General features: G+C 36.5%; 3 protein-coding genes and 1 non-coding gene across 6 annotated transcripts; all 4 read left to right on the forward strand.

Moving 5' to 3' along the window:
* The first annotated feature begins 11403 nt into the window (after positions 1-11403).
* LOC145087771 (28 kDa ribonucleoprotein, chloroplastic-like) lies at positions 11404-12829 on the forward strand. The gene is made up of 4 exons (XM_079025835.1): positions 11404-11898; positions 11998-12099; positions 12184-12459; positions 12560-12829. Exons 1-4 carry the CDS (start codon positions 11506-11508, stop codon positions 12623-12625), a joined length of 837 nt encoding a protein of 278 aa, XP_078881961.1. The 5' UTR covers positions 11404-11505; the 3' UTR covers positions 12626-12829.
* Positions 12830-17084: 4255 nt separating this feature from the next.
* On the forward strand, positions 17085-20625 carry LOC145087772 (protein SIEVE ELEMENT OCCLUSION B-like). Its single transcript, XM_079025836.1, has 7 exons — positions 17085-17745; positions 17983-18099; positions 18186-18634; positions 18711-18826; positions 18959-19101; positions 19175-19666; positions 19743-20625. The coding sequence occupies exons 1-7, from the start codon at positions 17155-17157 to the stop codon at positions 20382-20384; spliced, it is 2550 nt and encodes an 849-aa protein (XP_078881962.1). The 5' UTR covers positions 17085-17154; the 3' UTR covers positions 20385-20625.
* Positions 20626-25619: 4994 nt separating this feature from the next.
* Positions 25620-25691, forward strand: TRNAT-UGU (transfer RNA threonine (anticodon UGU)). The gene has a single exon. It is a non-coding gene; the product is annotated as a tRNA-Thr (tRNA).
* Positions 25692-25709: 18 nt separating this feature from the next.
* On the forward strand, positions 25710-33135 carry LOC145087773 (protein SIEVE ELEMENT OCCLUSION B-like). Of its 3 annotated transcripts, none has more exons than XM_079025837.1 (8): positions 25710-27793; positions 28241-29643; positions 30301-30417; positions 30503-30951; positions 31045-31160; positions 31464-31606; positions 31680-32171; positions 32248-33135. In XM_079025837.1, exons 2-8 carry the CDS (start codon positions 29245-29247, stop codon positions 32890-32892), a joined length of 2361 nt encoding a protein of 786 aa, XP_078881963.1. In that variant the 5' UTR covers positions 25710-27793; positions 28241-29244; the 3' UTR covers positions 32893-33135. The 3 variants fall into 3 exon arrangements, with proteins under 3 accessions (XP_078881963.1, XP_078881965.1, XP_078881964.1); XM_079025838.1 differs by lacking the exon at positions 25710-27793 and adding an exon at positions 29726-29779 and having other exon boundaries at positions 29594-29643; XM_079025839.1 differs by lacking the exon at positions 28241-29643 and having other exon boundaries at positions 25718-26231.
* The last annotated feature ends 38954 nt before the right edge of the window (positions 33136-72089 follow it).

The raw sequence follows: 72089 nt of genomic DNA on the forward strand, positions 1-72089 counted from the left end.
TCAAGCCATCTTTCGCAGGTATATACACAATTAAATCTAACGATTCTAATCATGCTATTTCTTGGGTTCTTGATACCGGTTGTGGTTACCACATTTGTTCTAATGTGCAGGGACTAAGAAGAAGTAGGGATGTGGAGCAAGGAAGAATCAATCTAATCATGGGGAACAGAAGATCGTTGCCTGTGACCAAGATTGGAGTGTATTCTTTAGTGCTTAGGAATAATTTATGTTTAGATTTGAACAATTGTTGCTATTCGCCAGAAATGGCTAGAAACATCATTTCATTTCACGGTTTGTTTAGACACGGTTTTAGATTTTCTTCCACTAGTATGGATAAAGCATCCTTGTGGCATTGTCGTCTTGGACATGTCAACAAGAAACGCATAGCCCAACTCCAAAAGGATGGAGTGTTGGAGTCATTCGACCTTAGGGAAGATGACACGTGCGAGTCTTGTTTGCTTGGAAAGATGACTAAATCACCCTTCACGAGCACGTGTGAAAGGGGTGAGGGTCTATTGGACCTAACACATACCGATGTATGTGGACCGTTTAGATCAACCACGAAGGATGGGAACCGCTTCTACGTGAATTTTAACGATGACTATAGTAGGTATGGGTATATCTATTTAATCAAGCAAAAGTCAGAAACCTTTGAAAAGTTCAAAGAGTTCAAGAATGAAGTGGAGAATCAATTGGGCAGGAAAATCAAGATGCTTCGATCCGATCGAGGAGGAGAGTACCTAAGTCTTGAATTCCACGATTATCTCAAGGAGTGTGGAATAGTTTTACAATTGATGCCTCCTAGGACACCACAATTGAATGGTGTGGCAGAAAGGCGTAATCGAACCTTATTGGATATGGTTCGCTCTATGATGAGTCGTGCTTCACTATCTATCTCTTTTTGGGGGTATGCCTTAGAGACTACCGCACATATCCTTAACCGAGTCCCTACTAAGAAGGTTGCCAAAACACCTCATGAGATGTGGACAGGGAAAGCTCCCTCGTTAGCACATATCAAGGTTTGGGGTTGCGAGGCTTTCGTAAGACGAGATACTCACGACAAGCTCGAACCTCGTAGTGAGCGATGTATTTTCATCGGCTACCCGCAGAAATCCTTTGGATATCTCTTCTATAGACCGAAGGACAATGTTGTCTTCGTTGCGAGGAGAGGAGTTTTCCGAGAGCGAGAACTCATAAGCCAAGGAGACAGTGGGAGGCAAATCGAACTTGAAGAGATTCAAGAGTCGATAGGTGAAGGAACCTCTACCGCTGGCACTCAACCCGAGGAGGAAACTCCGGTTGAACCGATTGACGAATCCTTACCTCTTAGACGTTCCGATAGAGTTAGAGTTCAACCCCAGTTCTATGGTTTTCATATTACTACCGAAGGGGACACGTATATTAGTGATGATACACTAATAAATCTTGATGAACCTAATAGCTATAAGGAAGCCATGACAGGCCTGGAGTCTGCAAAATGGAAAGAGGCAATGGATAGCGAGATCCAATCCATGCATGATAACCAAGTTTGGAATTTGGTTGATAATGTGCCCGGACGTAAGACTGTTGGGTGCAAATGGATCTTCAAGAAGAAGACCGACGTGGATGGAAACGTACACACATATAAAGCGCGATTGGTCGCGAAGGGCTTTACTCAAACTCCCGGAGTTGACTATGATGAGACCTTCTCACCAGTTGCGAAGATAAAATCTATTAGAGTGATGCTAGCAATTGCCGCATTTCATGATTATGAGATTTGGCAAATGGACGTCAAGACCGCTTTCCTTAACGGAAAGTTGGCTGAGGATGTTTACATGGCTCAGCCAGAGGGGTTTGTGGATCCGAAGCATCCGGATAGAGTGTGTAAGCTTGAGAAGTCCATTTATGGACTTAAGTAAGCGTCCTGCAGATGGAATCTTTGGTTCGATGAGAAAGTCAAAGAGTTTGGATTTGTACGAAGCGAAGATGAATCTTGTGTGTATGTCAAAGCTAGTGGGAGTATAGTAAGCTTCCTCGTTCTATATGTCGATGACATATTACTCATACATCCTGACTCTGCAGGAAGTTAAGTCCTGGCTCGGGAAGTGCTTCGCTATGAAGGACCTCGGAGAGGCTTCTTACATTTTGGGAATAAGGATAGTAAGAGAAAGAAGTAAGAGACTAATAGGATTTAGTCAGAACACTTACTTAGAGAAGGTACTAAAACGTTTTTGTATGGAAAACTCAAAGAAGGGAGAATTACCGATACAAAGTAATGCCAAGATGAGTAAGACTCAAAGTCCGAGTACCGAAGCTGAAATAGCATAAATGAGCCGAGTACCATACACTTCCGCAGTTGGCTCAATCATGTACGCTATGACTTGTACTCGCCATGATGTAGCCTTCGCTTTGAGCTTGGTTAGCAGATATCAAGGGAATCCTGGCAGAGCCCATTGGATTGCGGTGAAGAATATCCTTAAGTACCTTCGGAGGACGAAGGAATGGTTCTTAGTCCTCGTAGGGAGTGATGACTTGAAGGTGCGAGGGTATAGTGACGCCAGCTTTCATACCGATAGGGACAACTACCGTTCGTAGTCGGGCTGGGTCTTTACCCTGAATGGAGGAGCAGTGACTTGGAAAAGTTCCAAGCAAGAAACCGTAGCTGATTCAACGTGCAAATCAGAGTACATTGCAGCGAGCGAAGCGTCGAAGGAGGCAATATGGCTGAAGAACTTCATTGGTGATCTTGGAGTTGTACCTTCCATAAAGGAGCCCATGGAGATTTTATGTGATAATGAAGGAGCGGTTGCCTTGACTAAGGAACCGAGGGATCATGGTAGATCTAGACATATCGACATAAAATATCACTTTATTAGACATCGTGTAGAAGAAGGACAACTCTTAGTGAAGAGGATATCATCAGAAGATAACCCAGCAGATCCGCTTACGAAGGGACTGAGCAGAGTTAAGCACTTGCAGCATGTTAGGAGTATTGGGCTAAAGGATGATATTAGCATAGATTAGATAGTATTAGAAACGTGTAATAGATAAATGTAATTACCATTTGATGATTAAATAAAGGAGTTTTATTTATAAGTAATGTTACTATCTTATGTTAATTATTTAACTATTGTTTCATTTTGCATGTTTTGAATTCCGGAATAATTGAGTTTATTAAGAATAATCGAATTATTCAAATTGTCCACAATCGTTCATATGTTGGAAGTAGATATGAGAGAAGATTGTCGTGAATTGGTGCGTAGATTGTCTAAATGGTATTAGACATAGAAAAGGGTTGTTGCGACGTTCATGAGTGCTTATGAACTGGTTTTGAGCATTGGAACAAACCCGCGCTTGCTGGAATCACCTTATGGAATATGATATAAAAGGGTGATCGCAAGACGATAATATCATATAGTCTTAAAACCTAGATATATGGTTTGTTATTTGTTAATTGATTGTACATTGATAATGCGAAAACGCATCAGTAACTCGGTGTCATAAAACGCATTGTTGTGTATAGTTGATTAATGAATAAGTAAATGCATATAAGTCAAAGTTTATATGTAACTTTTATCCCAAGAGGGTAAAAGCGATATCTCGGCCGCTCGATGATTTGATTTGACTTATGTGCCAGGCCCGGTCAGAACTGAATTGATGTGTTCGATTAAGTTCTATGTCAAATAAATCGGAGATCGAGAAACCTAAATGCTTGACTAATCATTCCATAGAATTGTCAGCATGATATCTAACAGAGGACTGTACGATCCCTTATCTAAAGGACAAAATTGATTAGATCAGATTTTGACAGCGTCTTTGAGAGCTACGATTGCAAATCGAATTGTACTTTTGCATATAGTTACTAGACTTATCCAAGTGGGAGACTGTTGGAATAGTGTCTAAGGCTGCAACTATATTAGGCAAGTATTTGACCCGGTTGTGCATGGTCCTTTTGGGTTGCCTTCACCATAGCAACTTGATAGGATGGTTTATTAAGAGAGAATAAATATTATTAATATATTATGAGAATAATATAAAGAATAATAATATTGTTATTTGATTAATATAAGTCATAAATTAATTGGTATTAATTTGGTGACTTAAAGAGGTTAATTAAATAAGAGGGTATAAACTGTCAATTGTTTGATAGTTAAACTTTAGACGGTAAATCCATATTGGATAGGGGTTGGACAAATTCTAGAAGCTAAGGATAGCTTAAAATCGTCCAAGGCTATCTAAGGAATGGATTTGGATTGCTTTAAGAGAAGATTATCCAATTAGGGTTTAAGTTGTAACCCTTAAGGAGTCTACAAGTATAAATAGACCCTATGACAAAGGGAAATCGGCACTTGATCTAAAGTAGAGAACCCCTGGCCGAATTCCTCCTCTTTCCTCTCTCTCAAATCATCCTCCTTGCTATTTGGTGTTTGTAAGCCATTAGAGGAGTGACAATTGTGACTCTAGAGCTCCAAGACAACAAGATCAAACAAGAGATTCAAAGGTATGATTCTAGATCTGATTTAGTATTGTTCTTATACCTGATTAGTCATTAGAATTCTTGGATTCAAAGCATGTTTAATTAGAAACCCTAGATCCAAGCATTAGGGTTTTGCATGCGCACATAGGAAAGTTCTTATGGCTAAAACCCATCAGATACCACCATTGATTTTATCACATAGCTTCCCAGGACTGCACGCAGAGTGGATTCAATATGGGTCATCGTAGATCGGTTGACCAAGAGTGCATTTTATTCCGGCTCAGGAGAGTATTTCTACAGAAAAGTTGGCCAAGGTTTATATCAGGGAGGTTGTGGCACATCATGGGGTGCCAGTATCATTGGTTTCTAACAGAGATGTTCGATTTACTTCAAGGTTTTGAAAGAAGCATCATGACGAGTTGGGCACTCGTCTCCATTTCAGCACAACATTCCATCCGCAGACCGATGGTCAGAGTGAGCGGACAATTCAAACCCTAGAGGATATGTTGCGGGCGTGTGTTTTGGATTTTAATGGGAGTTGAGATACGTATCTTCCATTAACGGAATTTTCGTATAATAACAGCTATCACGCCAACATTGATCGACCTCCTTTTGAGATACTCTACGGGAGGAAATGCAGGACCCCGATTTGTTGGGGCGAGGTCGGTCAATGGGTTATAGGGAGTACCGAGGTGGTACTCAAGACCACTGAGCTGATTCAATAGGTTCGGAGCAAGCTCCAGACAGCTCAGAGTCAACAGAAGAGTTATGTCGACAGGTGCCGATCAGACTTAGAGTTCTAGGTGGGTGATATGGCTCTCCTGAAGGTGTCACCTTGGAAATGTGTCATTCGGTTCATGAATCGGGGCAAGCTGGGCCCCAAGTTTATTGGCCCTTTCAAGGTTTTGGCTCGGGTGGTCCGGGTTGCTTATCGCTTGGATCTTCTTAATGAGCTCAGTCAGATTCATATCATGTTCCACGTCTCTCAGTTGCGGAAGTGCTTAGTGGATGATTCTGCAGTGGTACCTTTAGAGGATATTCATGTAGATGACTGCCTGAATTATATTGAGAGACCAGTGGCGATTCTGGATCGGAAGACGAAAGCCTTGAGGATTAAGGTTGTTGAGTTGGTGAAGGTGCAATGGCAGCACCGCAAGGGATTATAGTGGATTTGGGAGCCCGAGGATGAGACGAGAGAGCTTTATCCAGAGGTTTTTGGGGCAGTGGAGTTCGTGGACGAAGTTTGATTCAAGTGGGGGAGAATTGTAACACTTGAATCCTGATATGTTTCATTTTTCCCCTTGTGTATTTATAAGTTGCATTTTGGTCCTTGTACGCGGGGGCGTACCACATGGTACACTTGGCGTACAATCTACGAAGCGAGTACGCGGGGCCATGACGGGATTTCGGACACGTACACATGCGTACATCCATGTACGTGGGGCATACGTGTGGTTTAATGAAAACCCTAATTTTAGGGTTGGACACTATATAAACATATTTATGGCTCATGGAACCCTCATTTCTCAGCCTCCACTGTCCTTATAGCCTCATACACGAAACCCTAAACCTCTTCTTTGTGTTTTGAGCTCATTGTGTCCATTTTGGTGTGTTTTGGTCCATAATCAAGAAGTAGAAGCTTGGTGCAAGGTGGTAGATCAAGGAAGAGCTTGTGGATCTTGATTATCTGCTTCATTTCCAGCTTGTTTGAGGTAAAAAGCTATGACCTTGTGTAACAACCCAAAATACGACCCAAAAAGTTTTGTTTTAATATTACTAAAAATCACAACATCAACGTCATATATAATAAAACCATGGAACGAGTAACTCAGAATCATAATAACAGTATTCAAAACAAAGACTGTATCAATCATATTAAAATATCAGAGTAAATTCCCAGGCTAAACTGAAGCTGTGGTGAGTGTCATGCCATCATCCCGAGCTCTTCCCCTTACTGGCAGAAGTACCTGAAACCAAAACTGAAACTGTAAGCACAAAGCTTAGTGATCTCCCCCAAACTACCACATACCATACACTAACGTATAAAGCACATACTGGGCCTTGCCCATTGCATCAGACCGAAGTCCGGAAACTGCATCGAACCGAAGTCTGGAAACTAACCAGGGCCTTGCCCTCTGCATCAGACCAAAGTCTGGAAACTGCATCGGACCGAAGTCCGGAACTGACTGCATCAGATCGAAGTCCGAAACTGACTGGGACCTTGTCCCCTGCATCAGACCGAAGTCCGGAACTAACTGAATCATAACATAGCATAACATATCAACTAGCATGAACACATATACTGCATACTGCATCGGACCAGGGTCCGGAACACATAACACAAAACATGCTTGAATCACAAAGACATCAAACAATCTAACCACTGCATCGGACCAAAGTCCGGAACTACTGCTAACTAAACGGGACGACATTGTGGCCGTAGACCTGTTCCTACTGGAAGGAAATTCACCTCGTAATGCTGACTGCTGAACACTTGAATAATGAATCCCTGACTGTTGCTCCGGCTGCTTCCCGACTATCATGTACATATAAAATACTTAATCAGAAAAGGGATTTTTCTATGGGTAAAATGACCATTTTACCCCTGCTATGGTGTGGGTCACAAACATGGCCCAAACCCTTAATTCCTTCATAGCCCTCCAATGGCCCACTAAAGGCCCACTAATGGTCTAATTTTCTACATTGGGCCCAAATCTCTTTATTGGGCCTTACCCTAGGCCCAACACCTATACTTGGCCCATATTCACTGACTTCTGATGGCCCCTAAGGCCCAAAAATTCTAAGTCTAAAGCACAACTTACACCGAGGCCCAAATGCTCGAAGCCTAAACTGGCAGTGTACGCGGGGTGTACCTCTAGGTACGCTGAGCGTACTGGCCGCTGGCTTGTACGCCGTGCGTACCTCCTCGTATGCCTAGCGTACAACCCTGTTAAGTTAACTTCCTATTAAGTGCTTCATCTGTTGATTCAAAAGCTACAAATTCAGATCCACGTCTTATTCTCTGTCCTAAACCATAAAGTTGCTTACTTGATGGCTTGGGTGACTCAAAAAAAGGCTCAAACTTCAAAAAGTAATGTCCTAACTGCATAGAAATGGCAAGATCTCTTGCATGACCTCATGCAAACCTCCAAGATCGAAACTTTATTGCTAAGAAGGTGCTTTGAGCCTAAAGGGTGGCAATCCCAAGCTCAAAAACGAATCTTCATGATCAAGGTCCAACCTTTGGACCTAAAGATGACCAAAACTTCAATAACTCTAGATCTAGCATATGATGAAGAAAGTTCAGTGCTTTATACCTCTTTTGGTTACAAAATGAAGAAATGATCCCAGATCCTTGAGCTCAAGATACTCAAGTTCTCCTTCTTCCACTTCTCTTCGTCTTCTTCCTAACTTTTCTTCACAAAAATAAGCCCAAAAGATCAACCACACACACAAACAAGGAGAAAGGGACGAACTAGGGTTTTCTGGGAGTGAATGATATGTGAGGAGGCCAAATGGGAGCATATAATGGGGTTTAAATATGTCTCAAACCCTAAAATTAGGGTTTTGCCACATGGTCGCGTACGCTGGGCGTACCTCTAGGTATGCTGCACGTACGCCTCTCACAACCTGCACATACTAAAGACACTACGCCCCGCGTACGACGGGTTACGCCCCGTGTACGGCTTATGGGCAACTTACATCTCGGCCCAATAATCATGAAGGTCCAATCCAATCCAAGATGTCAATTACCCATCATAGCCCACTAAAATTCAAGAAATTAAATTAATTAATACCTCAAAAGTTGATCGTTACACCTTGCTCACTAGAAGCTTAGATGTAGTTTATATGGGTTTTGGGCCTTTTTTGGCCCCATGAATGAGATCTAGTGGTTTGATACCACTCTAGGAGCTATTAGTTGCCACTCTTGGTGTTTATGAGGTTCAAGGTCCATAAAGTTGGCACCTTTAGGGTTTAGAATCACCCATGCATGAGATTATGTCCCTTTACTGAAAGTAAAGTGTTATATCTTGAAGTTGGGTCCTTATGGGGCATGCAAAGTCACCATGCCAGTGACTTTATGGTTCTAGACGCTTATTAGGACTTAGATCTATGGTTTAAACTTTTGGACTTAAGCATTAAGTGCTTAAAATGGATTATGGCTTAATGGGTGAGTACGTTGGACGTACAAGTTTGTACGCACGACGTACAAGCCTTTTTGCGTGTACGTTTAGTGTACAACTGGGCGTACTCAGTCAGTTGGATATTTTTGCTTTGGGCTTTGAGTTGAGCCTCTCTTTTGGGCTCTTAATGGGCCATCTGAGAGCAAGTGTTTTGGACTATGGAAAATTATTGGGCTTTACAGTAAGGCCTATGTAAGGGTTTGGGTCCAATTTGGAAAATTGGGCTATAAGTGGGTCTTGGATGATTAATTGGTTTTGGGCATTTTAAATGGTGAGTTTGGGCCTTAGTCATGGACCAAACTAGGTGAGGGTTAAGTCTTTTTACCTCAAGGATGGATTGGAACCCAAATGTTAAATTGGGTGTTATTTTGTGTTGATAGCGTGGGGATTCGTCGGACCGGCAGCCAAGGATGTCGGTGAGATTCAAAAGTCGAGGTGAGTTTCCTCACTAGGTTTAGTGGGTCTAAGGCACCAATGCCGACTCCTGGTATTTATGTTAGGATGCGAGGAGTATGCGTAACCCTTGCATGTGATATGTGTTGATATGCATACCGGACAGGGCTCGATGTCGGGTGAGGTCCAATGACTGTATCATATGTTATTGTTTATGATCATTGCATGTGTTAGTATGTTTATGTGATATATGTCTATGTGTATACTGGGTGGGGCCCGATGTCAGACGGGGCCTAAGAATAACAGATCTGTATATCGAGCGGGGCTCGAAGCCGAGTGAGACTTGATACCGAGTCGGGCCCGATAGGGGGCGGGGGGCCAGTATGTGGTTTATTATGTATGATATTGGGTAGTTTGGGGAACTCAGTAAGTTTTGTGCTTACGGTTTTCAGTTTATGTTTCAGATACTTCTGGTACCAAGGGGAAGAGCTTGGGATGATTGTATTGCACACACCACATAATTTCGTTTTTGTGATTACTATGATTTGAGATGATGTTTGATACACTTATTTGATTTGGATTATATTGATGATGTCTTTGGATCCAGAGGCGAGGCTACCTTGAGACTAAAGGTGTCCATGGACACCCCTTACTTCGAAAAAATTTTAGTATGTCATATGGTAAAATTTATGGGGACACCTGTGAGAACAAAAAATGGACACCCATGGGAAACAAATAAAAAGAAAAAAAAATTGAACCATTGTGAAATCTTCATATAATCCCGATGTATAAGGGATTTAACCAAACAAATCTCTTCTATATATATATATCATAATCTTATTTTAAAATTTTAAACAAGTAGAATACAATTGTAAAAGAATAAATAAAAGAAGCGTATTGAAAAGGCGAAACCCTAAAAGAACAAAGTTCACAATAAATTTATTTTCACCGGAAGACACTGCCCATCCTTAACCTCCTTTCAACGCCACAAATAACCCCGTTATTGGTTTTCTCGGAATCGTGTCACTTACCTTGCCAAACCATATCATTGGTTCCTTTGGTCGTCATTTGTTTCAAGGATTTCGCCCTACTCCGCCTATCTCCGACAAGTGCTTCTTTACATTATTTAATTGCTTTGTTATTGAAATCTCACTTTCGAGGTCTTGTATCTTTCTCTTTTAAGTTAGTATTTACATTGGAAAGATAAATTATATACAAAGCCATTCTAAGTCAAATTATAGTCTAGTATCTAGAAAATAAAAGTAATTTACTGTGGTTAGTATTGAAACTGACAACACACTCATAAAGTTGTGGTGAAACTGAAAACCTGAAATAGAATAGAGATCATAAATTACACGTTTCATTTCCCTTTTATTTTTTTTTATTTTTTTCAAACATTGTATGCAAATTTATTTTCTTGATTTGATAATTTATTAAGATCTATGTTATATAATATTGACAATAATATATTTATAGATTGTTTTTATAATATAAAAACTCTTTTTAAATAATTACTAGGTGTGAGACCCATGTATTACATGGGTTTATTTAAAAAAAATTAAATATAAAATTTTAACAATTTGAAAACTTTAAATTTATAAGAAAAATAAGAAAATTTTGAATTACTAAAATTAATGAGACTTTAATGCATTAGATACATTACATATATAAACCATTTTCTAATAAATACCTTACATATATATTACCTTATATATTAAATGTGGATTTTAATTTAATAAAATAAAAAATACAATAAAATGACAAGTGGAAAATAGAAAAATTTAAAATTTCTAGAAAATGCCATGTGTCCAAATGAATAAGAAGAGAACATGTGGCAAAATCATTTTCATTTATTAGGGTAGATAAGACATATTACCTGTTTTTATAAACTTATGTTTGATTTGTGGTACTAAATTTAATGTTATACTTGCATTAAATAATATTTTTGGCAACCCGACCCGACAACAAAAATTTTATAAATAGTTTATTTTGTCATATCATTTAAATTGGACACACGTAAGTTTAAGTCTTGAATTTGTCACTGTTTGGTAGTTACACTTTATATACAAAAGTCTTGAATTTGTCACTGTTTGGTAGTTACACTTTATATACAAAAGTCTTGAATTTGTCGGTTAAACTTTATATACAAACTTCATACATATAGTTAGTACTTAGTAGTTAATAATAAAAGAGAAAAAAAAACAATAATATTGTATCCAAAATTGAAGGAAACATATACACGCAAATTGCAAATCGAATGTTTTCCAAAATCATAGTTTATTTGAACTTCAGGGACCAAAAGAGATAGATTTAATACATATAGGGCAAAGTTAACACTACAAAAAAATCTCCCAAAAAAATAAAAATATCTATCTACCCAGTGGCAGTGTTCCTTGCAATAATCTTTGGCCTTGCCTCTTCTTCCATTTCCGACTCTTATCTTCCTACATCTCCTCCCCCCTTCTTCTTGTTATGACTTCCGCTACAACATTTCTGTCATTCCAATTGCTTATACCTACATACACTTCCATTTCTACCCCATTAGGGCCAAATCCATATCCTAAACCCTTCAAAACCATAAACGTCTCTCGAATTTCATCATGGATCTCTCACAAAACCACCATTTCACCTTCCAAATCACTCCAGTTCGTGACCAACACCTCAGATTGGTCACAACAATTGACACAAGAAACTGAACCAGTAGACGAAGAAGATGCAACTAACGAAGAAGGAGAAGAGGAAGAAGAATCATATTCAGAACCACCTGAAGAGGCAAAGCTTTTTGTCGGTAACTTACCCTACGATTTTGACAGCGAGAAATTGGCTAATCTCTTCAATTCTGCCGGAGTAGTAGATATCGCCGAGGTATTAATCGATTGAACCCTTTACTTTTCAGTAATTTCTTAATTAATTCCGTCTGTTGCAGCATGTGCTTACAATGGCCGATTTGATGTCTGGTTTTAGGTTATATACAACAGGGATACAGAACAAAGTAGAGGATTTGGGTTTGTGACAATGAGCACAGTAGAAGAAGCTGAGAAAGCTGTGGAGAAGTTCAATGGCTATGTAAACTTTATCTTCTTCTCCATCCATCCATCTTAATTACTGCATATTCACATTAATCTGTAACATTTTTATGAACAAAAACAGGATTTGAGTGGAAGGGCTCTTACTGTAAATAAGGCTGCTCCAAGAGGTTCACAACCAGAAAGACGAGTGGTAGGGACTTCTTTCAAGATCTACGTGGGTAACCTAGCATGGCAGGTGGATAGTGAACGTCTGGAGCAGGCGTTTAATGAACATGGGAAAGTGGTCGATGCAAGGGTGATTTATGATCGTGAAAGTGGAAAATCACGTGGGTTTGGTTTTATAACAATGGCAAGTGAGTCAGACATGAACGACGCCATTGCTGCTCTTGATGGACAGGTATATTGCAATTTGTAAATTGCTACATATTAACCCCATATGATGATATAATCATATAAATGTATTTTTGGAACTTGTTCTTATTGAATTTGCGATGCAGAATTTGGATGGGAGGGCAATTAGGGTTAATGTTGCTGAGGAACGTCCTAAACGTAGCTTCTTTTGATTTTGAATCGGAGGGTAATCACATGAGGGTGAAGTACTGAAGTTTGAAGAGGACCTGCTTCTTTTTTCATTTTTTAATTGTTATAGATTATATGACATCTTTTATGTTAATGTAAACTAGAGTTAATGGTGTTCGATAAGATGTTATATTTTTTCAAGAATCAGCCTTTGCTTTGCTTATAAAATACAAATCATTAACCATTCAGTCATGTTATCATTCAAGGTTTATCCATACAAGACTTGATGATTTTAGTGTTATGGTAGTTATTTTTAATTTTGAGATAGACTGAGTTCTATTTACTCACTAAGACCAGAGGTGCGTGGTGTACATTCAAAGTGATAAATATGAACCAGGGAATACGGAGGTCTGGGAGCAGCGCCCTTGCGTAGTCCAAGAGGCAGACCCCTTGGCCGTGGTTCCGTTGACCATTCAACCACCAGATGGGGTCAACGGACAACGTCTCGAAACCTAAACGAATTTCTATAAAAGGAAAGAGCCCATGCATGCATTTTCCGTAAAAAATAGGTTGCGACATCATTGTGATGTAAAAATCGGTTATTTCTTATAACTACCATTATAACCACCCATTTTGGCATCATTTTCTGTACAATCAACTTCCAACTGCCATCTTCCTTCTATAAGATGAAGATGAATCTTATATGGAAATGGTTAACACTTTTTATACTCAAAATTGATTATCTGAATTTATTTATATCTCAAAATGCAAAATAACAAAGTATTTTATGTGTTTTAAATTTGGACCTGGCTTGACTTTTAAATTGTCATTCTTGGATTATTCCAAATTAGATTTCGTGATATTAGGCTATAGGGTCGAAATCACAAATTTAAAAAAATGATTGCAATCATGATTAGAATTATCTAAGTTTACATTGATATTCTTAAATCCAAAATCTAGCAAGACTTAATTTGAAAAAAAAAATAACGAATCCAACACTAAACTCAATATATCCGGTACTCTAAGAAAACAATATCGCCTTACACGAATTAGTAAGTCCATGATAAGGTATTTGCTAGATAATATCAGTATATTATTGTGATGACCAAAAGGCTTTTTGATCTAACAATATCATAAATTGATGGACAAACTTGCTAGATAATATCACTATATTATTGTGATGACCAAAAGGTTTTTTGATCTAACAATATCATATTATTGTGATGACCAAAAGGCTTTTTAGTCTAACAATATCATAAATTGATGGACAGAATCTTTAACCAAAGGTTGAACTTCAAACAAAATGCTTAGATTTAGGATTTTTTTTAGAAAAAAGTATGTTATTAATTTATTATGATGACAATCTAAACGATACATACAAGATATTCTTTTTGGTATAGACAAAATTGCAAAAATGGTCATCGTGGTATGTCGAAAATTGCAACTTTGCTCCAAAAAGTTTTGGACGATCATCATTAGTCCAAAATAAGTTTTTTTTTTTTTATTTATTTATTTTTTTTTATTTTTAAAGTATCTAAAATCTAGACTTTCACTTGGTATTTTCTTTTTCCATTTTGTTATTTACTTTAGTATATTTCTATTTAAAAAAAGACAAAAAGAAAACACCCCACCTACTCGACCCTTATATTTAACACCTATACTGTCCTCCATTTTATCTCATTCACTTTTAGGAGTGTTTGAGATTACTTTTAAAATGACTTTTTGGACTTTTGGTTTTTTCAAGAAGCTAGAAGTTTGAAAAATTGTTTGGAAATTCTAAACGTCCTTTTAGAATGACTTTTTGACAAGAAGAAAAATGAGTGGTTTTAAAAGTCAGGAATTTGTGACTTTTTGTGACTTTTGACTTTTTAGCCTTTGCTCCTTCAAAAGTTAATCTAACCCCATTTTAAAACTTCCTTCTGGAAAAAGGTATAAGTCAAAAGGACCTTTTGTTGAAAATGATTTTTAGGCTAAAAAGCAATCCCAAACACCCCCTCAATGTCGGACGACCGTCAGAGACTTGGAATGATCCGACGAATATGATTTGCAAACACCAACAAAGATCTACAAACACCCCCAAGTAGTCACCTGCCCTACCTCACTTACTCACTACCACCACCAAAGTTCTGCAACTACACAGAGTTTGTAGAGGAGATGATGACACGCCGACTCTGACGACAATGTACAGATCTAGGTCACAATGTCGTCTTCGTCTTTCTCCTTCTCCAACCACAGTGTTGAACTACGAGCTATAGAAACCCCCCGATGAACAACAGATCTGCAAACCTAAAAATATGAAGTCGTGAGTTAGGGTTTCTTATATGCAAAGGTAGCGGCGAAATGGGCGACACTAGATAATCCTACGATTTTCGATTTATTACGCCTGTTGTGGGTTGCCATCGTCGGTATGTGTTATTTGTTGGATCCGGATCTTCGTCGCCAGACCTCCACCATTACCAACCTCCTGTTTACAAACCCTTCACAGAATCAAATTCTAGAACCACCCTTCTTCGTCTTTCTAGATCCAACAAGAATGTGTTGCTCCTTACAACAAATGACGAAGAGATGGCAGTGCTTAGGCGAAAATGGCAGCTCCGGTAGGTAGTGATGGTCAGTGTGAGGAGTCAATGGGTCAATTTGTTAAAGAGTGAGGGGGGTTGGTGGGTTAGTAGGATGGGGCAGATATATTTTTTTAATAACAAAATTGAAAAGTAAATAAAACATAAAAAAAATTATCAAGGGCATAATCAATATTTTAAATTTAAAAAAAATGGACCAAACAACAACAAAAATTACTTTTTGGATTAATGATGCTAATCCAAATTTTTTCTAGTAAAATGGCAATTTTCGACAAACCACAAGGACCATTTTTGCAATGTTGTCTTTTGTATAATATACTAGTAGAGATGAGCATTGATAGTACCCACCTCATTATGCGAGAACTGTAATTGGAACCGGTGGTTCCTAGAAAGTTAGAACTGGAACCGGTCTAGGTGGTTCTTAAATTTTTGGAACCAGTCCCGGAACCGATAGTTCCGATTCCAGGACCGAGTAACCCGGTTACATGAATACATATTTACTTTTGTCTTTAAAAACCTCAATTTAGTTTGGTCTAAATTGAATCAATTTGAACCAACAACAGACAAAATCAGACAAATATATTCTAAACCAGTCTAAATAATACTACACACATTTTTTTTAATATCAAACTACAACAAGATACTTTGGTAATGTTAAGGCTTTAAAGTAGATACTTTGTTTATTTTATTATTTGCCGATCATGTACGGAAAAGTGTGTGTCTATATATATATCTTCATCGGTTCCTGCGGATACCCAACGGGTAGCGGTTCCGAAAAAATGAGTCATAACTTTAGGAACCGGAACTCGAACCGCTTAAGGCAGTTTCGGTTCCGGAACCGGCAGTTCCGGTTCTAAAAACAGGTACCTGATTGCGATGCTCATCCCTATATACTACTTCATAGTTAATAATATATATTTTACAATAAAATAATAACTAATTTCATAGGTATAAACTTACCGAGAACTTTATACTATCTGCAATGCTTTCTTTCCTAAGACCATATTAGATCAACGCATTAAACAATGAACAACAAAGCCAATAAGAAAAATAATATATTTGTCCTTTTGAAGTTCCTTTTGGGTCATAGCATCAAAACGATAATTATTAAAACAGCACGTATAAAATCTAGGAAAAGAAGCAATCTTTTCCTTTTCTCTGTGCTTGCTTGCTTTATTTACCATTTGTCTAGTTACGAATAAATATATTCCAATACAAAAAGACTTGCCAAGGTATGTTACACAAAATTCTGAATAAAAATAGTTACAATTAGAAGCAAAATATTTAATGAAAATTGTAATCACAATTGAGTTGTGCAGTCTAACTCCTTATGGACCTGATCACCACTATTGCAAGTCTATAGGCGTTCGTTTGGAGATCCAATCAACTTACTCCAAATTGATCTTGATTTTTAGCAAGGAATAATTTAAAGTAAATTAAAATCCAATTTGAACCAACCAAATTACAATTTGGTTTTCTAGAACTTAGATATTTAAAAAAATATATAACTAAAATATTAATCTCTAGATAAAGATACAAACAAATTGTTTAGTCGTTAATTAAATTTTATATATAAACAAGTATTACAAAAATAATTTTGAATTTAGTACTATAGTGTGTCCTTTAAAACCCTAGAAACCTAGTGACATACCTCTATATGAAACTATATATTAAACTAGTGTAAATAAAAAAAAACACACACACACATTTTTTTTCTAAAACAGTACACATGCAAGAAACACGCCCGTTTGAAACTTGCTGTTTATAGATTCTTGGACTCCAAATGTGTAAAAGTGTAAAGAAACAAATCTTGAGCTTAACATTAAGTTTTTTATTTTTTGACTCCAACAGAAGCAAGGAAGTTGATTCAGATATATAGCTGGACTACCACTTTATTCCATTTCTGACATGTATTTAAACCCAATCAAGGTTACCCTCAAAACCAGACTACCTATCCTTCACACCAATAACCTCCCACCCTTTCTTCCATCAAAATGGACCAATCACTGTCCACTTACACCAACAAATTACCATCATCTAACCCCGACAAACGGCTCTTAACAACCACCAACCCCTTAACAACCACCAATCCATTAACAGGGACCCCTTCATCAATGAACCCAATGCAGCAGCAACAGCCACATCAGCAGCAACACCAACAGCAACAACTCATGGGTCCTATGAGCAACCCAGTGGCTCAACAGCTGCTGGGTCTCTCGAGCAACCCGTTGCAGCAGCAGTTAATGGGTCCCAAAAACAACCCGATGATGAACTCAATGGCAAATCCGATGATGAACTCAATGGCAAATCCAATGATGAACTCAATGGTGAACCCAATGGGGAACACAATGCATACTACCCCGTTGCACCACCAGATGGTGACACCTGCACACAATCCACTGATGCAGCAACAAAACAGAGATGAAAGGAACTCCATTTTTAGTGCTTCGGATGACAATGTGATCATGAAGCAAGTGCTTGATACTCATCTCCCTGATGGCACTGATGTTGATGTCAAACCACTTCTCAACATCGTGGAAGATATACTTCGACATGCCACCATTAGTGTCGATTCCACTTCATCGGTATTAACATTTCTTTTATCATTAATTAACTCCACTTTTTGAACAGCATATCTTTGTTTTCTAACTATACATAACAAAAAAACATATTTGAACGTTTCATTTTATTCCTTCAAACTAATCAAACATTACACTGGAATGTAACAATCCATTCCATTATGTTATTCATTTCATTCTTTATGATTCTATTCCATCATACCAAACAGACCTTAACGATCCATTGTTCTTGAACTTGCTTAGGCTGAGCATACAGATATGGGAAAGATCGAGGGTAAACTGGACAACAAACCCCACCAAATGAACGCTGTTGTGATGCTTAACTCGTTGTCACATATAATCGACAAACTTGCTTGCGAGGTATATTAATTACTATTCTGATCTTAAAAAACCAAAATATGATTAAAAAAATAAACTAAAAAGATCCATTTTTGTAAATATTTCAGATGTCCTTCAGGTGCTTAAGTGGCGGAGACGGACACACAACTGCCCTCGCCCTATTTCATACAGTAGGAAACTTCCACTGGGATGCAAAACTGGTGTTGACACTTTCAGCTTTTGCTCTCAACTACGGAGAATTCTGGCTTCTAGCTCAAATCTATTCATCAAACCAACTTGCAAGATCCATGGCTATTCTAAGACAAGTTCCAATGATCATGGAGAATTCAGCCCCTTTGAAACCTCGATTTGACATCCTAAATAAACTCATTCGCTCTGTCCTTGAATTGACTCAGTGCATCATGCAGTTTAAAGAGCTTCCATCTATGTATGTTACTACTGATGTTCCAGCCATGGCTAGAGCTTTGAACACTCTGCCCACTGCTGTTTACTGGAATGTTAGAGGGATTATCGCTTGTGCTGCACAGATTACAAGCCTCACTAGCATGGGACACGAGTAAATAATACTTTTGATCCTCTATAATATCTTGGAATCAGATTGTGTGTTGACTAACGAGGTTTGTTGACTTCAGGTACGGGATATCATCCTCGGAATTGCAGTCATGGGAACTCTCCACCTTAATCCTTAAGATTAATCATTTACACGAGTTTCTCAAGAAACAACTCGAAGATTGCCACCGTGTTGTAGGTATGTTGTTGATGCTCAATGGTTTAAGCTGTTACCCTTGAGCAAAACTCTATTTTTTTTTTTTTTTTTTTAATTTCTTTTTAAAACATATTTAAACCCACTTATTTCTATGTCCATGTACGAATAATGCAGGAGATAGGAGGGAGATGGATTTCAGGAACTCATTCAATCAGCTATTTGAAACAATCCATATCGACAACATGAAAATCCTCAGGATCTTAATTAGTCCAAGAGATGACAATCTGCCACTTTTCGATGGCGCGACTAAGAAAAGGGTTTGAACAATGATTTATATTTACATATATTCAACTTATATTTAAACGCAAATTCTAATTTACATAATTACAGGTCAGCCTAGAAGTTCTTAGGAAAAGGAATGTGCTGTTGCTGATATCAGGGCTAGACATGTCTAGTGATGAGCTGTCCATTCTTGAGCAAATTTACAGTGAGTCACGAATTCAAGGAACAAGATTGGATGCTTTGTATGAGGTCGTATGGATGCCTATTGTGGACCCCTCGATAGAGTACACTGAAGCAATGAACAAACAGTTTGAAGAGATGAAGAACAGAATGCCATGGTTCTCAGTGTACCACCCTTCCATCATTGATAGGGCAGTCAAAAGGTCAATTGGTGACAGGTGGCACTTTAGGAGCAAGCCTATACTCGTCGTGTTGGACCCACAGGGAAGGGAGTTGAGCCCCAATGCAATTCATATGATGTGGATTTGGGGAAGCAATGCATTCCCTTTCACTAGTGCTAGAGAGGAAGCATTGTGGAGGGAAGAAACTTGGAGGCTTGAGTTGCTAGTCAGTGGCATGGACCCCACCATTCTTAACTGGGTGAGTATGCTTCTTGTTATATTCTTATAATACATACTAAATATTGACTATTGAGTGGTTGTATTCTGTGTTTTAGATAAGAGATGACAAATACATCTTTTTGTATGGAGGGGACGATATTGAGTGGATTCGCAAATTCACAAGCAACGCAAGAGCCATGGCAACAGCTGCACGCATCCCATTAGAAATGGCGTATGTTGGAAAAAGCAAGAAAAGGGAAAATGTTCGTAGGGCGATTGCCGCCATCAATGTGGAAAAACTTAGTTACTGCTGGCAAGATACCACTCTGATTTGGTTCTTCTGGACACGAATTGAGAGCATGTTGTTCTCCAAGATTCAACTTAAGAGGGCTGATGATCAAGACCCTATAATGCTACAGATCAAGAAACTACTGAGCTATGATAAGGACGGATCATGGGCTTTGCTGTGTAGAGGATCACAAATTTTAACTAATGGACATGGATCCACCATGTTGCAGACCCCTACTGACTTTGATCTATGGAAGGAACATGTCCCTACAAGGGGTTTTGATTTGTCATTTACAGACTACCATGACAAGCTTCATGTTGCAGCAAATAACTGCTGTCGATTTGAGTTTCCTATTGCAGCAGGTAGAATCCCAGAAGGCATGCGTTGCCCTGAGTGCCATCGTTTGATGGAGAAATACATTGCTTTCCTTTGTTGCCATGACCAAACTGGCCTTCTTGAACCCTATTGAAGAACTGCTATGAGTATCAACTAAACTGGCACACTCTACTCTGATGCTAGTAAGTATTATTAAGTGAATAAACAGCGGTATGCGAATGTTGTTGTTTTTGTCTTTTGTATTGAGATAAGATTGTAAGGTGTGTCATCGTTTTTACGTGAGTGTATCCTGGTGGATCTAAACTGCTTTATGGGTTAAACCACTATGTAATAAAATGTTTATGAATCTTATTATAAGGTCATTGTTATATGTATTTGATATTTTGATACTATACACTATTATATTGCAAAATGCAAACCGGTTCTTCCTAAATTGTAACTGGTAGATCTGATAATCAGGTAAGCCGCTATGATATAATGGAAGAAAAAGATAGAAAGGAAAATAGATAACTAGAAATACCAATTGTTAATGAATCTACTAAGCTGTGTAAGTTCAATCTCATGCTTGTGTAAAATGTTACGTTATCTATTTGACTACACCCAATAGATCATCAACAACCAGAGTCATTTACAAACAGGATCAACTATACTATTGACCTTCCTTCGGTTAGGGATGAGAATTTGGCCCGAAAACCCGAACCGAACCGAACCGAATTAGACCCGAATAAGTAATTCGATTCGGTTTTCAGGTATCTATATAAGGCTTATTCGGTTTTCGGGTTATTCGGTTCGGGTTACCCGAATAAGAGCTAATAAGGGCTTATTCGGTCCAAAAGGACCGAACCGAATATGAAAAGTCACATTTTTTTCCTAACATGATTACTTATTCGATCTTCTTTTCTATCAATCGTTACCCAAAAAAACCCACGTAATACACCAAATAAATCAACGCAATCGAATTCGATCATCCGTATTACACCAAATCGATGAGTCGACGACATTACTCTTTGATCGATTGAGGTTTTTCTCATCCTTGCTACATTACTCTTTGATCGACAATTGCGGCTACTGCCCTTGCGACTTACGATAACCTGGACTCATTGATCGATCATCACCGGTTCAAAGTTCAAACTTCAAAGTCCATTCATGATAAGAAAAAAAAGTCGGCCCTTGCGTCTGGAAAAAATAATCGTCTCATCATCATTGTTTTCTAGTTTCTATTATGATCAAACTCCATTCAAGTCATACAAAATACAATATTTATAATCACATTGTAAGTTATTCGGGTTATTTGGCTCCTTAATCATCTTCTACATGTTATTTGGGTTATCCGGGTCGGAACCGAACCGAATCGAACCCGTATTGCTTATTTGGTTCGGTTTTCGGTTTATACAATTACCCTTATTCGGTTTTCAGTTTATTCGGGTTCGGGTCGGTTCAGTTCGGTTCCGACCCGAATAACATCCCTACCTTCGGTAACAATCCACAAAAAAATAATAACTTTAACAAATCTTATGGAGCGATTGGATATCTTTAACACGACTACAATGCAGGCTGAAATCATCGTCAAAGATGAGTATTTTAATTCTGGAAACAAATAAAGAGCACATACAACTGATTTATGAAACTTTTATATAATTTATGAATCTGATCAAAGAGATTACGGGATTTGGAAATCTTAATTTCGACGAATAGGAATACAAAGGAGAAGATACCTAATGAACGGATTCTCGATTAACTATTTTGTTGTTTTTCTCGGCAAACGGTTTACATGTAAGCCCCATTTCTCGTTGATATATTATAGTTGTATTTTACTATTTTATAAATCTAGAATGAAAATATTTTAAAATTTAAAGAGAGCAACTAATAATAATAATTTTTGGACCTAAAAATAAATATATTTATGACAAAGGGCTAAAAGGAACAAGTTAGAAACCTTGTATTATAAGACCAGAGTGTATACCATCTTTTCACTTTCATTTTTTTTTCCAACCACATCAACGCCATCTTATTTTCCCTCATCTTTCATTTTGTTGATTTTCTCTGCAAACCTTGTATCATAAGACCGAATGTATACCCTCATTTTCCCCACATCTTTCATTTTGTTGCATTTCTCCGACAAACAGTTCACGCAAACAAATTTCTGAAACCTTGATTTGAAATGGATCAGCGAGGGAATAGAGTTTAGAACATTAAATAATTTAAGAAATAATAAAAAAATTTGAGAAATCTTTAAAATAAGTTAAATAACCACAGTTTTAGATGACATCTGAAATTGAATGAAAACAAGACATTAGTGAAAAAACAAAATGACGTTGATGAGCCGAGAAATAGGCAACCTAGCTGCGTATTGGACCTAGAAATAAACATCAGGTTGTCAAGAAAAATATATTTGATAATTTTCTTTCAAAGAAAATAGTAAATGACAACAATCAACAATAAGTTTTGCCAGCAACATTTGTTTACGTTATGTGAAAATGTCGTTTTTTTAAATAAATCTAAATTTGTTTTAAATGTTTTCTACAAAAATATTAGATTTATTTAAAAAAATGATTTTTAGACAGATCTTATACTTTTACAGATGTTATCTTTAAAAATGTCAGATCTATATAATAAAATATTATTTCTTAGATAAATTTTAAATTTTCGAAGATGACATCTGCAAAATGTCAGATCTATCTGCACAAACAAGTTTATGAGTGTTACCAAACTTTAACATTTTATATTAAACATAACATGAAATCAAATCATTTAGTGGGAAGATGACTTCCAAAGCGTTCACGAGTAATGTTAGAGGAGTTATAGATTGTTTAAGAGGATAACGAGTGACGTTATTTAAGCTCACGGCATTCAAATATTGGACAGGCATACCTAGGTTAATTTTTTTTGAGGGGTGGTGGTGGTTTGCTATGTCATGGGGTTATGTTACATGAGGTTCGATCAGATGCTCAATTAATTGCACATAAGCGTTCATGGCTTTTATTTGGTGAGAAAGACGAGTCATTTAGAAAGGAGGAATCTTGTTTAACTACCATATTCAAATTTGGTCCCCATCTTGATGTACATAAGGAAATAAGGAGAGTTGATTCCATGTTACAGCAACGTGTGTTGCCGAACAACAAATATCTCATTGACAGTTGATTATTTAGATTCGATGATCCATAACGAGATTTTTTCCACATTAATAACGAGGACATTTTAAGAGTATGTTTACTTTACATTATTTGTGAAAAGGATTTTTAGGAAAGAAAAAGACATACAAGGTTACTTTACCTCCTCTCACCTTTCGATCTATCTCATATTCTCATCTTTATTTTTCTTTTCTTCATGTTGGAGACAATGATGGCCCTGATCCCCATTATTTGTTGTGGTAGATTTTGTTGCCACTACAATCTCATTGAGAAACACCCTTATCTCTCAATTTCCTGCTACTTCGCGATCACTCAACCACCACCTGAACCCTAGACACCTCCCACTATCATCGATCCCCATTTTATCCTCCTTTTCTTCTCGTCGACTACTAGCGACGCTACACCAATATCGATTTCAATATTCTTTTCCCTTTTTAAGTGTTTTTGTGTATTTTTTAATCCTGTATGTTTAGGGTATAATTTTATTGATTTTGTTATTTTCCACATGAACTTGGCCACCAGGTTGAACTGAATTGAAAAAGTTTTGACAACCGACGTGTGAGGACTTAATCAACTTAGTAACACTTTTTTTGTTCTTGTGTTCATGGAAATTGATTTAGCAAATGATATTTATACTTTGAGTAACTTCAATTTTTTATTCCTAGTTTGGATAAATATTAGGTGTTGATATAACAACAATGTTGACATTAATGCATGGAAACTCATAATTGATTTTTAATCAAATGATTTCTAGTGAAGAAGTCAAATTTATAGGTGTGAGCTAGATCCTTACATATTATAATCATCTAACCTCAAATCCATCATAGAAAAAATGTTAATTGATACGTGGTTTTTCTTGTATACTATAGATAATATCTGATGTATTATTGACTTAGGTGAAGGTCGGATACCACCCGGATAGAATTAGAAGAAAAATAAACACTTTATGAGACTATGGAACATATAACAATATCTATACATACTTCATAGCAAATTTGGGCAAATGTGGAGGGGGAAGGAGAATGAGAATGATGAAAGTGAGGTGAGGGGGTTTGCCGAAAAGATGATGGGTCGCCTGAGGGGCGGTGGTTTGATGAAGGTAAGGGAAGGATCAATGTCATGAGGGTGGGATTGTGTGTTGGGCCATCTTGTTTTGTAAAACTTTAAATTAATGATTATAATATAAAAAAAGTAAATAAAAATTAATGGACAATTTAGTCATTTTATTATTATTTTTTGAGAAAATGACAAAAATAACCATTTACATTAATTGCATTAGAAAAATAACAAAAAAAAATCGAAATTACAAAAATGGCCACCCATTTCGCAGATGAGAAGCCCCATCTGCGAAATTACTTCTCATCTGCGAAATGCCCTCTATTTTGACTATAAAAACATTTTTTTTTCTTCATTTTTCACCCTTCTCTACACAAAAACTCTCTCTAACTTTGGGCTTCTCTCGGAATTTTGGCTAGTTTTTGAAGAAAATGGAGGATTATGTCAAAACGTGATTTCGTAGTCAAACCAATTCATTTCATACTCAAACTTAAAAAAAAAAAAAAATACAAAAAGATACACCATTTCGCAGATAGACTGAGAGGATTTTGCAAATGGACCTATTCCATCTGCGAAATTAACCCTATTTATACAGAAAAAATATTAAAAAAAAAAAAAAATTCTCTTCTACGAAAGTACAAGTACCTAAAGGTACCTAAAGCACAACTGTTCTTTAGGTACTTGTACTTTCGCAGATGAGAAGCCCATTTCGCAGATGGGACCTTCTCATCTGCGAAATGGGTGGCCATTTTTGTAATTTTGATTTTTTTTGGCTATTTTTGTAATGCAATTAGTGTAAATGACTATTTTTGTCATTTTCTCTTATTTTTTTTATCACAATATTTCAGGTATTGAGACAATGTTTACATGATAAAGTCTATCGGCACAAACAAAATTTTTCTTTTAAAAATATCGATTAAAGTGTCCGACAAAAAAAATCAAAAATATAAACATGAGATTCCCAGTAACAAAATCGTTGTGCACCTTTCTCAACGATTATATTCACATGATGCTTATTTTTGTTTATTGAAAATTGATTTTGAGCTCAAATATCTCATACTCTTCACTCATTTTGTTTAATTTAATAAACAGAAATCGGCATTTTGAATGGATATGTCTTTATAAATCAGTTGTATAAACGACATTGTTAAAAATCTGGTGGTCATCTTATGAACATCAAGGCCCCTATAGCTCAGTGGTAGAGCGCCAGTCTTGTAAACTGGAGGTCTGTAGTTCGATCCTGCATGGGGGCAGTTTTTTTTTTTTGATTTTTTCTCCAAAGTTTTTATTTTATTTATTTATTTATTTATTGGGTTTGGGCATTTTTCATTGTAATCTTCTAATGTTTTCTTCTTCTACCTCTCATCAATGGCTTCCTTTCTTCAAAAGCTTGTTAGACAAAAGCAATCAAGTACAAGCCTGATTACCAATCTAAACAGACGAATTCTCTCCCCGTCGTCCCATTTACTCGATCCCAAACCCGGACTAGCCGTCGCTCCGATCCCCTTCTTCAATGGCCTACCCAAAACTACTGAGGAATCAAACCCTAATCCTTTTCATCTTTCAGCTTTCTACCCGACTTTTGCGTTTGAGAGTTTTTTGAATCCAATTTCTCAACTTGGGTTTATTCAACATGTTGTACCTGAAGAAGACATCGTTTCGGGCGATGATGAACGAGGGATTTGGGCTGATAGTGTGAAGAAGAAGAGAAAGAAGAAGATGAACAAGCACAAATTGAAGAAGCTGAGGAAGCGTCTGCGGAGGAAAACATAGTTTTCATTTTCTTCAATCTGGTGAGGATGCCAGGTTATTGTTTTTTGCTGGATTTCTTATTGATTCAAGAGAAAAATCTATCTTCATTTCGGTAACATCCCCTCTTTTGATTTCACTTTCCGGAAATACCAATTTTCATGACCTAATTTTATTTCATTTATCGAATTGGAAGTGCTTAATAATTCAGATTTGTATCAACCATGTGGTCTTTGATCCAAACTACAACCCTTAGCCTTACTGTCGTCTTTGTGTTTTTAATTTTGGAGGTTTCAGGCGTAATTTGATATGAATTGAACTTACTGTCGTCTATCATGTTTGATGAGCCCTCAATTCCATGTATAGCCAAAATATGCCTACTGATACTATCTTGCTGGATCTTGTTGTTCTATACGTGTTTTTGTTCTGCATCTCTGGCGCCCTTTAAATGCAATCTATAAATTAATTCCATTTTCTGGATGCTAGAGATGATAGATTTCAACTTTTAGGCAATGAGTTGTGGTTGGATTAAACAAAATTGCTTTTGTCGTTTGAGTGTATGTGCTACGAATACGGTTATTTCTAACCAAGAGAATGGAACCTGGGATTCCTTAGGGAGGAGGGAGTCGTTCCCACTTAACCCACTCCCACATCAGTTTTTCTCTTTGATTTTGTCTTCATCTTTCCAAACCCATAACGTACGGAAATCATATCTTTTTCAACCCACTCAACCCATTCAATTAAAAAAAATACTAAACAACTAAAGTACAAGTCTTAAAACATATGATATAAGAGAAAATGAGAGAGAGAAAGTAGAGAAAGAGGATGAAGTGGGTTCGTGAAACCAATTAAACAACCCGTCGAAGAGGAAGTGGTACCGGCGATAACTCTATTGCTAATTAAGATTTTACCTTGATTATTTTGTATATATTTTTTTAATTGAGTGGGTTTTGAAAGATAGGATTTCTGTGTGTTGTGGGTTGGGAAAGATGAAGAAAAATCAAAAAGAAAAGCTGATGTGGCAGTGAGTTCAGTGGGTTCGGTGGGTTCAATGGGAACGACTCCCTCCTCCCTTAGGGACAAGAAGGAAAGCAGATGGATATGCAAGAGGCAATTGGTGTTTACTTGTAGAATTGTAGGGGTCATACGGTTATTTTTTAACCAAGAGAAAATGCAAGAATTTGAATAAAATGCAATGAGTTTTAAGATGGAATATTGAAATCCATCGGTCATTGGATTTTGTAAAGCTCCAACAGACTTTGATTGCATGCTCATTTGCAATTGTATGTGCCGTTTGAAAGTTGAAACCATAGTCACAGGAGTCGCTCATGTGGTCACGTATCACGTTTTGAACGTTTCGTACCCAAACGGGGTACAGAGTTGATTCCAACGCCATGCGAAACGCTCTCTGGTACGGCTCTTTGGCGATCCGAGCAATCACCCGGTACGATGACGGGAACGCGTTTCTGTCGAATTGGATTGCAGCAATTCATCGATTGGGTTGGCGATTGGATCACCGATTGGGCGGGAATGGTGATGTCGATTCCAAAAAGTAACGATTTAGAAAAAAAACACTTCGACAATTGGTTTGATTCCTCGATACCAGGTACGATTTGCTTGTTAAATCAGGCCCCGTCACCATAAACTTCATCTACTTCAATTAGATGATTCTTGCATTCCAATGTAACATCGACTTCCATTAATACACTTGCCGATTTCTGCTTTTCTTCTCTTCTTCTCTTCTACAGTTATTCTATTATCCTTCCTGTTTGTGTTTTTGAGTTATTACAAAACTGTTGCTGTTTTGAACTTTTGATTTCCAGCATGTAATCTGTTTTAATTTCCAGCATGTAATCTGTACGATATGTGTATTTTGGTATTTTGATTTATGGAATCATGAAAAATGTTGTTGGAATTGAGTTTATAAAAATATATTGCTGGAATTCTGTTTCTAAATGAACTATATTGCTGGAATTATACTTCTAAATGAAATATGTTGCTGGAATTGTACTTCTAAATGAAATATGTTGCTAAATATGTGTTCTAAAAACAGGTACACCGTATCGGGACCAATGGTACGCCATACCGGACACGTACCGAAATGAACCTACCCCTCTCGAACCTGATACGCCCAACCTCATGAATCCCGGTCTCGTTACCTGTTCCCGTACCTGACCGTACTACGAACTATGTGACTATGGTTGAAACCCTAGAAACCTAATGGAATTATATATTAAACTAGTGTAAATGTAAATTTTAAAAGGGATTGTTACGTTGGTTCCGCATATAATCCTATTGCAACAAATAATTGGCGAGAAGTCGGAAAAAAGAAATGATGGTGCTAAGGGTTAAAGATGATCACAGTATGAGTTAAAGATGATCACAGTATGAGTTAAAGATGATCGTGCTAAGAAATACCCCAACAGGGGATTATTTTGATTTAGAAGGCAAGGATATTATGATTCATTTGTTTATTATTATTATAATTTTTTTTAATGATTTTAAAATATTAAAAAGGATTATCAAATAATAAAAACTGTTTAAAAAATAGATTTGGCAAATCTCATATTTTAAAACATTAAAAATGACAAATATGATATTTAGATCGGACAAATATGGTATTTAGATATTTAATAAGGGTATATTTTACAAAACACAATTTTTTCCAAAATAGTACACATGCAAGAAACACACCGCTTGAAACTTTGCGGTTTTAGATTCCTGGGCTCCAAATGATAAAAGTGTAAAGAGACAAATCTTGAGTTTCAAGTTTTTATTTTTTTTGATTCCAATGTAAGCAAGGAAGTTGATTCAGCTATATACCTGGACTACCACTTTATTCCATTTTCTAACATGTATTTAAATTTTAAACCCAACCAAGGTTACCCTCAAAACCAAACTACCAATAGCCTCCTCACCTTTCTTCCATCAAAATGGATCAATAGCTATCCACTTACACCAACAAATTACCATCATCTAAACCCGACAAACGGTTCTTAACAACCACCAACCCCTTAACAAGCACCAATCCATTAACAGGGACTAGCTACTTCATCAATGAACCCAATGCAGCAGCAACAGCCACATCTAGTGGCTCAACAGCTACTGGATCTCTCAAGCAAACCATTGCAGCAGTTAATGGGTCTCAGAAACAAGCCCGTGATGAACTCAATGGCAAATCCTATGATGAACCCAATGGTGAATCCAATGGCAAACACAATGCATACCACCCGGTTGCACAACCAGATGGCGACATCTGTACACAATCCATTGATGCATCAACAAAACAGAAGTAAAAAGAACTCCATTTTTAGTGCTTCGGATGACAATGTGATCACGAAGCAAGTAGTTGATACCCATCTCCCTGATGGCACTGATGTTGATGTCAAACCACTTCTCGACATCGTGGAAGACATACTCCGATATGCCACCATTAATGTTGATTCCACTTCATCGGTATTAACATTTTTGTTTATCAATATGTCCACTTTTTATCTATTGATAAGACTTTTATTACTAACATGCGTTAGGTGTGCAGTAATCGAAGAAGAATAGAACTGAACGTTCCTCATGGAAACTCATTCAATATTAGGTTTTTCTTTTTCATTCATTGATGGAATGGAATGATATATTATAATTGTAAATTTCGTTTATTTATATAACCTTTCAATAATACTAATGTTTTCCAAAATTTTCATAACTTCAGTTAGCTTTTACTTATTCTCCAAGAATAAGTAGATGTTTTTTTCTCTTAAATTTCATGTTATTTATTTATTTATCAAAAAATTTAGATGATAAATTTAATATATATATATATATATATATATATATATATATATATATATTAAATGATATGAAATACATTTAAATGTAATTTATTTAACGATATATCTTTAATTTGGTTACAGTTTGTTTTATGAAGCAACCCTTTTTCTATATTTATCAGTTTAATTTTACTTAGTTTTCTAACTATACATAACAAAAAACATATTTGAATGTTTCATTATATTTATAATCCTTCAAACCAACCAAACATTATCCATTTAATTAATTATGTTATTCATTCCATTCCATTATAAAAAACACGCCACGTTGTTCTTGAATTTGGTGTAGGCTGAGCATACAGATGTGGGAAAGGTCGAGGGCAAACTGGGCAGCAAACCCCACGAAATGAACACTGTTGTGATGCTTAACTCATTGTCACATGTAATCGAAAAACTTGCTTCCGAGGTATATTACTATTCCCATCCTAACAAACCAAAATGTGATAAAAAAAAAATAATAATAAACTAATTTTAATTTGTTTATAATTCAGATGTCCTTGAGGTGCTTAAGTATCGGGGATGGACACACAACCGCTCTCGCCTTATTTCACATGGTAGGAAACTTCCACTGGGATGCAAAACTGGTGTTGACACTTGCAGCTTTTGCTCTCAACCATGGGGATTTCTGCCTTCTATCTCAAATCTATTCATCAAACCAACTTGGAAGTTCCATGGCTATTCTAAGACAAGTTCCAATGATCATGGAGAATTCAGCATCTTTGAAACCTCGATTTGACATCCTAAATAAACTCATTCGCTCTGTCCTGGAATTAACTCGATGCATCATGCAGTTTAAAGAGCTTCCATCTATGTATGTTACTCCTGATGTGCCAACCATGGCTAAAGCTTTGAATACTCTACCCACTGCTGTTTACTGGAGTTTTAGAGGGATTGTTTCTTGTGTTGCACAGATTACAAGCATCTCTACCAAGGGACATGAGTAAATACTAAATAATACAGTACTTTGATACACTGTCTAAAATCTTATATGAAATGAGAATGTGTATTGACTAACGAGGTTTGTTGACTTCAGGTACAGGATATCATCCTCGGAATTGCAGTCATGGGAACTCTCCACCTTAATCCTTAAGATTAATCATTTACAAGAGTTTCTCAAGAAACAACTCGAAGATTGCCACCGTGTTGTAGGTATGTTGTTGATGCTTTATACAAATAATCGCAACATGGTTCATTGGTTATTAATATATATAGACGAATGAAGGTGTTGTTTCTTTATGACTTAATATAAACAGATTAGCTTAATGGGTTATGTTTGTGGAGGGTGTGTTTATCCATTAAGACCTCATTGTTTAAGCTGTTACCCTTTAACCAAACTCTTTTTTTTAATTTCTTTTTAAAACGTATTTATCCATTTACCACTTTACACATACAACACATAAAGAGGAAAAAAAAATCCCCTAAGGCAACTATATTCCTGTACGAATAATGTAGGAGAGAGAAGGGAGATGGATTTCAGGAACTCATTCAATAAGCTATTTGACACAGTCCATATCGACAACATGAAAATCCTCACGATCTTAATTAGTCCAAGGGATGACAATCTGCCACTTTTTGATGGCGTGACTAAGAAAAGGGTTTGAACAATGATTTATATTTACATATATTCAACTTATATTTAAACGCAAATTCTAATTTACATAATTACAGGTCAGCCTAGAAGTTCTTAGGAAAAGGAATGTGCTGTTGCTGATATCAGGGCTAGACATGTCTAGTGATGAGCTGTCCATTCTTGAGCAAATTTACAGTGAGTCACGAATTCAAGGAACACGATTGGATGCTTTGTATGAGGTCGTATGGATGCCTATTGTGGACCCCTCGATAGAGTACACTGAAGCAATGAACAAACAGTTTGAAGAGATGAAGAACAGAATGCCATGGTTCTCAGTGTACCACCCTTCCATCATTGATAAGGCAGTCAAAAGGTCAATTGGTGACAGGTGGCGCTTTAGGAGCAAGCCTATACTCGTAGTGTTGGACCCACAGGGAAGGGAGTTGAGCCCCAATGCAATTCATATGATGTGGATTTGGGGAAGCAATGCATTCCCTTTCACTAGTGCTAGAGAGGAAGCATTGTGGAGGGAAGAAACTTGGAGGCTTGAGTTGCTAGTCAGTGGCATGGACCCCACCATTCTTAACTGGGTGAGTCTGCTTCTTGTTATATTCTTATAATACATACTAAATATTGACTATTGAGTGGTTGTATTCTGTGTTTTAGATAAGAGATGACAAATACATCTTTTTGTATGGAGGGGAAGAAGATATTGAGTGGATTCGCAAATTCACAAGCCATGCAAGAGCCATGGCAATAGCTGCACGAATCCCATTAGAAATGGCGTATGTTGGAAAAAGCAAAAAAAGGGAAAATGTTCGTAGGGCGATTGCCATCATCAATGTGGAAAAACTTAGTTACTGCTGGCAAGATACCACTCTGATTTGGTTCTTCTGGACACGAATTGAGAGCATGTTGTTCTCCAAGATTCAACTTAAGAGGGCTGATGATCAAGACCCTATAATGCTACAGATCAAGAAACTACTGAGCTATGATAAGGACGGATCATGGGCTTTGCTGTGTAGAGGATCACAAATTCTAACTAATGGACATGGATCCACCATGTTGCAGACCATTACTGACTTTGATCTATGGAAGGAACATGTCCCTACAACGGGTTTTGATTTGTCATTTACAGACTATCATGACAAGCTTCATGTTGCAGCGGGTTACTGCTGTCGATTCGAGTTTCCTATTACAGCAGGTAGAATCCCTGAAGGCATGCGTTGCCCTGAGTGTCATCGATTGATGGAGAAATACACTGCTTTCCTTTGTTGCCACGATCAAACTGGCCTTCTTGAACCCTATTGAAGAACTGATATTCGCATCAACTAAACTGGCACACTCTACTCTGATGCCAGTAACTATTACTAAGTGAATAAACAGCGGTATGTGAATGTTGTTGTTTTTGTCTTCTACTATGATAAGATTGTAATGTGTGAAGTTAGAAGTGTGTGATTGTTATTACTTGAGTGTATCCTGGTGGATCTAAACTGCATTATGGGTTAGAACCACTATGTAATAAAAATGTTTATGAATCTTATTATGAGGTCATTGCTATATGTATTTGATATTTTGACACTACACTATATATTATGCTGCAAAATGCAAACCACTTCTCCTAAATTGTATTGGATAAATTTGATAATCAGGTAAGTCGATAGGATATGATGCAAGAAAAGATAGAGATGAAAATAGATAACTAGAAATACCAATTCTAAATGAATCTACTTACTAAACTGTGTAATTTCAATCTCATGCTTGTGTAAAATGTAAAAATGTTGCATTATTTATTTACAAACAGAATCAACTAAACAATCGACATTCATCCATTAACAATCCACAAAAATAAGTAGCAATTGTAACAAATCTTACGGAACGATTGGATATCTTTAACACGACTACAATGTAGGTTGAAATCATCGTCAAAGATGGGTATTTTTACTCTGGAAACAAATAAAGAGCACATATACAACTCAAGTTAATACTTGATTTATGAAAACTTTGTATAATTTATGAATCCGTTCGAGGATTGGGAAATCCAAATTTCGACGAATAGGAATACAGAGGAGAAGATACCTAATGAGCCAATTCTCGATCGACTGTTTTTTGTTGCTTTTCTCCAGCAAACAGTTCACGTAACCAAAGTTACGAACCCTTGATTTGAAATGGATTAGCGAGGGAATGGAGTTTAGAACATTAAATATTTTAATAAATAATTAGAAATTTGAGAAATCTTTAAAATAAGTTAAATAACCATAATTTTAGATGACATTAAAAATTGAATTGACTGAAAAGTAGAGAAAAAACGACGTTAAATGATGTCAATGGGCCGAGAAATGGGCAAACCTATCTGGGAACTGGACCTAAAAATAGGCATTGGGTTGTCAAATATATATATATATATATATATATATATATATATATATATATACAGAGAGAGAGAGAGAGAGAGAGAGAGAGAGAGAGAGCGCGCTAGGTTCAAATGTTTCTAGCAACTATTGTGTGCATGAATGCACCAATAGGAATTTAGGAATAATTAAATAATTAAAAATTGTAATAAGGGTAATTATGTAACTTTAGTATGATAATTAAAATAAAATCCCTTAATTCATGGAAATTACCATAAAAATCTCTTTGACCAACTATTAAACCCTAGCTTCTATATTCTACTTATGCCTCCTCCCTATTGCCTCTTCCATCGGCAACCAAAAAATCGTATCCCCCCCTTTCCATTGACCTTCGGCCGCATCAGTTGAGTTTTGATGAACATGTCGACCATAACCCTGCTACAACCAACAAATGTTACAAGACTGGGGGAGTGAATGATAATCAAAATACCAGCACCAGTAGCAACGAATTCAAACGAATTCTATTTCTCAAGACGCCAAAAGGTTAGTTATATTTCCTCTATTTCTTATTCAACTTAATCGATTTCTTCAACCTTAATTTTTGATTCGTTGGAAGTTTCATCTTTGAAGAATCGAGACTTATTCACTTTGAGTCAAAATTGATTTATGATTCTGATTGAGTAAGTATCGATTGATTGGTTTTGAAATTGATTTCTGATTTTGCACCTTGAATCTAATTGCTATCTGAAATTGCACATGATGTTTACCTTGTTGTTGAATCTGATGTTGATCTTGACATGTTAATTTGCTATGTGTTATGTGAAAGTGTAACTTCCACCCACCAGGTGTTCGACATAATGCCAACATTGTATCATTCTTCCTTAAACATTCTACATATTCTTATGTGATAATGATTTCTTTTGATTTATTCTAGATATTGTAAGTTATGTATACCTTAAATATTTTAAGCATTATGGTTTACGTTTATTTATTCTATGCATGGTGGTTTGATAAAATGTTCACTTCAAATTATTCTACTTATTCTAATGTATGTTGTATACTAGTTATTCTAACTACTTTTACTTATGTTTTATGTTCTGTGTTGAATATTCTATATATTCTAATCAAGCTTCAATTGCTACGGATGATGAAAGATACACTATTACCTTTTTATAATATTTCTATTCTGAAAGAATAGTTTATTATATAAGAATATTATTGCTTTATTCTGATAGAATTTGTAGTTAATTAATTATATGTTTAATGTGCAGTTGTTACAACTGTATCACTACAAAGTATTTGACAATGAATTTGTGATAGAAACGACTTGAAGACCTGATGAGAAAGGCTCTTTGTATAAAATCATTCTCATGCAATACAATTCTGACAGAATGTCAATGTCACAAAATGTCATTATCATAGAATGCTAGCATATTTTGAATTGGCTTAGAGGTCAAACATACACAAGACATCTAGAATGTTGTTATTTTTTAAGAAGTATACTTGTTATTCTTTCAGAATGTTTGTTATAATTCGATGAATCACAATCGTACAATGTAATTATTTGGTATATTATTAGTTCAAGAATCGGTTTTGTGTATTCTTTCAAAATATATTTACTAGTTTATGATTGATATTCTGTCATTCTGACAGAATAAAATCGAAAAATATGTTTACTACTTTATGGTTAAAATTCTATAATTCTGACAGAATAAAAATCGGATTTTTAATTTTAAATTAATTTAAAATATTTAGATTTTTAAAAATAAATGAATTAATTATCCCTAAAAATCCGAAAATTTCCTTTTTTTAATATAGGTTAATTGACTAGAGTGCCCTTATGTTCAAATTTGTGTGATTATATGGTACATGTTATCCTATTCTACTATCACAGACCCTTAGATCATTGACCTTTGATTATATTTCATCCAATGGTCCAGATCTGTGCATTCTGGCACACAATAGTTACTAAAAACAAAATAACCTAACCCTATATATATATATATATATATATATATATATATATATATATATATACTAGCCGTTTACCCGCGTTAAGCAACGAGTGCGAATGATTTTTTTTTTATAAATTAGTTTGTAAAGACGATTAGTTCAAATGTATAAAATTATACAATTAGAAAAAGAAAAGAAACTATCCAAACAATCAAACTTCTAGAATTCTTGATTGTAGAATAAATTTAACTACTTTGAATCATAATAGCTATCCAAACATCCTTCCTTTGGCGACTTAAATAAAATCAACAAAATCAACAACTTTAACCGTTGAAAATGGCTGTGAACTTGATAGTCATTATCTTCTTATTTTGCATCACTATTTTGTCCATAAACCATTAGGTGATATTCATTGTATATTTGTTCTTTGACACAACCATGTAATAAAAAAAACTCATTCGATGGGTTAGTAATACCTGGTGTTATTTTTAAGAGCCTAAGTGTGGGTGGGTTAAGGAAAAAATAGTCATTTTCAAAAATATAACAACTAAGGTGTTAGTTTTAATAACCCATGGATCAGTCATGTCAAAATAATAGTTATAACTCTCGCAATAAGTAAAGAAATAAAGCTTTAGTGTGCAAGGTATTTTGATACCTCTTCCGGTCTTCCCTATATAAATTAAGATAAATACAAATTGACTTGGGAAATGCGATCAGATATAGCTTTAAAGAATTATGAACTCTATATCTAAATGGTATAAATAAATAGTATGTCAATGATCCATTAAAAAAAACAAAGAGGGAAAGAGCAAAAAAAATGACGTCAAATCAAAAATAAATGATTGATTAGACAATTGATTAGATTAATATTAAGGGGGTAAAATTTGTTAAAGGATACTTATAGCACAACCATTTTCAAATTGTTTATCGTTGCGCAGATCATCACCACAGCCTCTAAAGACTTCCATTTCACAACCTTCCCTAAAAACTTCATCCATGTCTTCCATGCGTTCTCTCTATCTGAAACCCTAAAATGCGTATTAATCCATTTTTCACCTTTTTCATCTCAATGATGGCGATGTCTATCTCAAAAAAAAAATCCTAAAATCTCTATTTTTTATTTATATCGCAATGAAGATGTGGTAATGCCTTTTCCGCCACCAGGTACCCCTACAACCTCAATCATTTTGAAAGTCTTCCAACAACTACCTTCGCTGTCACCACTGCTTCACCACTGGTAAATAAGGTTTGTTTCTTTTTCCCCTTGGCCTTCTTCCTTACAATAGTCTTCCTACTCTGTATTTGTCACAAACTTATGCCTTCTACTTGCAGCTTTATTGACTTTTGAATGCCATATCCTGCTCTCTTTGATAAAACTTCCTGGTTTGACATATTTGAGCATTGAAACTATCATAGTCACATGCATGCACACATAATTAGCTAAAATTTAACAATAAATAAGCAACAAAGAAGATGCTATCAGTTTCCAACCGTGGTGGAATCAAATTAGATTTACCAACCAATATGAATAATTAAGATGTAAGTCCCATCTAGTTAGTCTGCATACAAACAACCAAAAATGAGAAAATGTATATAACTAAAATTGAATATAAACAAGCAAATACGAGAAAATATGTATAAAATACTGAGTTACACATACTAGAAACATCTTGACATATGATTTCCACATATGATTTCGTAGCCTAAATTTGAACAATGTAGATTCATTTGCCATTGTTGTTTGTAATTAAAATTTGAACAAAGTTATTAGTTATGTAGAATATTTTTTTTCAAAAGTAATTAGAATACCTTAGAAAGGTCTAAAATTCAGTCACCCAGTAATATGCTCTTTCCCAACATTTCCACACATTTGTGTAACCTCAAACTGTGAAAGTGAAACATGGTTATGATGGGTTTTAGCCATAAGAACTTTCCTATGTGCGCATGCAAAACCCTAATGCTTGGATCTAGGCTTTCTAATTAAACATGCTTTGAATCCAAGACTTCTAATGACTAATTAGGTGTAAGAACAATACAAAATCAGATCTAGAATCATACCTTTGAATCTCTTGTTTGATCTTGTTGTCTTGGAGCTCTAGAGTCACAATTGTCACTCCTCTAATGGCTTACAAACACCAAATAGCAAGGAGGATGATTTGGGAGAGAGGAGAGGGGAGGGAATTGGGCCAGGGGTTCTCTACTTTAGATGAAGTGCCGAATTCCCTTTGCCATAGGGTCTATTTATACTTGTAGACTCCTTAAGGGTTACAGCTTAAACCCTAGTTGGATAATCTTCTCTTAAAACTATCCAAATCCATTCCTTAGATAGACTTGGACGATTTGAAGCTATCTCTAGCTTCCAGAATCCGTCCACCCCTATCCAATATGGATTTACAGTCTAAAGTTTAACTATCAAACAATTGACAGTTTATACCCTCTTATTTAATTAATCCCTTTAAGTCACCAAATTAATACAAATTAATTTATGACTTATATTAATCAAATAACAATATTATTATTCTTTATATTATTCTCATAATATATTAATAACATTTATTCTCTCTTAATAAATCATCCTATCAAGTTGCTATGGTGAAGGCAACCCAAAAGGACCATGCACAACCGGGTTAAATACTTGCCTAATATAGTTGCAGCCTTAGACACTATTCCAACAGTCTCCCACTTGGATAAGTCTAGTAACTATATGCACAAGTACAATCCGATTTGCAATCGTAGCTCTCAAAGACGCTGTCAAACTCTGATCTAATCAATCATGTCCTTCAGATAAGGGATCGTACAGCCCTCTGTTAGATATCATGCTGACAATTCTATGGAATGATTAGTCAAGCATTTAGGTTTCTCGATCTCTGATTTATTCGACATAGAACTTAATCGAATACATCAATTCAATTCTGACCGGGCCCGGCACATAAGTCAAATCAAATCAACGAGCGGCCGAGATATCACTTTTACCTTCTAAGGATAAAAGTTACAGATAAACTTCGACTTATATGCATTTACTTATTCATTAACCAACTCTACACAACAATGCGTTTTATAACACCGAGTTACTGATGCGTTTTCGCATTATCAATGTACAATCAATTAATAAATAACAAACCATATATCTAGGTTTTAAGACTATATGATATTATCGTCTTGTGATCACCCTTTTATATCATATTCCATAAGGTGATTCCAGCAAGCGCGGGTTTGTTCTAATGCTCAAAACTAGTTCATAAGCACTCATGAACGTTGCAGCAACCCTTTGCTATGTCTAACACCATTTAGACAATCTACATACCAATTCATGACAATCTTCATTCATATCTACTTCCAACATATGAACGATTGTGGACAATTTGAATAATTCGATTATTCTTAATAAATCAATTATTCTGGAAGTCAAAACATGCAAAGAGAAACAATAGTTAAACAATTAACATAAGATAGTAACATTACTCATAAATAAAACTCCTTTATTTAATCATCAAATGTTAATTACATTTATCTATTACACGTTTCTAATACTATCTAATCTATGCTAATATCATCCCTCAGCCCAATACTCCTAGCATGCTGCAAGTGCTTAACCCTACTCAGTCCCTTCGTAAGCGGATCTGCTGGGTTATCTTCTGATGATATCCTCTTCACTACAAGTTGTCCTTCTTCTACACGATGTCTAATAAAATGATATTTTCTGTCGATATGTCGTGATCTACCATGATCCCTCGGTTCCTTGGTCAAGGCAACCGCTCCTTCATTATCATAGAAAATCTCCATGGGCTCCTTTATGGCAGGTACAACTCCAAGATCACCGATGATGTTCTTCAGCCATATTGCCTCCTTCGACGCTTCGCTCGCTGAAATGTACTTTGATTCGCACGTTGAATCAGCTACGGTTTCCTGCTTGGAACTCTTCCATGTCACTGCTCCTCCATTCAGGGTAAAAACCCAGCCCAACTGCGAACGGTAGTTGTCCCTGTCGGTCTGAAAGCTGGCGTCACTATACCCTCGCACCTTCAAGTCATCACTCCCTACGAGGACTAAGAACCATTCCTTCGTCCTCCGAAGGTACTTAAGGATATTCTTCACCGCAATCCAATGAGCTCTGCCAGGATTCCCTTGATATCTGCTAACCATGCTCAAAGCGAAGGCTACATCAGGGCGAGTAGAAGTCATAGCGTACATGATTGAGCCAACTGCGGAAGCGTATGGTACTCGGCTCATTTCTGCTATTTCAGCTTCGGTACTCGGACTTTGAGTCTTACTCATCTTGGCATTACTTTGTATCGGTAATTCTCCCTTCTTTGAGTTTTCCATACTAAAACGTTTTAGTACCTTCTCTAAGTAAGTGTTCTGACTAAATCCTATTAGTCTCTTACTTCTTTCTCTTACTATCCTTATTCCCAAAATGTAAGAAGCCTCTCCGGGGTCCTTCATAGCGAAGCACTTCCCGAGCCAGGACTTAACTTCCTGCAGAGTCGGGATGTCGTTTCCTATGAGTAATATGTCATCGGCATATAGAACGAGGAAGCTAACTATACTCCCACTGGCTTTGACATATACACATGATTCATCTTCGCTTCATACAAATCCAAACTCTTTGACTTTCTCATTGAAGCAAAGATTCCATCTGCGAGACGCTTGCTTAAGTCCATAAATGGACTTCTCAAGCTTACACACTCTATTCGGATGCTTCGGATCCACAAACCCCTCTGGCTGAGCCATGTAAACATCCTCAGCCAACTTTCCGTTAAGGAAAGCAGTCTTGACATCCATTTGCCAAATCTCATAATCATGAAATGCGGCTATCGCTAGCATCACTCTAATAGATTTTATCTTCGCAACTGGTGAGAAGGTCTCATTATAGTCAACTCCGGGAGTTTGAGTAAAGCCCTTCGCAACCAATCGCGGTTTATATGTGTGTACGTTTCCATCCACGTCGGTCTTTTTCTTGAAGATCTATTTGCACCCAACGGTCTTACGTCCGGGCACATTATCAACCAAATTCCAAACTTAGTTATCATACATGGATTGGATCTCGCTATGCATTGCCTCTTTCCATTTCGCAGACTTCGGGCCTGCCATGGCTTCCTTATAGCTATTAGGTTCATCAAGATTTATTAGTGTACCGTCACTAATATACGTTTCCCCTTCGGTAGTAATATGAAAACCATAAAATTGGGGTTGAACTCTAACTCTATCGGAACGTCTAAGAGGTAAGGACTCGTCAATCGGTTCAACCGGAGTTTCCTCCTCGGGTTGAGAGCCAGCGGTAGAGGTTCCTTCATCTATCGACTCTTGAATCTCTTCAAGCTCGATTTGCCTCCCACTGTATCCTTGGCCTATGAGTTCTCGCTCTCGGAAAACTCCTCTCCTCGCAACAAAGACAACATTGTTCTTCGGTCTATAGAAGAGATATCCAAAGGATTTCTGTGGGTAGCCGATGAAAATACATCGCTCACTTCGAGGTTCGAGCTTGTCGTGAGTATCTCGTTTTACGAAAGCCTCGCAACCCCAAACCTTGATATGTTCCAGCGAGGGAGCTTTCCCTGTCCACATTTCGTGAGGTGTTTTGGCAACCTTCTTAGTAGGGACTCGGTTAAGGATATGGGTGGCAGTCTCTAAGGCATACCCCCAAAAAGAGATAGGTAGTGAAGCACGACTCATCATAGAGCGAACCATATCCAATAAGGTTCGATTACGCCTTTCTGCCACACCATTCAACTGCAGTGTCCTAGGAGGCGTCAATTGTGAAACTAAGTCACACTCCTTGAGATAATCGTGGAATTCAAGACTTAGGTACTCTCCTCCTCGATCGAATCGAAGCATCTTGATTTTCCTGCCCAATTGATTCTCCAATTCATTCTTGAACTCTCTGAACTTTTCAAAGGTTTCTGACTTTTGCTTGATTAAATAGATATACCCATATCTACTATAATCATCGGTAAAGGTCACGTAGAAGCGGTTCCCATCCTTCGTGGTTGATCTAAACGGTCCACATACATCGGTATGTATTAGGTCCAATAGACCCTCACCCCTCTCGCACGTACTCGTGAAGGGTGATTTAGTCATCTTTCCAAGCAAACAAGACTCGCACGTGTCATCTTCCCTAACGTCGAATGACTCCAACATTCCATCCTTTTGGAGTTGGGCTATGCATTTCTTGTTGACATGTCCAGGACGACAATGCCACAAGGATGCTTTAGCCATACTATTGGAAGAATCTATGTTTAAAACATCATATCCTAAGTTATCAACAATCATAACAGTTTCATAAATTCCATTTAGGTAAGCCAAAATAGAACCATTCTCATTATTAAAAGAAAATCTAAAACCTTGTCTAAATAAACCATGAAATGAAATGATGTTTCTAGCCATTTCTGGCGAGTAGCAACAATTGTTCAAATCTAAACATAAATTATTCCTAAGCACTAAAGAATACACTCCAATCTTGGTGACAGGTGACGATCTTCTGTTCCCCATGATTAGATTGATTCTTCCTTGCTCCACATCCCTACTTCTTCTTAGTCCCTGCACATTAGAACAAATGTGGTAACCACAACCGGTATCAAGAACCCAAGAAATAGCATGATTAGAATTGTTAGATTTAATTGTGTATATACCTGCGAAAGATGGCTTGATCTTTCCTTCCTTGATGGCTTGCAGGTATGTTAGGCAGCTTCTCTTCCAATGTCCTATCTTATGGCAGTGGTGACACTCTGCCTCCTTAGGGTTAGGGCAGGGCTTAGTAGGATCAACTTTGGTCCCACTAGAAGAGGCTGTTGGATTAATGTCTAAGTCCATAACTATAATTGGTAAGACTTGACCCGACCCGGCATGGTCCATTTGGGTTGCATGGCATCATGCACTTGGATAGACTATAATGAGAGAAATAAGACACTTATGGTTATTAATATATTATAAGTTCTAGTATATTAATAATAAGAATAATAAGATTATTTAATTAGTATTGATCAAGAATTAATCTAGGATTAATTAAGTGATCAAAAGAAGACTAATTAAATATATGGGTTGATTGTGTAAATCATCCATACTTGTATAGTGGGCTAATGCTCCATGGATTATCTAGTTGGGCCAAAACCCATATGATGCTCCATGGTGATGGGTTTTGGTCATAAGACATCCTATGTGCTCATACAAACCCTAAAGCTTGGATCTAGGTTTCTCTATTGTACATACTTTGAATCCAAGACTTGAACCCTAATTCTAGCATATGGAAATCAGAATTCACATGTAAATAGGTTTAAAAACATACCTTGATTGTTATGTAGCAATAACAATCCAATTCCTCCTTGAATTGACCTTGGAAAGCAAAGAGTCACAAGTGTCACTCCTCTAATGGCTTACAAACACCATAAGCAAGTGGAGAAGGTATAAGGAGAGAGGAGGGAGGTTAGAATTCGTATTTGGGACTTCTTGGGAAGGGATACCCGAATTCATGGCCTTGGGGTTGTTTATATAGGTGTAGAGATAGGGTTTTAGTCATTATCCTTATCTAGTTGATTATCCATTAAGCAACCAATAAGATAATCCTTGAATCCTTATCATACTCGAATTCTAAGGCTTTCCAACCTTAAATTCGTCCACCATACTTATAAGATAATTCTTACCTTATTTTGTAACTATCACATAATTACAATTCAGCCCCTCAAGTTTAATTAATTACACTTGATCACAAAATTAATTCTCAATTAATTATTGACCAATATTAATTAAACAAATATGATTTATCCTTTAATATATTATCCTTATAACATATTAATAAATCATATTATCCTCTCTCTCTATATATTTCTCCAATCAAGTTGCTTTGGTGAAGGCAACCCAAAAGGACCATGCACCATCGGGTCAAGTACATACCAAAATAGTTATGGACTTAGACACTAATCCAACAGTCTCCCACTTGGATAAGTCTAACAACTATTCTGCGTATGACTTCGGATCCCGATCTGCAATCGTAGCTTTCCAAAGCCGCTGTCAACTCTGATCATATCAAATACGCGTGTCCTTAGATAAGGGATCATATATTCCTCCATTCTAGATATCATATGAGAAATGATTTCAAATCATTTTCTTTGTACTATTTCTCGATTTCCGATTTATGACGACTGACTAATTGAACAAATCAAATTAGCCCTAGCCCGGCCGAGCATTTACGTTTGTCATCACTAAACCATCGAGGGGCCCAAAGATATCGCTTTTATCCTACTTTGGATAAAAGGAATGGATAAACTTTGATACAATGTTTGCTTGCACTCACGCACCGAATTACACACAACAATATGTTTTATAACACCAAGTTACTAGTGCGTTTACATATTATCAATGTGCAACCGATTCGCAAGATACAACTCACACATCTCGGTTTCAAGAATATAAGATGTTATCGTCTCACCAATCACTCGTGATGCAATTCATGGAGTGATCCAAGTGAGCGTGGGTTTAATCCAATGCTCAAATCTCATTCATAAGCACTCATGAACGTTGCAGCAAACATTTGCTTATGTCTAATACTTTTCTAGACATTCCACACACCAATTCACGACAGTCTTCATTCATACCTACTTCCAACATATGAACGACTGTGGCCCGTTTGAATAATTCGATTATTCTTAATAAACTCAATTATTCTGGAAGTCAAAACATGCAAATGTGAAACACAAGAATAATACTAATCCCATATGGCCTCAAACCTTTGAGTATAAATAAAACTCCTTTTATTTATCACCATATCGATTACTCATTATTTGTCGTTTCGGGTAATCAACTTCTTACTTGAATTCCAACACTTGTCCCATGCTCCTAGCATGCACACAATGTTTACCTATGGTTCTTACTTTGTGAAATAGATCACATTGAACACATTTCCAATCATTCTCATTTCACAACTCCAAATCCTTTTCATAAGTGAAAGAATATCAAATTCTTGCTACTTATAGAATATGCTAGATTCTAACATTTTATGCAATGATCTCTTTTGTAATGTCACTGCACCAAAGTCACAAAGACTATTGCCAATGATATTACAAAGTCTTCTATCGGAGATTGTTACAAGACAATTCCATAGATGTGATGTCTCTCACTCAAAGCACTTTCTTTGAACATCCTTTTGCATAGAAGTTTCTAATCTAGTCATGGATTTCTCAATATTCAATTCCCAATATGGACACACTTCCATATGTTCCATATGACAACTCATTCTTAATAGAATCTTATCTATTCGTAATGATGTCGATACGGTCCATCCAATATGGAAACATTTCCATATTTTCCAATACTATACTTCCAACTTTCACAAGCGACCAATCCTCGTCGAACTTTGGATTGTCCTTTGATAGTTGTTTAATTGTTTTAGTCTAAACCGATTCTAGTCCTTTTTTCCTCTAAATGTGCTCGACATTTGGAAAATTTTAGAGTGGTCAAACATTAAAGCATTTGCAATCGATCCTTTACCCGAAGCGTATGGGACACGACGCATAATGTTTTATTTGCTATGTTCTCAAAATTCGAATTGTGAAGAGGGATGCCGTAATCATAATCGAAATTTTAAGAACACACTTTGTACCTTTGACTAAATTTTATTAACATTTCTCAACCTAAACCTTTAGATTTGAAATGAAGCATAATATTCTCTCCCTTAATTATAGCAAAACAACCTTTCAACTCTTACAACTTTGCAAAGTATGACTCTTGTTTTCTATAATTAATATTGCTAACCTTGCAATACTTTCCTTAATAATCATACAATCATAACTTTTACGCTCCCACTATCTTGATGATTATTATAAAACATAACACTTATGCTCCCACTAGCTTCGACATGTATTCATAAACATCTTAACTTTCAGAAAAACAATGCTTATTGAATTTCTTAAGTTCATGTTTCTAATACTTAGTGCTTTGATAATCTTTTATCAACGTTTCTTGATATTATACACATTTGCCTTCGATAGTTCATATGTGTGTCTAAACAATTAAGACTAATTGCCAAACCTCACAATTCAAATTATGGAAAGGGATGCCGTAACCATAATTGAATTCGAGAATGCAATTTTACAATCACTATCTTCTTAAAATCTGTCTTAGTGAAAGCATTTCCTCACAATCATTTTCATGAAGGAGGAAATCTTATGACACTTAGATTTAAACAGTGTATTTGTTCCTATCCATGTGAATTTGTCAAAACCAAGGTTTACGACAAATTCAAACTCTTATGGATCAAACTTTCTTGATCTCGATTTCTTGCCTTTATGGTAGCACAGCTGCCCACCATGTCTTCCAAGTAGTTAAGCAGCTCACCCTTTCCTATCAATGTACCTTTCATTGATTAAGGTGCTTTGCCTTTTATGCGTTCAAAATGAGAACTCATAGAACTCACATGCATAATTAACTCGATTGGATTGGCACAGAATCAAAATAATGTCAACACGATAGGTTGTAAACCTCAACTCGTGTGCTAGTGATGATTGGTAAGGTTTATTTGATTTGTTCTTGAAACCTTTCAAGACCATTAAGACTCCCACTGACTCCTTGACATATACGATTCTCTTGTCAAAACATTTCTTGACAAACAAATATTCAAGAGTTAGTGTAGCTTTTATCAAAACACTTCATAAATTGGTCCAAGTTGGTCTTTGTCTTATTCAAGACATCACAATCTTACCACATTTAATGAAGGTTACAAACCTTCTTAATACTTATCACTCATTGTCACAATCTTAACTTTAAGATTTATCATTGGAACGAAGTATGATTGACTTCTTGATTTAACCATTTCTTCAATTCTTGATTCCTCTTCTTAGACATACAATTGTACTAAGACTCACTTAGAGGATCAATTGAGATATGGTTCTTAATCATTAAGACCTATCATAAAGCATAAAAGGTACTCTCCCATCTTCTTAGAATGGAGAAACTTTTATCTTTCTGCCTACTTGATTCTTCTTATTCGTTCTGCTATTGATCTAAACCCTTTAATCAATTCAGAATTACACTTAATCTTGTAAGTATAATCATATTTACTAAACCTTTAGTAAATTATGACGAATGTCTTTGTTACTCTTATGGTGGTCTTGATCAACACGCAACTTTGTGTACTCGATCTTCTAGTCCTTCACTTGACACTTTGTCAACGAATTGGTCTAATTTCCAAATATGAAATTTCTCATTCATCGTGCAACCAAGCTGCATGATTCCAAATTTCTGTCCAATTGAAACTTGGGCGATGAGAAAACTCTCCCTATTTGGTAAATTCTTGACTTTTCCATAAACACCATAAATAAGAATCATATCCATTTGTTGTAGAAATATGCAAACACCAATTTTCATAACGATTTCATTGCAAGGAAATAAATAAATAAATAAGTCAAACAAAAATTTTATTTTATTTATAAAAGCAGCGGAAAACATATGTCCTTACAATGCGAAATCCATTGAAAACTATGTATTTCAAAAGAAAATTTTCTAACAACTCTATCATAACTATCTAAGATCAAAATCTAATCTTCAAGTCCATGCGATCAAGATCCATTCCTTGTGATTAGATTCATCTTGCTCTTTCACCAAGCTTCCTTTCTTTTCACCGATCCTGTAAAACATTCAAATGCAATCTTATTACATTATGTATTAAGAATTAATGAATAGGAACTTAATGGAGTTAGATAGTGGATTTTACCTGAAGCGCAGCCATACTCTTTGACTCTCCCAGCTTCTGGACTCTTCAGGCTTTTTGGGCAGACTTGTATCCAACGCCCTTTCTTTTGGCAGCAAACGCAGGTTGGTTCTCCTAGAACGTCCTCGGAAGTATGGTCGGTTGACTCTCCCAACAAATACGCTCCATTGCTTCGCCAAATCATTTCTGATTTAGTAGCAATGAGCATGTAAGTTAGGTCAATGAGGTTGTCATCATGATTCATCATATAATACTTTCTTTTGAACTCATTATATGATTCTGGAAGTGACTGCAAAACCCAATTCACAGCCAACTCATTCGGGAATGACACACCCAACATTTTCAACCTATCAATGTGTGATTTCATTCCTAGAACGTGGGCACACACGGGTTTACCATCTTCATGTTTCATTTCCAATAGGGCTTTAGTGATATTGAACCTTTCATTCTTCGATCTTGTGGGTTGGGGAGAACAATAGGAGGAGGAGGAGGAAGTGAAGTATGATTTCTCGTTCCTCGATTGAATCGTGGAATACCATCTTCATGTGGAATGCTTGTTCCACGGGATTTGGGAAGACCATAGTTGTCGAACTTTGACATCTACAAAACGGGAGAAAAAAAAACAAATTCAAGTTAGTTGATAGATTGAGTCCTTAGTAAATCACCCAAATGAAATACTAAGGCTAGGACCCAACACAATATTCGACAACTCGGGAGAGGGATGCCGTAACCCTAATTGAAGAATGTTTGAAGGTAAGTGAATGACGATTCACTAATTTCCACCATGAAAAACAAAAAAAGAAATTTAAGTTTTAAATCTATGAAAACTCCTAGATCCTTTGAGATACATTGAACTTTCAATGGCATGTTTATATCTCGATATGCCCCTCTTGTTTGTGACTGGGATGCCGAGGATCACAAAGCGGGTGTGAATAACCATGCAAACTACATGGTGCCCTCACATGTTACAGTCACCTATTTGATGTGCCGGTAAACCACACACGCTCCACCGAACTATGACAAACATTGAGTCACCCTTTGCTACCTTTGCTTAGACCCATTTAGTGTGCCGGTTAACCACACACGCTCCACTAACGTCTTCGCAAGGGCACAAAGTGTAATTTCATGAAATTGCATCAATTCACTTTTGCCTAAGTAACTAAGATTGGGAATTTTGCAAAACATTTAGTTACTTTTATAATTCATTATACTTATAATGGAAGGTTTCGTCCTATCCTACCCGTTCGGCTAACGACCCTCCACTAGTCAAGAGTGCGGTGGGTAAGAGTGGATACCCATTCAATCGCCATTTAATAGGCAATTTCCTTAAACACCCCTTATAGACCAGCTTCGTGAATGAGGCCTACTAACGGTAAGACTGACTTTTAGTTATACATATATATAATGTTAGACTTTTAATGTTATATATAGTATAGGGTGTATTTTATAACTTTTAAAATACTAGGTGGTTCAATTTAACAATTATACTTTTAATTCACTTAAATTGTAAACCTAAACTTTTATGGATTTATTAAATCTCTTTTAATTATACACCTTAATTAATTAATAAAACCATAAGGGTGTATTTGAACTTTTTCAAAACTAGTGTTTTAGAATTTAACATTCCTAATTAACTTTTAATCAACTTTTAAATTCCAAAACTTGAGGGCAAGTTTTGAAACATTTCAACACATTAGGGATTAGAATTTAAATATGCATCAAAATTAAACTATTTAATCAAAATTTAAATTCCAAAACTTGAGGGCAAGTTTTGAAACCTTTTTCAAAACATTAGGGTTTCAACTATTTAAATTTCAAAACAACAAAACTTTTGGGGTTCAAATTTAAACTATAAAACCTAAAGGGCCAAATATGAAACTTTTCACAACAACAAGGATCAAATAACAAATAATTCAAATTAACATTTAATCACATAATTATCCATGTTTGATGATTTCTTGCAAAATAATTTATCAATTTACTTAAAATAATTAATCAATTATCTTATAAGGAAACAATTATCCTATTAATTGATAAATATCTTCAATTAGATTAAAAATATAGTCAAATATATCATATAATCGGATTAATATTAATCTAACATGATAAGGTAATTATCCATAAGCAAAAACAGCAAGAAATCCCGAAGTACCCTCCTTCTGACGAGTTGACTCGTCGAGTCAGCCTTGGACTCGTCGAGTCACCTTGGACTCGGCGAGTTCAGCCATGGACTCGGCGAGTCCAGCCTCCAGAATGCAAAAAATCGAATTTTTTCAGTTGTCTAAAGCATCAATACAATTGAAACCAAGCTAGGCTCTGATACCACTGATGGGTTTTGGTCATAAGACATCCTATGTGCTCATACAAACCCTAAAGCTTGGATCTAGGTTTCTCTATTGTACATACTTTGAATCCAAGACTTGAACCCTAATTCTAGCATATGGAAATCAGAATTCACATGTAAATAGGTTTAAAAACATACCTTGATTGTTATGTAGCAATAACAATCCAATTCCTCCTTGAATTGACCTTGGAAAGCAAAGAGTCACAAGTGTCACTCCTCTAATGGCTTACAAACACCATAAGCAAGTGGAGAAGGTATAAGGAGAGAGGAGGGAGGTTAGAATTCGTATTTGGGACTTCTTGGGAAGGGATACCCGAATTCATGGCCTTGGGGTTGTTTATATAGGTGTAGAGATAGGGTTTCAGTCATTATCCTTATCTAGTTGATTATCCATTAAGCAACCAATAAGATAATCCTTGAATCCTTATCATACTCGAATTCTAAGGCTTTCCAACCTTAAATTCGTCCACCATACTTATAAGATAATTCTTACCTTATTTTGTAACTATCACGTAATTACAATTCAGCCCCTCAAGTTTAATTAATTACACTTGATCACAAAATTAATTCTCAATTAATTATTGACCAATATTAATTAAACAAATATGATTTATCCTTTAATATATTATCCTTATAACATATTAATAAATCATATTATCCTCTCTCTCTATATATTTCTCCAATCAAGTTGTTTTGGTGAAGGCAACCCAAAAGGACCATGCACCATCGGGTCAAGTACATACCAAAATAGTTATGGACTTAGACACTAATCCAACACATGGATGCTCCATGGTGTATTTGAACCCATGGATCCAAGGAAATGGAAAGTCATGACAATTAGGGTTTGCCCTAATTGTAACACTATATAAAGATATTATTCTTGGCAAAATCGGCACTAGTATTATTCTAGAGAGGGCTAGCCGATTTTCATGAAGTGTAGAATTCTCTCAAGTCATTCCATTTGTATTTGGTGTTGTGTGAACCATTTGAGGTGTCACACTTGGGGCACTAGGCACTCAAGCTTCATGAAGACTTTCTACATCAAAGAGGTATGTATTCTATCTTGCTATAGTCATTGTTTTGTATGCTAGATTAGGATAATACCTTGGATGTTCTTATTTGCATGTATAATAGAGAAAACATAGATCCAAGGTATTTAGGGTTGCATGTACACTTAGGAGTGTTAGAATGCTCAAAACCCAACAGTGGTATCAGAGCCTAGGCTTGTTTTCTTGTTATACCTGCAATAGAAGCTGAAAAAAACGAATTTGTTGCTGTCTGATCATCAGACTCGGCGAGTCCATCAGGAGACTCGGCGAGTCCATGCCTTAAAAGTGATCAAATCGATCCAACTCGCCGAGTTGGTTCATGCACTCGACGAGTTGGACCCCCAGACAGCATATTTTCGAGTTTTTTGGCTAGAAATGGACTAGGAACATTACCCTAAGTTGTTTTGAACTTATAAACTTGTTTTTTGATGTGGTAATGTTCATGCTAATCCATTTTCAAAGATAATTGTCAATAGATTCATGTTTTGTATTAGTTTAAGGTTTAGACTAATTAGATGAAAAAGTTTGATTTGAATTATCTTGTTCTTATGAGTTGCTTAGATTAATAGGAAAGTTATGTGAAATTATTGTTTTCAATCCAAATTAATCTAAGAGTTGATTCTAAAATGTGTTTGTGTAACTTGTCCTCAAGTTATATGAAAAGTCACATTTAAGTTTCATAAAACTCATAAAAGTTGGCAATGGTTACAAAATGAAGAGTCTTGTGTCATTGAATAATGTTTTATGACTCCATAACTTGTCCTCAAGTTATGGAAGTTCAAGAGACACTTCATTAAAGAAAAATATGTAACCATAAATAAATCCATAAGTTATAAAATAAGGAAAAAGTTAGTTCTTTTATTAGTATAAAGTCTTCCATAACTTGTCCTCAAGTTATGGAACTTGAAGAGTTTTTGGATTAAAACTACTTTAAACACATAAGTTATGGAATTAATTAGTTTTGAATAGTTTCAAAACTTGCCCTCAAGTTTTGGAATTTGAAAAGTTTTCCTTATGAATACTTTAATTCCAAGTTAGCCCTTAGAATTTTAAAAGTTAAAATTCAACCCTTATACTTTATAATATTATAAGTTGATAATATATATATATATATATATATATATATATATGTATATATATATATATATATATATATATATATATATATATATATATATGTATAAGAGTAAAGTCAGTCTTACCGCTAGTACGCCTCATTCACGAAGCCGGTCTATAAGGTGAGTATAAGGTTGTTGCCTATAAAATGGCAACTTAATGGGTGTCCACTCTCACCCACCGCTTGCTTGACTGGTAGAGGGTCGTTAGCCGAATGGGTTTGACAGGACTGTAATTCTCCCTTCATTAAAAGTATTAATGATAAATACTAAGTAACTAAACTCTTAATAATACCCAATCTTAGTTACTTAGGAAAATGTGAATAAGGTGCTAATCCATGAAATTACACTTTGCACTTTGTTTAAGTCGGTTAGTGGAGCGTGTGTGGTTAACCGGCACACTAACGCGTATTTAACAAGGTAGGCAAAGGGTAACTTAATGTTTATCATAGTATCGATGGAGCGTGTGTGGTTAACCGGCACATCGATTGAGGGGTAAACACTTAAGGGTACCAAGTAATTTGCATGGTTACTTCACACCTTGTTTTGTGATCCTCGGCATCCCAGTCACAAAACCTGAAGGGCACACTCGAGATTGAAACATGCCTTTGAATAGTTCAATGAATCTCAAAAGATCTAGGAGTTTCAAAACCAATTAAAACCTAATAATACATTTCGTTTTCATGGTGGAAATTGGTGAATCGTCATTCACCTACCTTCAAATATTTTATAGCTTAGATTACGGCATACCTCTTCTAAGTTATAAAATAGTTTGTTGGGTCCTAGCCATAATATTTCATATTGGGTGTCATATTAAGGATTTAAAATCAACTATCTTGAATATCTCCCAAAAGATGTCTGGTTTAGGCACCTATGATCTTCCCAAATCTCTTGAAACAAGGTTTCCTAATGAAGATGATGTCCCATGGATATCATACTTCTTTCTCCTCCTCCAATTATTCTCCCTAACCCTCAAGTTCTTGGAAAAGTTTAAGGTCACTCAAGCCCTATTGGCAAGGCAAGGTCTAGGTGTGGTCACATCTTAGAGATGTAGTCACATATTGACAAGCCGGGAGAGTTGGGTGTCAAAGTCTTGAGAAAGTTGGTGGTTCAATCACTTTCTAAGTCACATAGTGAGTTCCTTTGGGACACCTATGAAACAGACTATGACAAGACTCTTAATGATCTTATCTATTTGTTAAGATCAACTTCCTAAAACTTTATGGACATTGACAATGATGACATTGGATATCTAGTAAAGCTCTCTCTTCCCGGTGGAAAGGGATCGGCCATAGTCAACTCGGTTGACCAAATGGTAAAGAGAAAGCTAAGTCTGTGATAGTCCCGTGTACCATTATCAAAGGGTCCATATGTTTATATTGCCAAAGGAAGGGGCATTGGTTGCGAAGCTGCCAGATTTACCTAAGGATGTTAAAGTCAATAAGTTTGACTCTACTTCAGGTAATGTCCACTATCTAACTCTGTTAAGTTTCTATTCTGAGATTCTTGATACATGATGTGACTGGGTCACATGGTGATGTTTTAAGAATCAAAGAAAAGTGAAGAAACTTAAAGAAAGAATATGCTGAATCTGATCGCGTAGATGGATTTCTATCGCATAGTTTGAAGATCGGATTCTTGAGCTACTTCTCAGGAGTTATGAGATATTGCTTAGGAATAGGTAACAACAAGTTTTCATATGGATTGTAAGGATAAGTTTTCCGCAAAGTTTTAAAATAAAAGAAAATTTTTTATTTTATTTATTTTAAAATATCCTTACAATGGCATTAGAGGAAAAATTGTTGCTTATATGATTCCATTAAGAGCAAGAGTGGAAATATGAAGTTGATTCTTTCATTTGTGGTAATGTCTATATTTACCAAATAAGGAAAGATTCTCATCACCCAAGTTTCATTTGGACCGGAACTTGGAATACTGCAAGTTGTATAGCATGATGAATGAGAACCTTCAAGTATTGGAAAATTAAGACTAATTACTCGTTCACATGGATGTGTGAGTCAAGTAAAGGACTAAGGGATCGAGTACACATTCTTGTGCACTGATTAAGTCCACCACAAAAGATTGATAAGACTATTCGTCATAGTTTACTAAAGCTTAGTAAATATGATTATACTTACAAGCTTAAGTGTAACTCTGAGACATTGGAAAAGGTTCCAATGTATGGCAGAGCGAATAAGAAGAATCAAATAAGGCAGAAGGATAAAAGTTTCTCAAATTTGAAAAGATGGGAGAGTACTTTAGTATCAGTTTTGTGATCATCTTAATGATTAAGAAACCATAGCACAATTAGTTCTCTAAGGAAGTCTTAGTGCATTCTTATGACTAAGAAGAGGGATCTTGAATTGTTGAAATGGTTAAATCAAGAAGATGAGTCATACTTCGTTCCAATACAAGTCTTAGAGTCATACTCCAAGATTGTAACTTGAGTGACATGTCTTAAAGAAGGTTTAAAACACTTGTCAAATGTAAGAGTAAAAGTTTTCTACTCTTGTACATTTGAAATTGGTAAGTTGTGATGTTTTGGATAAAACAAAGACCAACTAAGGCCAATGTTGTGAAGTGTTTGTCTTGATTAGAATCCGCACTATCTCTTGGATGTTTGACAAGGGAGTCTTATAGGTCAAGAGGACAGTGGGAGTCTTAAAGGTCTTGAAAGTCTCAAGAACTAATCAAGAATAAAACCTGAAGTTCTTCACTAGCACACGACTTGAGGTTTACAACCTATCGTGTTGACATATTCTGTGCCCAATCCAGTAAAGTTGGCTATGCATATGAGTTCTTAGAGTTCTCAATTTGTTGCACAACAACTTGGAAGCAATGGCAGGCCCTTAGGCTGCCAGGTGGCAAGAAATTAAGATTGAGTCCAATCCATATGAGTTTGGATTTGTCATTATCCTTGTCTTGTGATTATGGTTTTGACAATTTCATATGGGTAGGAACTCATACACCATAAAAATCTAAGTGTCATAAGGTTTCTCTCCGATTCATGAAAATGATGGTGAGGAAACACTTTCACTAAGTAGATTTTAGCTAGATAGCAATTGTGATATTTGCATTCTCAAAGTCGTTAGTGGAGCGTGTGTGGTTTACCGACACACTAACCTGGACTTGTGAGAAGTGGCAAAGAGGTCTAACCATTATGATTACGGCATACCTCTTCATAATTGTTTAGACACACAAGTGTGCTATCTAAGGGAAGGTGTATGTTTTTGATAAGGTCTTATCAAAACAATCTAGTATCAGAAATCTGAACTTTGGAAGAAAGTCAGCTGATTTCTGAATACATGTCAGAGCTAGTGGGAGCATAAGTGTTATGCTAATAATCATCATGTTAGTGGGAGCATGATAATTATGATAAGTATTGCAAGTTAGCAATGTTAATTATAGAAAACAAAAGTTTCAATTGGGAAAAGTTGTTTTGCTATAATTAAGGGAGAGGAAATTATACTTCATCTCAAATCTATAAGCTTAGATCGTGAGGTTTTAATCATTTAGTCAAGGAAATATATATGAATTTCATGTTGGAATGGCTCAACATAAGGAAATTCTGTATATGGGTCCATTATTTGCGTTCTAAATTCGATTATGATTACGGCATCCCTTTTCATAATCTGAATTATGAGAACTTGGCAAATTGAAATGGAAATGTTATAGCAAAAGACTGGTTTAGTCTTTATGTGAGACATCATGAATCGTGTCCCATATGCTTCGGATATAGGATCGATTACATGTGCTATAATCATCCTTTCTAAAATTTTCTGAATGCCTAGGGCATTAAGAAGGGAAAAAGGTTTAGAACTGGATATGACTAAAAGGATTAAACAATTGTCGAGGACAATCTAAGGTTTACCAAAGATTGGTTGCTCAAGGACAGTTGGAAGTATAGTGATAATTCTGGAAGGACCATATTGACATAGTCTGTAAGGAGGAAACTCTTGTTCAGAAGTGATAGTCAAAATGGAATCTAGAAATGTTTCAAAGTTAGGATTTTCAATCTGTGTAAGATTAAGGAAACTTAATGCAAGAAGGATATTTCCAAGGAGTTGATCTCTTTTGGAATACTCTGTAATGATTGTTGCCAAGTCTTTGTGAGTTTGTGCATAATCGTTACAAGAGGATCAATGCATATAAGTTGAGAATCTAACAGATTTCAGTAAATGGCATGAATTTGGAATTCTTGCATTTGCAGTAAGGATTTGGGAGTGTGAAAAGAGAATCATTGAAGTTATGTTCAATTGATCTAGTTCACAAAGTAAAGATCATAGACAAACATAGTATGCATACTTGGTGTGTGGCATGACTAGTGTTTAAGAAAACATAGTGTACATGCTTGGAGCATGGGACAACTATTGTTTTAAATTCAAGAATAAAGTTGATAGCTGAAACAGTATACAATGAATAATGTGTAATCATATGGTGATAAATAAAAGGTGTTTTATTTATGTTCAAAGGGTTGATACCATATTGGATTCAATTATTATTGTGTTTCATTTTGCATGTTTTGACTTCCCGAATAAACTGGGTTATTCTTCCGGAATGACTAAGTTATTCAAACCATCCACAGTCGGTCATATGTTGGAAGTAGATATGAATTAAGACTGTCATGGGTTGGCTTGTAGAGGTCTAAGGTGTTGGACAAAGGGCTACAACACTCATGAGTGCTCATAAGTTCTGAGTATTGGATTCAACCCGCGCTCATTGGAATCACTTCATGGATCTTATCACGAGTGATCATGAGACGATAATATCTTATATTCTTTAAACCTAGAGATATGAGTTGTTACTATGAGTTGATAGTACATTGATTGCACGAAAATGCATTTGGTAACTCGGTGCTATAAAACGTGCCTTTGTGTATAATTCAACAAGTAGTAGAACAAGCCATATGAGTCGAAGTTTATCCGTTCCTTTTACCTTCGGGATAAAAGCGATATCTGTGGGCCCCTCGATGATTTGATGATGACAAATGTAAGTGCTCGGGCGGGCCAGGACTGATTTGATTTGTTCAATTAGTCAGTCGTCATAAATCGAAAATCGGGAAACAACAAATGGACAGAGAGAATGATTATAATCCATGTCTCAGTCCATACGATATCTAGAATGGAGGAATATATGATCCCTTATCTAATGGACAAGTCACTGACAAAGGTCAGAGTTCATCTACAAGGTCAGAGTTCAATAGAAGCTTTTGAGAGCTACGATTGCCAGTCGGTTCCTGAAGTCATACGCAATATTAGTTTTAGACTTATCCAAGTGGGAGACTGTTGGATTAATGTCTAAGTCCATAACTATAATTGGTAAGACTTGACCCGACCCGGCATGGTCCATTTGGGTTGCATGGCATCATGCACTTGGATAGACTATAATGAGAGAAATAAGACACTTATGGTTATTAATATATTATAAGTTCTAGTATATTAATAATAAGAATAATAAGATTATTTAATTAGTATTGATCAAGAATTAATCTAGGATTAATTAAGTGATCAAAAGAAGACTAATTAAATATATGGGTTGATTGTGTAAATCATCCATACTTGTATAGTGGGCTAATGCTCCATGGATTATCTAGTTGGGCCAAAACCCATATGATGCTCCATGGATGCTCCATGGTGTATTTGAACCCATGGATCCAAGGAAATGGAAAGTCATGACAATTAGGGTTTTCCCTAATTGTAACACTATATAAAGATATTATTCTTGGCAAAATCGGCACTAGTATTATTCTAGAGAGGGCTAGCCGATTTTCATGAAGTGTAGAATTCTCTCAAGTCATTCCATTTGTATTTGGTGTTGTGTGAACCATTTGAGGTGTCACACTTGGGGCACTAGGCACTCAAGCTTCATGAAGACTTTCTACATCAAAGAGGTATGTATTCTATCTTGCTATAGTCATTGTTTTGTATGCTAGATTAGGATAATACCTTGGATGTTCTTATTTGCATGTATAATAGAGAAAACATAGATCCAAGGTATTTAGGGTTGCATGTACACTTAGGAGTGTTAGAATGCTCAAAACCCAATAGAGGCACCATCTCGGGCTTTAACCTTGCGATAGTTCTTTGACGAAGCCTTCCTCTTCTTTCCCTTTCCTTGACCAATAGACAAGACAAGAGCAGCAGGTGGATTGGGAGTCGGTGCAACAGACTTGTCTTTGAAGTTGCTCTCAGCGACCCTCAAGAGACCTTGGAGTTTGCTTAGGGTGACCTCCTCTTTGTTCATGTGGTAGGTCATCCTAAATTGATTGTACATCGGAGGCAAAGAGTGAAGCACCATGTCGATCGCCAAGTCTTCCCCAAAGTCAACATTTAACTTCCGAAGGCGGTCGACATACCTTTGCATCTTTTGCAGGTGCACGGTAAGAGATTCTCCATGACCCATCTTAGCGGAAATCATGTTAGTGAAAATCTCATAACGCTCTTATCTCGCGTTCTGGTGGTATCTCTCCAATAAGTCTTGATGCATCTCATACGGGTACATGTCCTCATAGGACTTTTGGAATTCGGAGTTCATGGTGGCTATCATGATGCAATGTACTTTCGCTGCATCACGCTCATGGGTTTTAAAAGCGATAATTTCAACCGGAGTAGCGATTTCAGGGTTGATCTTCTCGAGCTTCTCATCGAGGACATACTCCTTATCCTCATAGCGAGCAATGGTGCGAATGTATCTTATCCATTCGCTAAAGTTCGTTCCATCAAAGGTGACCTTTTGGCAAAGGCTCATCAATGTGAAGGAACTAGCAGCAGCGTTGTTTGCGTTCGACATCTACAATTAGAAAGGACAAAGATAGATTAGAATATGAATCCCGAATTATCACCCAGTAAGAAAAATTAGGGCTAGGATCCAACAACAATATTTACATATTAGAAAAGGGATGCCGTAATCCAACATGCAAATATTATGAAGGTAAGTGAATGACGATTCACTAATTCTCCACCACAAAACCTAACTATTAGTCCTAAATGTATTGAGAATTCCTAGGTTCAGATGAGATTCATTGAAACAATTCAATGGCATGTTTAAATCTCGATATGCCCCTCTTGTTTGTGACTGGGATACCGAGGATCACAAAGCGGGTGTGAATTACCATGCAAATTCACATGGTGCCTTCATTGTAACGATCACCTATTCGATGTGCCGGTAAACCACACACGCTCCATCGAACTATGATAAACAATGAATCACCCTTTTCCACCTTTGCTTAGAACCAATTAGTGTGCCGATAAACCACACATGCTCCACTAACTTCTTAGCAAGGGTGCAAAGTGTAATATCATGGGATTGGATCAATTCACTTTTCCTAAAGTAACTAAGATTGGGAAATTTTTTAAAAAATGTATAGTTACTTTATATTTCTTATTATACTTTTAATGAGAGGATGAGGTTGCCCTATCCTACCTGTTCGGCTAACGACCCTCCACCGATCAAACAAGCGGTGGGTGTGAGTGTACACCCATTAAGCACCATATTATAGGCCGCAACCTTATACCCACCTTATAGATCGGCTTCGTGAATGAGGCCTACTAACGGTAAGACTAGCATATTTAGTCATATATATATATATATATATATATATATATATATATGTATATTATTCTTGTAATATTATATTAGTATAGGGTTGTATTTTAAACCTTTTAAAATCTAGGGTTTGAAATTTAAATTTTCTAAATTAAAACTTTTAATCACAAAATGTAAATTTCAAACTTGAGGATAAGTTTTAAACATTTAAACCATGGAGGATCAAATAACAAATAATTTCAATTAACAATTAATTCCCTAATTATCTATATTTGATTTATTCAAGATTTCATGCAAGATAATTACCAAATTAATCAAAATAATTAATTAATTATCATATAAGGAAATTAAATATTTTATTAGTTGATAAATATCTTTAATTAGATCAAGATTATAGTCATATATATCAAAAAATCGGATTAGGGTTGATCTAATATGATTAAGGTAAGTTTCCATAAGATAATCATGAAGAAATCCCGAATCTGACCATTCCTGACGCTTGGACTCGCCGAGTCAGGCCAACTCGCCGAGTCCACTATGGAACTCACCGAGTCCATTACTCAGAAACACAAAAATCGAATTTTGCAGTTAAGTTTCAAACAAACAAGCAACAATTTAATAGAAACCAAGCTAGGCTCTGATACCACTGATGGGTTTTAGCCATAAGAACTTTCCTATGTGCGCATGCAAAACCCTAATGCTTGGATCTAGGCTTTCTAATTAAACATGCTTTGAATCCAAGACTTCTAATGACTAATTAGGTGTAAGAACAATACAAAATCAGATCTAGAATCATAACTTTGAATCTCTTGTTTGATCTTGTTGTCTTGGAGCTCTAGAGTCACAATTGTCACTCCTCTGATGGCTTACAAACACCTTAGATAGACTTGGACGATTTGAAGCTATCTCTAGCTTCCAGAATCCGTCCACCCCTATCTAATATGGATTTACAGTATAAATTTTAACTATCAAACAATTGACAGTTTATACCCTCTTATTTAATTAATCCCTTTAAGTCACCAAATTAATACCAATTGATTTATGACTTATATTAATCAAATAACGATATTATTATTCTTTATATTATTCTCATAATATATTAATAATATTTATTCTCTCTTAATAAATCATCCTATCAAGTTGTTATGGTGAAGGCAACCCAAAAGGACCATGCACAACCGGGTCAAATACTTGCCTAATATAGTTGCAACCTTAGACACTATTCCAACAGGTTATAGCTTCGCTGTTACCACCTTCCCTAAAAACTTCACCCTCAGACCGATGGTCAGAACGAGCGGACCATTCAGATGCTTGAGGATATATTGAGGGCTTGTGTTATTGATTTTGGTGGGAGTTTGGACTCCTACCTTGACCTAGCTAAGTTTCCTACAACAACAACTCTCATTCTAGTATTGGTGCACCGCCTTTCGAGCTTCTATACGGAAGGATTTTTCGTACACCGATGTGTTAGGGAGAGGTTGTCCATAGGGTCACGGGGAGGAATGAGGTAGTCATGGGGAGGATTGAGGTTGGCCACAAAGCTCATTAAGTAGATTAGGCAGAGATTGCAGACAAATTAGAGCCGATAGAAGAGCTACGCTGATAGACGGTGATCCGAGTTAGAGTTTCAGGTCAGGAATGTGGTTTTGTTGAAGGTATTACCCTGTAAGGATGTTATATGCTTCAAGAAGAGGGGTAAGTGGGGCCCCAACTTATTGGAATATTCCGAGTGATAGCCAAAGCAGGCAAGGTAGCCTATCATTTGGATTTACCTAAGGAGCATCGCCAGATTCATAATACCTTTCACGTTTCCCAATATTAGAAATGTGTAGCCAAAAATTCAGAAGTGATCCCATTGGATGACATTCAGGTATATGTGTGGAGAGGCTGGTAGCAATTTTAGACCAGAAGACAAATGCTATGTGCAACAAGGTGGTACCTTTGGTCAAGGTCCAGTAGCAGCACTGGAAGGGTTTCGAGTGGATTTGGGAACCCAATGCAGAAATGCGGGAGCAATACCCAGAGTTATTTGCAGCTGAAGACTTCGAGGACAAAGTCTGATTCAAGTGAGGGAGAATTGTAACACCAAGTTTTCGGGTACGTTCCTTTTAAGTAATTTAATAATTTGGATGATTGGATCTCTGGTGGCCATGACGTGGCGATGGAGTCTCATGGTGTGGCCAAGGGCAGAGTTTTTTGTGGACTCTAAGTTAGCGCCACGACGTGGTATATATTCGCCACGACATGACTGTTGTTTAATCACAAACTCTAATCTGGGGTTTGATACCCTATTAATGGGAATATGATGGATAAGGTTGCCACCCTTAACCTCATTCACTCTCCCTCAGCCTCCAAGAGGAAACCCTAGCCTCAATTGCTAATCTTTGAGCTTTTGTATGTTTTGGTGGCATTTTAAAGAAGAAGAAGACATCTTTGCGCTTGGTTTCAGCAATTAAAACTTCTTATCTAGCTTAAGCATGTTTCTGGACTTTTGTGACTCGTAGAGCCAGTATTTGGAGCAACATTCAGTTCATCGATCTTTCAGACATTGAGGTGAGTTTTCCTCACTATAATCGTGGGTCGAAAGCACCAAGGCCGTCCCACTAGGTTGTATAATGTATCCTGGTATATAGGATGTTGTTATGCTGTAGTGATCTGTAGATCTTCCTGTTTGTCTATTGTTGGTTATATGATTATCTATTTGATGGCTATATGTTTATCTGTTGCATATGTCGACATAGTACGATTGTGTTGAGGAAATAATGCTTTGTGCGGGAGCCAACAAACCCGAGAGCAATCCAGACATAAGCTAAGGGTTAGGAGGGCATTCCAAACTTATGTTTGTTGGATTAGTGTCTAAGTCCATAACTATTTTGGTATGTACTTGACCCAATGGTGCATGGTCCTTTTGGGTTGCCTTCACCAAAGCAACTTGATTGGAGAAATAAATAGAGAGAGAGAGAAAGGTTATTATGATTTATTAATATGTTATAAGAGTAATATATTAAAGGAAATCATATTTGTTTAATTAATATTGGTCAATAATTAATTAAGAATTAATTTTGTGATCAAGTGTAATTAATTAAACTAGAGGGGCTGAATTGTAATTATGTGATAATTACAAAATAAGGTAAGGATTATCTTAAATATAGGGTGAACGAATTTAAGGAGATAATGCCTTAGAATTCGACTAGGATAAGGGTTTCTAAGACTTATCTTATGGTTGCTTGGTGGGCAAGCAACTAGATAAGGATAAGGACTAAAACCCTAATCTTTACACCTATATAAACCCCCTAAGGCTCATGAATTCGTCTAAGCCTTCCCAAGAAGTCCTAGAGACGAATTCTAACACCTCTCCTCTCTCTTTATACCTTCTCCACTTGCTCTTGGTCTTTGTAAGCCATTAGAGGAGTGACATTTGTGACTCTAAGCCTTCCAAAGTCAATTCAAGGAGGAATTGGGGTTGTTATTACTACATAACAATCAAGGTAATATCTTAAACCTAATTATATGTTAATATTGATTTCCATATGCTAGAATTAGGGTTTATAGTCTTGGATTCAAAGCATGTACAATAGAGAAACCTAGATCCAAGCATTAGGGTTTATATGAGCACATAGGATGTCTTATGACCAAAACCCATCAATGTTGTGGGCTCGGGAGCAATCCAGACATATGACGAGGGTCTGAAGGGCAATCCAGACTTGTGTTGTGGGCTCAGGGGGTAATCTAGTATAATGACAGTGGACTCGAGGGTAATCCAGCCTGATGGTTGTAGACCCAATATGCATGTCGTTATATGTTTGTGTGGTGGTACTTTGGGGGAACTAACTAAATTTTGGTTTATAGTTTGATTTTATGGTTTTAGGTACATCAGAGGATATGGGCAAGTCGAAGGCATGATTGTGTACATCATCTTGGTTTTTTGATATGACTTATGATTTTGGAATACTTTGATTCATGTTTATGGTTTTAAGAAACTATGTTTTATGTAACTTATGGATTTTGGAATGGTCATAAAAATGATTTTTTTTTGTCATGATTTTAGGATGTTACATTTTTTTAGGGTATTTTAAAACCCAAAAATAATGGATTAAACAATAATTTTTTTAGAGTATTTTAAATTTCTTTCATTTTAATCAACAATCCAATCAACGATTTTAAATCTATTAATTTTGGTTTCTTTGCAAAAAAAAAAAAACATTTAAACTATAAAAAAAATACTAGGAGGTTTTTATAGTTAAGAAATTAGAAACAAAATTTTTTTAAAAAGATTTCCATAATATGATGTGTACGAATATATGAAAGCTACATAAGATTTGAACAACTTGTGACCAAAGGAACCCTTCTTTTATCTTGACCCGAGCCTTAGATATGCTTGGATTGGACATGCAAACACCCTTATCTTTCAATTTACTTCTACTTTGTGATCACTCAACAGTCGCCTGAACCCTAGACAACTCATGTCATCGATCACCCTTTTCTCTTTCTTTTCTTCTCGTCGACTACTAATGACACCACACCAATATCGATTTTGACACTCTTCCGGCTCTTTTAATCGTTTTGTGTATTTTTTAATCCTACATGTTTGAGTTAGAGTTGTATTGAATGAAAAAGTTTAGACAACCAACAAGTCAGTGGCGGATCCATGGCCGATCTAGAAAGAAAAGTCAGGGGTTACACTACAAGAAAAACTCATTTGTGAAGAGAATTTCTATCACACAATAATTTCCATCACAAAATAATTTCCGTCACAAAATAGTCAATAAACCGATGAATTTACACTAAATCCACAATTATCAGACTTTGTTATGGATTGTCAACGGATTTACGATGTAGCAAAATTCGTGACGGATTTGTGACAGATTTCCAATGGATTTGTGACGGATTTTGAGGAATTTTCACTAAATTTACATTTAACGGGAAAATTTGAGGGGGTAGCCTGTGCTACCCTGTGCAACATAATAAATCTGCCCCTGCAACAAGTGGTGACTTAATCAACTTAGTAATGCTTTTTTGTTCTTTTGTTCATGGAAATTGATTTAGCAATGATATCTATACTTCGATTAACTTTAGTTTTAGATTCATAGTTTGGATAAATATTAGATGTTTATATAACAAAGATGTTGAGATTAATGAAGGAAAACTCATAATTGATTTCTAGTCAAACGATTTCCAGTGAAAAGGTAAAATTTATAAGTGTAAGATCCTTGCATATTATAACCATCTGACCTCAAATCCATCATAGAAAAAATGTTAACTGATATGCAACTTTTCTTGTATACTATATATAAGATCTGATGTATTATTAACTTATTGGTGAAGGTCGGGTACCTCCCAGACGGAGATTAATTAGAACAAAAACAAACATTTTTATGAGACTATGGAACATATAACATTATTCTGTACATAGTTCATATCAAATTTGCGTAAATGTGGAGGGGGAAGGAGAAGGATTGTAACACCCGCTTCCCGGTACGTATTTAAATTTAATTAATTGTATGTTTTTACACTAGGACTTGGCGAGTTGGAGACCCAACTCGTCGAGTGGACTAGACTCTTGGACGTGGGTTTTAAGTAACCTACTCAACGAGTCGGAGAGCTCGACTCGGTGAGTAGGACTGTCTGGATGAAACCCTAATATTTAGGGTTTTCACCCTTTTTAAACACCTTATCTTGTCCCAACTCAGCCTCCATCGTCCCTCCCAGTCCAGAAAAGCCCTAAACCGAAACCCTAATCATTTATTGAGTGTTCTTGAGCTTTTTGGTGCCATTTGTGTGTATTTGAAGTTTGAGAGGAGAAGGAAGCTTGAGAGATCAAGAGGAAGCAAGAAGAACCATAGGTTTTGGCACATTTCATGCTCATTTGAGGTATAAAGTTGAAACCTTGACCATCTATCTCTTAGATCTCTAGTTAGCGTTCATTTCTACCTTTTCTAAGCCTTGGAAGTGCCATATTCGGGATTGTGTGGTTCTAAAGGGGTATGACTTTAGATTTGGAACCATTGAGGGTTCCTATGGCATTAAGGTGCCAACTTTATTGCCATAAGGGCCCCATGCATCTTGTAGACTCCATTTTAGGGCCATTTGTGCCAAATACCCCATGCATGAATGTCAAGTTTGTAACTTTACGTGTATTATGGACCTTAGGAGGCTAGATCTATGTTTTGGATGTGTTAAACCCGACTGAAATCAATTGTATGGACATGGAATTTAGGGGACTCGACGAGTCGTTCATGGGACTCAACGAGTCGGGGTATGGTTCCCAAACCCTTTTATGCTTTTATCGAACTGGTTGAGTCTGGAAGAGGACTCAACAAGTTAGATGTGAAACTGGACCTGGAAATCATGGAACTCAGGGAATTCATGATCATAACTCGGTGAGTTCAAGGCAAGTCCTAAGTGCATGAAAACGAACTCGACGAGTTCATAAGAAACTCGACAAGTCCAGGGCTAAATGTGTGTTCTTGCATTAAGGAGGACTCAACGAGTTCAAGGATGAACTCGACGAGTCAGTTGAAGAATGTTCTGACTTGGTATGAAGGAGAACTCTGTGATTGCGTGCCAAACTTGATGAGTGGAGTCGAGGTTTTAGTGTTTTGGGGATTTGGGGACTCAATGAGTTGTTGGATCAACTCGGCGAGTTGAGTCAACAAAATGTTGACTTTGACCCAGAGTTGACTTTAACCAAGGTGTTGACCTTGACTTTGAGTTTGACCTGATTAACCTTTGTAAGGGTTAAGAGTATGTATTTGTAAATTAAGGAAGGTTGTTATGTGTAGGAGTTGATCTCGACATCGAGGACAGTTCAGTTACTGCACGACATTGAGGTGAGTTACCTTCCAGTAGCAGTGGGTCTACGGCCACAATGTCGGCCCACTAGTAGGAGTTGTATGTTAGATGATTGTCTTTGTGATAATTATATAGGTTGCTACTACCTGTTATGTTTTATGTGCTAGCATGATATGATGATATGTTATAATAGCAGTAGGGGCCGAGAGTAGTCCCCGTGATACGGTCGTAAGGACTTGAGGGTAGGCTGGGCACTATAGAAATGCCTGGTAGGGTAGGTCAAGCACCCCAGAACTGCTTGACATGGGTAGGTCGGGCACCCCAGAAATTCTTGGCAGGGTAGGTCGGGCACCTTAGAATTGCCCGACAGTATGTATGTTGTATGGTATGTGGTATGACAGGGTAACTCACTAAGTTTTGTGGTTACAGTTTTCAGTTTTGGTTTCAGGTACCTATTCGTCGAAAGGGAAGGAGCTGACACGGTAGCGACGCATCGCACACACATGATTTTCGCATTTTGAGATCCATATGATTGTACTCTTGTCACACCCCCGAACCAGACGACGGAAACGTCTGGGGGCTTGTGCGTGACTTCATCTTGAAATATCATTACAGTGAATATAATTGAAACATAACATCATCATCATCACACATGTAATATTACAACATTCATTGTTTACATCGAGCATTGTATTTGAATATTACATGCCAAAATTGTAAGAGTATGATGAAACAAAATATAACACAATATCCATTAGTTTGTTTTGTTCATCTTGCTTCAACGATTTCCTGAGAATACAAGTTATTTTGAAAACGGTCAACATAAAAATGTTGGTGAGTTCATAAGCATGTTTGTGAAAATGATTTGTATAACTTTGAAAACCACCAGAAAATCCGATATTTTCTAAAAACTGTTTAGTGTGTTTATGTTAGATCTTGTATTAATGCATGTATGTTATTGTTTATTTGACTAAAAAGGTAGAGAGAATGTTAAGAGCATGTAAGGAGAATATTCCCAGACAACCCGATGTTGTCTGTACAAGAGAAAGTTGTCGTACCAACCCCCGAGGTTGAGTACTAGTAAGAGAATGTTTCCGAGTAATCCAAGAGAATGGTGAATGGTCTTCCGTAAACTTCATAACGTTAATTCCTCTAAGCGAGCCGTCATAACCATACTAAATAATGACAATTTCGCCTGTCTTGGCGTCGTTGGACGCCGAAGGAAAATAGAATAAGGTTTTTGTCACCCTAGACTGGCCTAGTCTAACTGTAGCGAACAACTCACGTGTGGGGTGTCATCCTCGTATAGATCTATACACAAATCCCCGCTCTCCCTCCAAGAGACTCTGGTTATAACTACAGGCTACGATCGTACACTTAATAGGTGTCAACCGATAAAAACTCGCTAGATCCTTAATTGAATTTACGCGAAGAAAAATGTATAAACTCATTCTCGGACCAATGATCTATGTAAGTGAACCACTAAGGCATCACTAAACATGTAAATCATTTCAAGACCTAAAGGGAATGAGATTATATAACATGGGCCCAAAATATATGTGAAAGGACAACTAAGGGCCATTTCACATGTAAGGTATTTATAGGCCCAAATAGAATGCAAATAGTATCCACTAAAATAGCATAAAAAGAATAACACATATAAAACCCATTCCTAGGCCCAATAAACATGTAAGTGGACCACTAAGGCCCACTATACGTGTCTATTATGTCCAGGCTCAAGGAATGTGAATGTCTATCCTAAGCCCAATATACATGTAAAAGGACACTAAGCCCCACTAAACAAGTATATTATTTCCAGGCCCAATAAGGATATGAATACCTATCTCGAGCCCAATATACATGTAAAAGGAAACTCATGCCAACTAAACAAGTATATTATTTCCAGGCCCAATAAGGATATGAATACCTATCTCGAGCCCAATATACAGGTAAAATGACACTAAGGCCCACTAAACATGTATATTATTTCCAGGCCCAATAAGGATATGAATGTCGTTTTTAACCCGTTTGTTATTGTTTTGTTTATTTTAGCTTGATTATTTACATAATTGATATCTAAAGCCCACTTTTTGTAAAAATGACATTTTTGGCCCAATAAGCCAAAAATTTACAATTAAGGCCCAATTTTGTAAGAATAACACTTTAATCTCCAATTTTGTTAAAAACTTGTGTTGATGACTACTTTGTGATAAAAAGAGCATTTTAAACCCATTTTTGTCAAAAATATCATTTTTCGCTTGGTTTTGTGAAAATACATATTTTTCTGGTTTTTGGCTTTTCCGAACAAGTTTTTAGAAAATTTGTAGAAAATTCATCGTAAGTCGAAATCTGGATCCGTAAATTTTGGAAGTTTGGAAATTTTGTCTACTTTGTTCAAAATGCTTCTCATAATTTTTTATGGCTTCAAACTAGTGTGAAATTACTCATCTTCACAGGTTGGTCCGAAATTATTTCAAATATGATAGGCAGTTTTGTAAAATTCGCTAAAAATTGTAGAAAAATCGTATGAAAACGTGCGAGTAGTCATTTTAAAGCTATAAACCTGAACTTTATCCATGTAAAACAGTTTTGAAAAATACTTCCATTTGGATGGTCAAAACAGTCCGAGATTGGACCAAAAGTTTTCTGTCAAGGGCTGTTTTGTGAGTTTAGTTTATAGATCTTTGAACACAACACTTATTTTTGTTATACCAAGTATACAAATCCCAGATCTACATGTTTACATGTAATACTTGTGATAAAACATACTTTTCTCAAGATTCATATGAAGATCCTAGTGATAAACTCCAAGTTTCTTAACATATTTTTAGATTAGTGAAGAAATCAACACATAATCACCAAATAATTCATGGAAAACAAACATAGTCATGCATATACACATAGATCTACACAAAGAAACTTGTATTCTCCCCCAAAAATCATATAAAAACAGAAAACAAGGGGTATGAACTCACCTTGCTTTGTTGTTCTTGGTTTGAAGAAGAAATGGAAGAAGATGATGTGATTCTTGGCCCTAGCAAGCTTCTTGAGAGGTTTTTGAGTTTAGATGGGTTCTAAGATGCAAGATCACGAAATTGCATGAGTTAAGAGAAGATTTTTGAAGTAATCAAGAGATTAGACCATGGATCTAAGCATAGACTTACCAAGGATGATGATTTTGGTGAAGAATCCTCTTGAAAACACCCTAGATCTTCGAAATTTTGGATGGAAGGAAAGGAGGGTGTTCTTGATGGTTGAGAGAGTTTTCTTGAAAGATTTTTGAGAGAATGAGGGTGGTTTGAGGTGTCTTAGCCGTGAATAAGAAGAAGGGAGGAGAGAGAGGGAGTATGGTGATGTGCATGGAGATCCACCATGCAATAAAGAGGTGGCAAGTGCACAATTTATCTTGTTTTCCTTTTCTTTTGTCTAATAAGCATAATGGGCCTAAAATTTGGGCTTAAGAGAAAGGAATTGAGGGAATTTGGACCTTCTCTTAAGTTGATCAAATTTATGAATCCCAATAATAGATTTTCGGCCCATTGGGCCTTCAAGAAGGTTCACGACCCAAAATGGTAAGAAAAGGAATGAGTTTATGGCCCATTAAGGTTAATTAAATCATTTATGACACATCATGGTCCATTAGAGGTAGAATGAATCATTCTAGGCCCAAATGGCCCAAAATGTTATAGATCGATGAATTGATAATTTATTGGTCCCTTAGGCCCAATAAGAGAATCTTAGTCCATAATGCACTTGAGTCGGGATTTCTAGGGTTTCCAACCCTTAGTTGAACATATGAGATATATTTGAATGAGAATGGAGTATAGTATTCACTTAGAGTACAAGTTATTACACTAGGTGAATGATTGCATGAGAGTAGAATTTCCTAGCAAAAATGCTAGTTGTGACAACTCTGATATTATTACTATTGATGATGTGATTTTTGAGACATGTGGTTATGGTTCATGGATTTTTATGATGTTGATGATGTTTTTCAGTAAACGGTTTTATAAGTAACATAACTAAAAACAAAATTTTTGGTCTTGAAAATTGGAATGTTACAAGTTGGTATTAGAGTCTTGGTTTGAGGGATTCGGGCACACTCTCGGGTGTGTCTGAACTCAAACTAAGGACTTGGTATGAAAATTTTCAAAAGTAAAAAGCATTTAAAAAAAGAAGTTGAACAGAAATTGAAAAGAGAAAGGAACTTTGAAAAGAACAAGGTGTGTGATGCATGCGACCGACTGAGCTTAAGTAAGTTTTCCCCAAGATACCCATACATTATATGTTACGATGTGATATGATTATGAGAACTGCATGCTAGATTAGGGCTAAGGATCTCGGAAGATGCCTGATATGCCTATTGTATGTGCTTATTGAGTTGCATGATAGTACGGAGTAATCAGTGATATAATAGCCTGGATAGGATGTGATTGGTTTGGGTTACTCAATGCCCGAATGTGGCTTGCTCTATGCTATTAGGAGTTCTAGTTATCTTTAACTAACTAGTAAATGAATACGTTAAGTTACATATTATGAGGACTAAATAATTTCAGAAGGTTAGGTCTAGCCCTATTTTGCAGCTCTTGTTTGAGTCCAACCGTTGTAGGGTAGGACCTCTCATTCGAGGAATTATCTGGTCTTAGTAATATGTAATGGTATTCGCAAGCTAGTTAGGGATAGATGACAGGGACCTCTTACGCAATTGATGGCGGAGAGTGGGTTGGAGAGAGAGTTACCCTAAGGTAAGCCTAGGATGAGAGTAGTGCATCAAGCAGTGGTAATAGAAGTAACTTGGTGAATTCAAAGCAATCCTTGAGGAAAGTATGGATATATGTGGAAGGTAGTATGGGCCCGTACTACTAAAAGCATAGGATTTATACTTGATTCAAGGAGGGCCGAGATGAACCAGGGAACTTGTAGAGTGTGTGAGACCTCTCAAGAGTTTGTATGACCCTGATAATCGTATGTTTTGTTTCAGAATGGTGATGATTACGCGGCATGGAGGAGGAGGTTCAGGGTCAAGATCAGGTTCGGGATCAGGTGTCGAGCCAGTTGATGAGGGACTACGTGAGTTCATTGCTTCTGAGATCACTAAAGGCATCTGTGAGTCGCCCTCGGTGATTTTCGGGTCAATCAAGGAAGGGATTATTGAGCTGATGGAGGATCACCTCAGGGCGTTTAGGAATGATTGGGCGTCTAGCCAGTCAGGGGTGCGCACACTGTCCTTTAAGGACTTCAGGGGATGTGGTGCGCCAGATTTCCACAGGGTGAAGGACCCCATTGCTTCTCAAAAATGTATTGCAAACATAGAGTTTGCTCAGTTGACGAGCTTCTCCCCTGAGGGTCGAAGGTCCGGTATGCTGCAGGATGTTTGAGGGACAGGGCTAGAGATTGGTGGGAATCAGTTGGTGATTCTTTGGGAGCCTCATCCATTGAGGCAATGACCTGGTCTGACCTTGTGACCAGGTTTAAGGATGATTTTGCACTGACTGTGGAGCTTCAGTAGCTGGCCAGGGAGTTCCTCGACATGAGACAGACGATAGAGACAGTGGCAAAGATTACCGCCAAGTTCTGGGAGAGGCCTTGGTGGTGCCTTAGTATGTGGGGGATGAGGAGATGCGGAAGACCCACTATCATGATATGTTGAGAGTTGATATC

Source organism: Lactuca serriola, chromosome 2 (genome assembly GCF_051521515.1).
Source record: "Lactuca serriola cultivar US96UC23 chromosome 2, Lser_US96UC23_V15, whole genome shotgun sequence".
NCBI classification, from domain to species: Eukaryota; Viridiplantae; Streptophyta; class Magnoliopsida; order Asterales; family Asteraceae; genus Lactuca; species Lactuca serriola.

Excerpts from the sequence above, each read along its gene's own strand:
- LOC145087771 (XM_079025835.1), top strand. The coding sequence starts at position 11,506 with ATGACTTCCGCTACAACATTTCTGTCATTCCAATTGCTTATACCTACA. Across the intron at positions 11,899-11,997 it reads GAGTAGTAGATATCGCCGAG|GTTATATACAACAGGGATAC; the intron begins GTATTAATCGAT and ends GTCTGGTTTTAG. Across the intron at positions 12,100-12,183 it reads TGGAGAAGTTCAATGGCTAT|GATTTGAGTGGAAGGGCTCT; the intron begins GTAAACTTTATC and ends GAACAAAAACAG.
- LOC145087772 (XM_079025836.1), top strand. The coding sequence starts at position 17,155 with ATGGACCAATCACTGTCCACTTACACCAACAAATTACCATCATCTAAC. Across the intron at positions 18,100-18,185 it reads TCGACAAACTTGCTTGCGAG|ATGTCCTTCAGGTGCTTAAG; the intron begins GTATATTAATTA and ends TAAATATTTCAG. Across the intron at positions 18,827-18,958 it reads AGATTGCCACCGTGTTGTAG|GAGATAGGAGGGAGATGGAT; the intron begins GTATGTTGTTGA and ends CGAATAATGCAG.
- LOC145087773 (XM_079025837.1), top strand. The coding sequence starts at position 29,245 with ATGAACCCAATGCAGCAGCAACAGCCACATCTAGTGGCTCAACAGCTA. Across the intron at positions 29,644-30,300 it reads ATGTTGATTCCACTTCATCG|GCTGAGCATACAGATGTGGG; the intron begins GTATTAACATTT and ends AATTTGGTGTAG. Across the intron at positions 31,607-31,679 it reads ATGGCGTGACTAAGAAAAGG|GTCAGCCTAGAAGTTCTTAG; the intron begins GTTTGAACAATG and ends ACATAATTACAG.